General features: G+C 45.3%; 1 protein-coding gene across 1 annotated transcript; it reads left to right on the plus strand.

The window, feature by feature from the left end:
- Positions 1-5,330: 5,330 nt before the first annotated feature.
- NMUR2 (neuromedin U receptor 2) lies at positions 5,331-57,984 on the plus strand. The gene is made up of 4 exons (XM_073567923.1): positions 5,331-6,476; positions 33,759-33,843; positions 35,455-35,580; positions 55,669-57,984. Exons 1-4 carry the CDS (start codon positions 5,751-5,753, stop codon positions 55,926-55,928), a joined length of 1,197 nt encoding a protein of 398 aa, XP_073424024.1. The 5' UTR covers positions 5,331-5,750; the 3' UTR covers positions 55,929-57,984.
- The last annotated feature ends 14,105 nt before the right edge of the window (positions 57,985-72,089 follow it).

Genomic DNA, 72,089 nt, shown 5'->3' on the forward strand with positions numbered 1-72,089 from the left:
ACTGGCAGCACTGGCAGCAGCAGCAGCACCACCCACAGCCATGGAGTCTGGCCAGCAAGAGGACACCACATCTTCTTCTGGGAGCCCTCCCTCGCATCGTCAGCGTTTGATGGTAAGTTTTTATTTCCAAAATCCATCATCACTGTAATATACTGTATGTCTATTCATTGCCTTTTATTTCAAAACAGGAATCACAAGCTGAAGAGGAGCTCCCAGAAGAAGAAGGAAGGGGTGGACAGATACCTGGAGTGGGCTCACAATTGGTAAGATGTTTTCATCAAACGCAGAAACACAACATCACACTACACACAACACATAGAAAACAATGTACCGCAGACATCACACAGCAAACAAATATGCCAACATCCAAACACATTAATTTTTTTCTTTTCTTCTCTAGTCTTCCCAATCTGGTGCTCGGCCAAGAGGTCCTCGCAGTGCCTCCCAGGGTCGTCGGCGACAGCAACGCGGCGGTCACCAGCGTGTAAGTATAATATTTAAGTTAAATTTTGGTACACTTTTTATTTCATGTCTTAAAGTGTGGTGACTAATTTTGCTATTTTTCTCTTTTACTTTAACAGCCTTCACAGCATGCTCCCGACTCTGACGGTGAGGATGGAGAAATAGATGTGGACCACCTCATCGATCTCGTCAGAGAAAGGGAGCCACTATGGAATATGGCTGACCGCCACCATGCTGACCTGATAGTTACCCGACGGCTCTGGGAGGAAATCTGTTCGCTCCTTGTGGACCGCTGGGAGGACCTCGATGCTCGGGCCCAGATTAAAGAGCGTAAGTATATAAAGTACCGGTTGCTTGATGTAAACCAGTGTTTCCCGAACTCCAGTCCTCGTGGTCCCCACGGATCATGTGTTCAAGATTTCTATTTACTATGGAAATCCTGAAAACATGACCCCTGGGGACCATGAGGACTGGAGTTTGGGAAACACTGATGTTGTATACTAACCACTTTGTCCTTTCTCGTTTCAGGGAAGAGAATTGTGAAGCGGTGGCGGTCTGTGAGGGATCGTTTCAAGGAGTTCAATAAAGAGACGCGGGCCCCGAGTGGATCTGGAGGACGCAGGAGCAAGTACAAGTATGCACGAGCCCTGTCGTTCCTCCGGGATACAGTGGTCACCAGAAGGTAAATATTACACACCACATGTGAAAAAAAAATGTTTAGATGTAAAAAAAAATTTTCAGCCAGGGCCATGCCATGTCACTATTTTAATTGTTTTTTTTCTCTTTATTCCACAGCACGGTGAGCAGCACTCGGGAGCCTGCACGATTGGACCCTTCTGAGGCGATCCCTGAGGAGACCGGCACCGAGGGACACTTCGACCGCCCCGGTACATCTGCACCTTCCCACACATTACAGCCATCTGTCCCATCCACCAGCGCAGGAGTATCGTGGCCAACAACATTACATGAAGCTGCTGGTGAGGAGATCGCTTTCCCTTTACCCCACCCTTCTGCCCCTGCCACCTCTAGTACACCTGCGGGTACTGGGCGGCAGAAGGGGTCAGGAAAAGACTTATGCTCCAGAGTTCTTGCATCTGAATGCATCTTTCCAGAACTGTCTAAAAGTCTTGTCAGAGCAAATCCCCGCAGGCTTTCAGCAGATCAACTCCAGCATTCTGGAGGTGAAGACACTTCTGCAAACCATGCATTCAGAAGCAAGATCTTCGCCAAACTACACCTTTTTCAGGTCTGTTGTGGAGCGCATGGAAACGCTCTCTCCTAGCCAGCAGATGCATGTAATGCATTCGTGCCACGGTGCTCTCCAGCACGTTACCTTCCAACCTCCTCCTCCCACCCCAGTAGTTCCTCCACCTGCACCCCCTCCAGCCCCTTTCCATCCTCCCCCTCCTATTACATACCAGCCAGCTCCCCAGTACCAGCAACCTCCCCAGTACCAGCAACCTCCCCAGTACCAGACATCTCCCCACTTCCAGCAACCTGCCCTGTACCAAACTCCTTCCCCGTACCAAACTCCTTCCCCATACAACTTTCCATCAACATCATCTGCTCCTACAGTCCCTGCCCAACCCTCCACTCCACCGCCCACCACCTCTTCTGCCTCCCACATGTCCACCCATTCTCTAGCTTTTTCCACACCTTCACCTCTAACTGTTCCTTCCCCACCACGATCCCAGTCCTCTCTCCACACTCCCAGTGTCGAAGTGTCCCGCAGCCCCTCCAGCAGTATTTCCACCCCACACTACACAAATTTATAATGTGTGTATTTTAATAAAAATGACCAGTTTTATGGTTTCAAACCTTTATTAAAAAAGTTTTTTTTAACTTTAAAAACAGTTTACTAAAAAAAAAAAATTTAAATAAAAGTTAAATTATTGTTTACACTGGTTGTCTGTCATTTCTTTCTGCGGCGAAATATGTTAAAAAAAAGGTATAATACAGGGTATTTAAAAGGTAAAAAGGTATTCAAAACCAGGTATATAACTGTGGGTAAATTTTACCTTTTTGCCACAGTTGTGTTCCTGGTTGTGTTTGAAGCAAAGTATTTCACCTAAAAAGTTGTGTTTATTGTTGGTGATTTCCTAACAATGTACACAACTTTTGTTAAAAGGTGAAATACTTTGCATACAACACAACCAGGTACACACCTCTGGCCTAAAGGTAAAAATAGTAAGACCATGACAAGATAGCCAACTTTGGTTGGCAAAGGTATATACTGTTGGTACAGAAGGTACACAAGTTTGGTTGGGCACAAATCTTTCACACTCTGTCATCCTGCCAGTATATTCTGCCTTGAGGTGACATAAAGTATAGTGCAAAATTGTCCCTCATTACTGAAACCGTCACAGAACTTCTAGTGGTAATGTCATGGTAATCTTGCAAGGTGGTTTCTTCAGAGGTGTCCTCAATGGAAATGGGTTCCTTACAGATAAGAAAATTGTGGAGTACCACGCACGCTTTGATCACCTCGTCCACAGTTTCTGTCTTGAGGTTGAACGCAGTCAATAGGACCCGCCATTTGGCTGTCAGAATACCAAAGGCGCATTCAACCATTCTTCTTGCTCTTGTGAGGCGGTAATTAAAAATGCGTTTTGTTCTTGACAATCCTCTGCTACAGTAGGGTTTCAAAAGGTGTTCTGATAGCTGGAAGGCTTCATCCCCTACACAGACAAATGGCATAGGTGGACCAGATGTTTGCGGCAGCGGTCTAGGGGATGGGAACTGGAAGGTGTTTCCATACAGTTTACGCCCCATGGCAGACAGTTTGAAAACTTGAGAGTCATTTGAGCGACCATAGGCCCCAATATCAACAGCAATACATTTGTATTCCGCGTCAGCGATGGCCATGAGGACAATTGAAAAATATTTCTTGTAATTGAAATATTCCGATCCCGATCCGGCTGGCTTTACAATGCGGATATGTTTCCCGTCCACAGCGCCCAAGCAGTTCGGAAACTGACATATCTGTTGAAACTTTTCAGAAATTTCAATCCACCTCTCTGTTGTGGGCTCTGGTAAAAACTCTTCAGCTAAGGAGTCCCACAGTGCACGGCATGTGTGCTTCACTATTCCAGATATGGTGGAAATCCTGAGTCTGTACTGGAAATGCAGTGACGAAAGGGATTCTCCAGTTGCAAGAAATCTGTGGGGAATTAAAAAAACAATCAATTAGTTTAAAATCACAGCCTTACATACCAAAACTCAGCTATAACAACACTTGGAGATACAAAGTACCACCAACAAGATTGCAGTGAAAGTGTGCTCTGATGCGAGCATATCCAATAAATGTGGCTTACCTTAAAGTCACCATCAGACGCTCTGCGGGTGAAACAGAGAAGCGGCAATAGGTGTCCGATTTTCTTATGCGGTGTGCTATGCGCTCCACCAAGTAATCAAAATTCTCCATTTTCATCCGTACATATCCAAAAAATTTCTCCGGGTTTCGTCTAAGGTCCATGCAGAGTGTAGAATAGACCCCACGCGTCATTCTCTTGGCTGTGATGGGGTGGATCCACAAACGTCGTCTACGATGCCTGATGCGCTGCTGTCTCGCTCTCTCCTTCTCCAGAACAATCACCCTCAAACGATTTGCCTCCGCTGTAAAATCCGCCAAATTCTTCAAAATATTTCCAATCACAACATCCATCTTCGCCAGTCACTTGCTCTTCTCTCCAACCTGCACTTTCTCCTCTACAACATGTCAAAGAAGGGCTGTAGGAACATGCTATATATAGTTTTTCAGTAGCCAATCCCGTTCGGAAGGCCACAAGGGGCGTTTTTAAAAACCGGATCCGGCGTAATCCGTCGAAAAACGGATCGAAAACTGGATGAACCGGATGAGACGGATCCGGTTTTGGCTGTCATGCGCAAGACGGATCCGGCAGAAAACCGGATCCGTCACATCCGGTTTTACAAAACATTTGCCGGATCTGGCGCTCCGGCACGACGCCGGAACGCGCCTGACGGCGAACACCTGATGTGTGAAAGTAGCCTTAGACAGGTATGCATCTCTGCCTGTTTCTGTTTTTTTTTATGTGCCCAAGTTGTCTACTAGACGCCAGCGCAATCGCCGAGTTCTTCCAGCCACCGGTGTCTTATACACAGTTAAAGTACAGAGAAGCAGCCCTAAGAATGAACATGTCACTTCTTTTATTCACTTCATGGTTTACGAAACCCGAAGCAGCTAAAAGAAGTGACACAAGAACAGCAATGTCGATTTCACATTGATTTGCACTATGTCCATTTTATCGCCCTTTTTCGGCACATTTTCACGCAAATTCTGGGCAAAATTTCAAAATACGGTAGTTTAAAGAAAAATGGGTTTTCTAAATCTGGCAATAGGCAACCCTTTATTAAAAACATTAGAGGAATAGAGATAACAGTAATACTCCGTTTTATAAAGGATCCAGGTAATTTACAAATTGAATATCAATATCTTTAAGTCCCACAGCTACAATATTGATTCGCGTTTATGGCTCATTTCCCCGAATAAAGATTGCAGACAATTTATTTATTTTTTTCACACAACGAGCAGATAAATTGGTTTTGTCGTTTTTTTTTTGTAGCCAGCCTTGCCCGCATAGCCACGTAATTAGCGCGGAATGCACGTGGGACTATTTTAACCCTTTCTTTGACAACTGCAGTCAATGGAACTTGGTGATGAATAGCAGCAAACCGCCTGCAATATGCAGACTCCCCGTCTTAGATACATCCGTGCTAAATCCTGCTTCAAGTCATTGTGAGAATATTGAATAATGCCAGGCACCCAATCGGCATCATTCAGGGGAGGAGAAATTCAGCTGAAAACACAGATCTTTGAAAGGCAACTGGTGTGCACAATCACAGCTGCACAATCTGAGAGTTAGGAAGCATTTTCCTCTCTGGGAAACTCAAGTCTTCATATGAAAAGTGCCTGGAAAGAAGATTTTCTGTCATTTATGTTATTTTTTATGAATTAATTTGCATTATTTCTCCATTTTTTAGACTATTGTATTGACTTTTAGTTCATTCATGTTCCATCTAGACCTAATCTGTTGAGTTCTTTATCCATTTTTGACCTCTTCCATATGTATTGTATTCTCATTTGTGTCTTTTTTGTCTATTTTATATCACCACTTCTGCATCCTGTTACTTATGTTCGGTTTTAACCATCGATCACCCATTCCCAGTTATCGACATATTTCTTTATTATTATAGACAAAGTCAACCCCTTTTAGGACTCGCTACGACAAAAATCATTGGCGTCCTTCTGACTTTATCGAGCTATAGTCATGGATGACCTGCAGAACGTCAATTCCACGTGGCCAGGTTCTACTTTATCTTCGGACCACTCTATTCTGAGGTATCTAAATAGCACCGAAGAATATTTAGCACATCTTTGTGGGCCAAAGCGAAGTCGCTTGTCGTTGCCCATGACTCTAGTTTACGCAGTTATCTTCTTGGTGGGGGTCAGTGGTAACATGCTGGTGTGTCTGGTGATCTTAAAGCATCATAATATGAGGACTCCTACAAACTATTACCTGTTCAGTCTGGCAGTTTCTGACCTCCTGGTCCTCCTTATTGGGATGCCACTTGAAGTCTATGAGATGTGGAGCAACTACCCTTTCCTTTTTGGTCCCTGGGGTTGTTATTTTAAGACAGTTCTTTTCGAAACTGTGTGCTTCGCCTCTATTCTTAGTGTGACCACAGTCAGTGTGGAGAGATACGTAGCCATTATGCATCCCTTCCAAGCCAAACTGAAGAGCACCCGAAGAAGAGCTCTTAGGATACTCATCACACTTTGGATCTTCTCCATTCTTTTTTCCATTCCAAATACCAGTACTCATGGCATCGAACTGCAGAACTTTCCCAATGGAAGTCTTATCCCTGACTCTGCCACTTGTACTGTGATCCAACCCATGTGGATATACAACTGTATCATCCAAGTCACATCTCTGCTCTTCTTCGTGCTGCCAATGGGAGTCATCAGTGTCCTTTACTGCCTCATGGGCATTAAAGTAAGTTTGATGTCTTTGACAACATAATACTTATATGTGATTTTGAGGTTATATACAGCTGTAGCTATAGGATCTTATTGTCTCATAGCTTATTAAGCCTCAAAAATGTACAGTGAAACATCTCAAAAAGATCACCTTTTTGAGAAGACCATCAAATCTTCAGCATCATCATATATTTTATACATAGGCTACTTAATTGAGTAGAACACCCCTTTTCCTACTGTACCATACCATCATGTATTCTGAATAGTGGCTATTTCTTTGAGATGACCACCTATCTGCCCTCTTTATCTAGACAAGATCTTCATTATCATAATATAATATGAATGCATTTTACTTCTTTGAGGAAAAGATGTCTTTATCTAGAACAGATCTTCAGGACCATCATATATTTTGCATTCTAGATGTTTTTGAGAGAACCATCCCTTGATCTAAACTAGATCTTCAGTACCATCACACATTGTGAATACTAGCTACTTCTTTGAGAAAACAATCCCTTGATCTACACCAGATGTTCAGTTCCATGATATGTTTTGCACATGGGCTATTTCTTTGAGAAATACACCCTTTTTCATACTGCCTACCAGATCTTCCATGCCATCATACATTTCACATACTAGCTTTTTCTCTGAAACGACCACCTATCCCCTCTTTAACTAGTCAAGATCTTCATTATTACATATTTTAAATACTTCCTATTTGAGAGGAACACTCTTTGACTTAGACCAGATCTTTAGTACTTGCTATATGTTTGAGAGAACCTTACCTTGATCTAAACCAGATCTTCAGTACCATCATATTTTACAAATAATAGCTACTTCTTTGAGAGAACCATCCCTTGATCTAGATCTTGATCTTGATCTTCAGTACCATAATACAGTATATTATGAATACTTTTTTTATTTCTATGAGAAGAACATCCCTTTATCTAGACCAGATGTTCAATACCATGATATATTTTGTAGATGGACTAGCTCTTTAAGAGGAACACCCCTTTTCATACCACAGACCAGGTCTTCCATATCATCATATTTTCTGCATACTGGCTATTTCTATGGGATGACCAATTCTCCCCTCTTTATCTAGATTAGATCTTCATAATCATGATATATTTTGAATATTTGCTATTTATTTGAGAGGAACACCTTTGATCTAGACCAGATCTTCAGTAATTTCATATAATTTATAGACTTGTTATTTCTTTAGCAGGACCATCCCTTAATCTAAACCATATCTTCAGTACCATCATATACTAAGAATACTTTCTACTTCATCTAGACAAGATCTTCAATATTATAAAATACTATGAATCCAGGCTTCTTCTTTGAGAGGAACACCCCTTGATCTAGACCAGATCTTAAGTACCATCATATACTCTGCATACTATCTATTTTAGAAATCATCCCTTTAGAAAATAGTTTTCAATTAAATTTGGAGGGTAAATGGTTTCATTAAATATCAATTTTTAGAAAAAGGCAACAACTACTAAGAAGAGCAATATCAGATTCGACAACAGCTACCTATGACCTAGATGAGACGTGACTTCACGATAGATGATAAGCATAGCGGTATGCCAACTGCTGGGAATATCACAATCATATCAACAGGAGAAACACAGAAGGGGGAAACTTTAGTGCAGGTGGCAATGAGTTTATTGAATACATGAGGTCTATAAATCTCTGTTTCATCCTTAGTGTTTTATTTCAATCAGTGATTCATCGCCTGCAGGTGTAGAAGAATTAAAATTGTCTTTTAACTCTTTGTGGAAATCTTGTGACATCAGTAGTCTAGTAGTCTGGGTCGGTCGGTGATTAGAAATATAACTGACGTGTCTTCGATCGCACCAATCCTCCATTAAATGGTAATAAATCCAATCCGTTAGTATGCCGAAGTATTGTCACTCATTCTAACAGCTACCTTGCAGTAGCAATGGATAGACTGGTAATGATGTATGAAACAAAAAAATAACACAGTGAGTTCAGCTACATCTTCCAAAACTAGGTTATTCCTGGAGATTATACTATTTATTGTCCATCATTTACTTTACAGCTCTAAAATTGAAAACAGTCCTTTCTTCATCACAGATAATAACAAAACAGTCCTTTCTGTTAGGGTCGGCGGAACGCACCAAATATAAATAATAGTAGGTGCGTTCGCCGCCAAGGGTCCACCGTGCGGTAGGTGACAAGACCGCTGCTGAACAATGGCAGATGCACCTAGTAGGTGCGGGACTGCGCTCGGGTTAACGTCACCCGAACACTAAGGGTGACTCCGTACAACCACAGAGTCGCTTGGAGAACACTAAAGCAAAGGCACAGGCCCTGTTAGCGTCACAGAGGCCTGCATGTGGCGTCGCAGCCGCGAACACCAAAAGTTGCTGTTACTACAGCGCAGCGGCAGAGAAAAGCCGCAAGCGTCGGCGCAGAGGACCGGGCGCCGACGGACGCTAGTGTAGGTGTGGAGCAAGTGGCGTGTAGCTTGCCACAACCCTGGAGCTGACTATTCACACTCGGTCACCACTCGTAATATCAGAGGGTAGGGGTTTCATAATGAGTTAGACACCAGTCCATACATCCATCACCATACACACACAGAATAATATGCTACACTAGCGCATGGCCGAGCCGCCATGCGGGCTTTTTATAGCCATGCGCTTCCGGGACCTTCCAGTACTTTGGGAAGGACCAATCAGATTCGACATAGGACCTGCACATGTGACCCCTGCTCTCCACTGAGAGGACAAGTTGCGGGCATGCCCAGTAGCACGGCACGAGGACTTAGCCTCTGGAGCAGTTCCCTGCAAAGCAGGTTGTGCTACCATTGCTGCACCAGAGGTGGCAGCAACATCCAGGCTCACAGAACGAGTCTGAGGGGAATGCCTGGCTCGCCGTGATTGCTGAGCTGGAGTCTGAGCGGTCGGAGGAGAATGAGAGACCGCAGGATGTCTGGCTCCGGATTCACGCTGTGCAGTGCCAGGAATCCGACGCCTAACATTACCCCCCCTCCTAGGGCCCCCCCCCTCTGAGCCTCACCGCGCTCAAAGGCCGCGATCAGGAGCGGTGCATGAATGTTTTCCACCGGCTCCCAGGTCCGAGCCTCGGGCCCATGACCCTTCCAGTCCACCAAATAAAATTTTTTGCCACGGACAAACCTGCGCCCCACGATGGCGTTAACCTCAAACTCATCAGACGATAAGTCTGATGACCCGGCAGATGACTCAGAAAACCGGACCATGTGAACTGGTTTGAGGAGGGACACATGGAACACATCCGAAATGGCCAAATGTGGAGGAAGAGCCAGGCGGTAGACCACCGAGCTAAGTCGCTCGAGGACCTTGAATGGTCCAATGTATCGCGGTGCAAACTTGGGAGACTCGACCCGCAGTTTAATGTTTCGGGTGGAGAGCCATACCATTTCGGCAGGGGAGAAGCTTGGCGCAGGCTGCCGATGCATGTTGGCGGACGCCCTCATCCTTTCTTTAGATGCCCGGATAGCATCCTGAGTGCGATCCCAAATGTCCCGGGCCTCCACTGCCCAGTCTGCCACCCTGGAGTCGGTGGAGGACACTGGCATCGGGACAGGGACGCGTGGATGTTGACCATAGTTTAGGAGAAAGGGCGTCTGACCAGTGGAATCAGCCACCGCATTGTTTAGGGCAAATTCAGCCCAAGGTAGCAAGTTTGCCCAGTCATCCTGCCTGGCAGAGACAAAATGCCGTAAATAGGTGACCAAGGTCTGATTGGATCTCTCGACCAAGCCATTCGTCTCGGGATGGTAAGCGGAGGATAGATTTAGCTCGATGCTGAGTAAACTGCAGAGCTCCCTCCAAAACCGAGACGCAAACTGGGGTCCGCGGTCACTCACAATTTTGTCTGGCATGCCATGTAAACGGAATACGTGCTTAATGAACAAGGTGGCTAGACCTCGAGCGGAAGGCAGGCGTGCGAGTGGCACCAGATGCACCATTTTGGAAAAATGGTCGGTGACCACCCAGATGACCGTACTGCCACCAGACTTGGGCAGGCCAACTATGAAATCCATGCCTACCATCTCCCAAGGTCTATCTGCCACTGGCAGGGGAAACAACAGCCCCGCCGGCCTCTGTCTAGAGGGTCTGTTCCGAGCACACGAAACACATGCTTGCACGTATTCCTTGACATCTCGAGCCATATGTGGCCACCAATATGACCTTGCCAGGAGTTCGGCGTTCCGTTTATTACCAAAATGGCTACCCACCCTGGAGGCATGTGCCCAGGTGAGGACCTCCGGCCGTAGCTGAGGAGGCACCAAGGTCTTGCCCGGTGGTACCGACTCGAGAGCAACTGGAGCCACGGTCGTAAAACTCTCCGGCGGGAAAATTAACCGAGGCTCAGCTTCTCCTTCTTCCGCTGAGACCACAGAACGTGAGACAGCATCCGCACGGACGTTCTTCTCTCCAGAGAGGTAGTGGAGGGTGAAGCGGAATCGGGAAAAGAAGAGCGACCACCTGGCCTGACGGGAATTCAGGCGTTGGGCCGTCTGTAGATAGACCAGGTTTTTATGGTCCGTATATACCTGAAAGGGAAACCGGGCTCCCTCCAGGAGATGTCTCCTCTCAGAAAAAGCCAACTTCATGGCTAGCAGCTCCCTGTCGCCGATGGAGTAATTTTTCTCCGCCGGTGAGAAGGTCTTGGAATAGAAGAAGCAGGGATGCTTCCGACCTTGAGCATCCTTTTGATAAAGGACTGCTCCTGCACCGACGGAAGAAGCATCTACCTCAAGGATAAACGGCTTATCCACATCAGGACAATGTAATATGGGAGCGCCAGCAAAATGTGATTTTATAGCCGAGAAGACCTTGGAGACATGTTCTGACCAAGCATTGGGGTTAGCTCCTTTCTTGGTGAGAGCAACCAAAGGAGCCACCAGTGTGGAAAAGTGTGGTATGAACTAGCGGTAGTAATTCACGAACCCCAAAAAGCGCTGCACCGCTTTGAGGGAATGGGGTTCCTGCCAGTCCATTACCGCTTGTAGTTTGGCAGGATCCATGGCCAGCCCCTGGGCCGAGATGATATAGCCCAGGAACGGCAAGGACTCCTGCTCAAACTGGCACTTCTCCAGCTGGGCAAATAGCGAGTTCGCCCGCAGACGGTCGAAGACCCTGCAGACGTCTCTCCGGTGGGTGGTCAAATCTGGCGAAAAGATGAGTATGTCATCCAGATAGATCACCACCGAGGTAGAGAGCATGTCGCGGAAGACGTCGTTGACAAAATCTTGGAGGACAGCTGGCGCATTACAAAGACCAAAGGGCATAACCAGGTATTCGTAATGGCCATCCCTGGTATTAAAAGCTGTCTTCTATTCGTCTCCTTTGCGAATGCGGATCAGGTTGTATGCACCCCGCAGATCTAATTTAATAAAGATCCGGGCCCCCCGCAACCTGTCAAATAACTCCGAGATCAACGGTAGGGGGTATTTGTTTTTAACCATGATAGCATTGAGACCTCGGTAGTCAATGCAGGGGCGTAACTCTCCTTTCTTCTTCTGTACGAAGAAGAACCCTGCACCAGCCGGTGACTCAGATTTTCTGATGAAACCCCTAGCCAGGTTCTCCCAGATATATTGGGACATAGCCTCTGTCTCAGGGAGTGATAAGGGGTAAACACCAGTGGCGTAGCGTGGGGGGGCGGGGGGGGGGGGCGGTCCGCCCTAGGCGGCAAGTATGTGGGGGCGGCGCCGCGTGGCAGCAGCAGTTCCTCTTCTCTCCTCTGCCGTGGAAGAAGCGCGGACTCCGCGGAGGCACAGTGCAGGCGCAGCTCAGCCTCAGGCGCTTTCTACCTTGCTCTGCTGAACTCGCACTCAGGTGAACGCCCATCCGCTCCTGGAGCCTGGACGTCGGAGGAGGTGTTGGCCGCGGGTCGGAGCTGCCCGAAGAACACGTGGCTGCTGAGCTGAGGTGACGCAGGAGCAGATCCCGGGACACAGGAGCCGGTGAGTGAGGGGGACGGCGGGAAGCGCTGCCCAGCCTGCCCGGGATATCTGTGAGGGCCCTGAGGGGAGACACTCAGACTGTGACACCTGCTGTGAGGGCCCTGAGGGGAGACACTCAGACTGTGACACCTGCTGTGGGGGCCCTGAGGGGAGACACTCAGACTGTCTGTGACACCTACTGTGAGGGCCCTGAGGGGAGACACTCAGACTGTCTGTGACACCTACTGTGAGGGCCCTGAGGGGAGACACTCAGACTGTCTGTGACACCTACTGTGAGGGCCCTGAGGGGAGACACTCAGACTGTGACACCTGCTGTGGGGGCCCTGAGGGGAGACACTCAGACTGTGACACCTGCTGTGGGGGCCCTGAGGGGAGACACTCAGACTGTCTGTGACACCTACTGTGAGGGCCCTGAGGGGAGACACTCAGACTGTCTGTGACACCTACTGTGAGGGCCCTGAGGGGAGACACTCAGACTCTCTGTAACACCTGCTGTGGGGGCCCTGAGGGGAGACACTCAGACTGTGACACCTGCTGTGGGGGGCCCTGAGGGGAGACACTCAGACTGTCTGTGACACCTACTGTGAGGGCCCTGAGGGGAGACACTCAGACTGTCTGTGACACCTACTGTGAGGGCCCTGAGGGGAGACACTCAGACTGTCTGTGACACCTACTGTGAGGGCCCTGAGGGGAGACACTCAGACTGTGACACCTGCTGTGGGGGCCCTGAGGGGAGACACTCAGACTGTGACACCTGCCACACCGGCTGTATTATACACCGGGGTCCATCAACCCCAAATGTTCTGCTTTGTGTGGTCGGATCAGTTACTCATTTTCCTTTTTCTGGTTGCTCCAATGCTGACACTATGGCCTTGAGTCCTGGAGATTGGCGTCTTCTACTCCAGCTGTAATGTAGTCAGCGCTGGATACAAACGCCTCGAGAGCAGATATCAGCTTCCTAAAAAAATGCCACAACTTTTCAACTGCTCTGGACTCCACCGGTCACGTACGCGGCACGCCTGTCATATTCGCCAGTCATGTACGCCAGTCAAGTATGCCAGTCATGTAGGCCCATCATGAAAGACAGTCATGAATGCCAGTCATGTATGCCAGTCATGTACACCTGTCATTTATGCCAGTCATGTGCACAATGTATGTACGCCAGTCATATACGCCAGTCATGTAAGCCAGTCAGGTAAGGTAAGCCAGTCATTTACGCAAGTCATGTATGCCAATCATTTATGTCAGTCTTGTAAGCCAGTTATGTAACCCAGTCATGTACGCGAGTCATGTATGCAAGTCATGGAGGGCAGTCATTTACGCCAGTCATGTACGGCACCAGTGAGCCTTTTATAGAAGCTATGTACACCTGTATACACCTCTGGAAGCCACCTATCGAAGCTATATACAAGTATACACCCCTGGGAACACCTATATATGCTATATACCCATATATAAGTCTAGAAATTTAGAAATAATAACAGAAGAGTTAGTAGCAGACTAAAAATTAGATCTTTGAGTGTAGTGTGGGCTCTTCGGATGCTTCCGGATTATCAACGACCAAAGGGGCGGCAAATTTTTCGACCGCCCCGGGCGCCACAAACAGTTGCTACTCCACTGGTAAACACAGCCTCGGGGAGGCTCTGTGCCTGGCAGGAGATCAATCGGGCAATCATAGGAACGGTGCAGCGGGAGCGTCTCCGCAGACTTCTTAGAGAAGACGTCCGCGTACTGGTGGTAGGGTTTGGGGAGCGCGGAGAGATCCGCAGGCACTTCAGTGGAAGCCACCTGAATGCTGCCCCTCAGGCACCTTCCCTCACAGTCCTTGCCCCAGCCCAGTATCCTCCCCGAAGACCAGTCAATATGAGGGGAGTGGCAACGAAGCCAGGGAACTCCGAGGAGCACCTGATCGATGCCATTGGGCATAATAAGCAGGGACAGAGTCTCCTGATGTGAGGGTGAAATAGAGTCCGAGTGGGGCTGTCTGATGGGTCACCTGAGACGGTAACGGTGCCCCATTTACCACCCTAATGGTCAGAGGTTGGGAGAGTAACACCAGAGGGATAGCGTGTCTCTGGGCAAAAGTCGAGGACATAAAGTTCCCCTCGGCCCCGGAATCCAGGGTGACCTCTGCCTCCCAGGTGGAGGACCCACTATCTAACGTACCCCGGAACACCGGTTTGGGTGAAAAGGGTCCCACCTTGGATTGACCACCACCTACGGCCACTGAACGTGGTCGTCTTTTCAGCCGCTGAGGGCATGTGCCAGCCGAGTGGCCAAACTGTCGGCATTGATAACAGCGCACAGAGCTTCGCATCGGACGCGACTTAGTGCCGGTGCGAGACACCTCCATAGGCTCAGAGGAAGGGAGCTCCTGTGCGGAATATATCAGCGGCTCGGTAAAGGTGGGAGCCAAATTAACCCTACGTCTGGATTGCGCTCGTTCCAACCCGCGCTCCGTGAAGCGGAGGTCAATGCGGGTGGAAACGGCGATCAACTCCTCCAGACTTGTGGGAATTTCCCTAGTAGCTAGAGCATCTTTTACGTGCTCAGCCAGGCCTCTCCAAAACACCGGGACCAACACTTTGTCCGGCCACTCTAACTCGGAAGCCAGTGTCTGAAATTGGACAGCATGATGGCTAACCGAAAGTGACCCTTGTGTTAAGGATAACAGTTGGAGAGCCGTATCGTGTGTGACCCGTGGTCCCAAGAAGACTTGCTTCAGAGCCGCGAGGAACTGAGCAGCTCCCTGTACCACGGGATCATCACGCTCCCACAATGGCGTGGCCCAAAGTAATGCCCGGCCAGACAACAGGGAGACAATAAATCCCACCTTAGCCCGCTCTGTAGGAAACCGTGCAGCCAGCAACTCCAGCTGAATGGAGCACTGATTAACGAATCCCCTACAGGAGGCACTATCACCTGAAAACTTATCGGGGAGCGGGAGGCGAGACATTGTTGGCAAGGGCAAAAGTGTGGGCGCACGTGAGATAGCCTCAGCGACTGTCTGAGCAGCAGCTAGCGCAGCATTCGCAGCTGAGTTGGTGCTCTCAATAGCCGCCAACCTGCTATCCAGCTGCCGAATGTAGCGCTGCAGCTGCTGCACGTCTGCCATTGCCAGCCAGACCCTGGCGCTAGTGTAATGTTAGGGTCGGCGGAACGCACCAAATATAAATAATAGTAGGTGCGTTCGCCGCCCGGGGTCCACCGTGCGGTAGGTGACAAGACCGCTGCTGAACAATTGCAGATGCACCTAGTAGGTGCGGGACTGCGCTCGGGTTAACGTCACCCGAACGCTAAGGGCGACTCCGTACAAACACAGAGTCGCTTGGAGAACACTAAAGCAAAGGCACAGGCCCTGTTAGCGTCACAGAGGCCTGCGTGTGGCATCGCAGCCGCGAACACCAATAGTTGCTGTTACTACAACGCAGCGGCAGAGAAAAGCCGCAAGCGTCGGCACCGAGGACCGGGCGCCGACGGACGCTAGTGTAGGTGTGGAGCAAGTGGCGTGTAGCTTGCCACAACCCTGGAGCTGACTATTCACACTCGGTCACCACTCGTAATATCAGAGGGTAGGGGTTTCATAATGAGTCAGACACCAGTCCATACATCCATCACCATACACACACAGAATAATATGCTACACTAGCGCAAGGCCGAGTCGCCATGCGGGCTTTTTATAGCCATGCCCTTCCGGGACCTTCCAGTACTTTGGGAAGGACCAATCAGATTCGACATAGGACCTGCACATGTGACCCCTGCTCTCCACTGAGAGGACAAGTTGCGGGCATGCCCAGTAGCACGGCACAAGGACTTAGCCTCTGGAGCAGTTCCCTGCAATGCAGGTTGTGCTACCATTGCTGCACCAGAGGTGGCAGCAACATCCAAGCTCACAGAACGAGTCTGAGGGGAATTCCTGGATCGCCGTGATTGCTGAGCAGGAGTCTGAACGGTTGGAGGAGAATGAGAGACCGCAGGATGTCTGGCTCTGGATTCCCACTGTGCAGTGCCAGGAATCTGACGCCTAACACTTTCTTCATCACAGATAATAACAAAACAGTCTGTTCTTTGGGTAAGGAAAAGTAAATCAAATGGTCTCACCAACTTGGTAATACAAGCATTTCTCAGACTCAAGGATAGACTGACCACAATGGACAATCTTTATCCAACGCAACACTCAAACTGCTAAACTATTCCCAGCTGCCTTATATTTGATTTTTAAGACCTGGAATGGAGTATGGAAGTAACCTTTCCCACCCCGACTCTTTTGGTTGCTCCTAAATCCTGGATCCAAAATCCTGACAAAATAAAAATCATCTCAGTAACACATGCCTGCTATCCAGAACCTTACCTCCTGCTTTCTTACAATATATATAAATATGTTAAGCAAGTTGAAGATGAAATTATCTCTAAAAGGCCTATCATTAAAGATGATACATTTCCTTTGTATTTTAGTAAAAAAAAAAAAAAATATATATATACCATATATACTCGCGTATAAGCCGAGATTTTCAGCCCATTGTTTTGGGCTGAAAGTCCCCCTCTCAGCTTATGCGCGAGTCATATACCGGGGGTCGGCAGGGGAGGGGGAGCGGTGGTGTCAGATCATACTGACCCCCTGGCGCGGTCTCTGCAGCCCCCTGCTTCTCCCAGCCTTCCTTCAGCGGTCACGTGGTACTGCTCATTAAAGTCATGAATATGCATATATTCATGACTTTATTGAACGGTACCATGTGACCGCTGAAGGAAGGTGCCAGAGACCGGAGAAGCCAGCGGTGACACCGGCACCTGTCCCCGCCCACTCAGGACACTGGCACCAGGTCCCCAGCAATGAGAGGTGAGTATGTCATTTTATTTTTGCAGCAGCAGCAGCAGTGGCAGCATATGGGGCAAAATCTATGGAGCATCTTATGGGGGCATAAACTATGGACCATCTTATGGGGCATTTTAAAGGGGCATAATCTATGGAGCATCTTATGGAGGTATAATCTATGGAGCATCTTTTGGTGGGCATAATCTATGGAGCAGCATATGGGGCATAATCTATGGAGTAGCATATGGGGCATAATCTATAGAGCATCTTATGGGGGCATAATCTATGGAGCAGCATATGGGGCATAATCTATGGAGTAGCATATGGGGCATATTCTATGGAGCACCTTATGGGGCAGCATATGGGACATAATCTATGGAACATCTTATGGGACCATAAACTTTATGGAGCAGCATATGGGGCATATTTTTCTATGGAGCATCTTATGGTGCCATTATTAACCTTTGTGCAGCATTATATGGGGCTTATTTTGTATGGAGCATCTTATGGGGCCATCATGAACTGTATGGGGCATTATATGGGGCTCCTGATTCAATATGGATATTCAAAAACATTTAACCTACTGATGTCTCATTTAATTTTACTTTTATTGATATCTATTTTTATTTTTGAAATTTACCAGTAGCTGCTGCATTTTCCACCCTCGGCTTATACTCGAGTCAATAAGTTTTCCCTGTTTTTTGTGGCAAAATCAGGGGGGTCGGCTTATACTCGTGTCGGCTTATACACAAGTATATATGGTGTATATATATTTTCATTTTTCACATTTTAAAAATTACAAAAAGGAGAATGGTCCAATGCAAAAGATTGGGCATCCTGCATGGTTAGCACCTAGTAACACTCTCTTTTAAAATTAGTACAGCTTGTAAACATGTTTTGTAGCCAGACAAGATTATGCCAATTCTTGCTTGAGGGATTTTCATTAATTCTTCCTTGGAAAATTCTTCAAGTTTTGTGAGATTCCTTTGTCATCTTGCATCCTTTGCTATTTTGAGGGCTAGCCACAGATTTTCAATGATGTCCAGATCAGGGGACTGTGAGGGCCATTGTAAAACCTTCAGCTTGAGCCTTTTGAGGTCATTTATTGTGGATTTTGACGTGTGTTTAGGATCATTATCCATATGTAGAAGCCTTCCTCTTTTCATCTTCAGCTTTTTTACAGATGGTGTTATGTTTGCAACAAGAATTTGTTGAAATTTCATTGAATCCATTCTTCTCTATACCTGTGAATTGTTCCCTGTGCCATTGGCTGCAGCACAATCCCAAAGCATGACTGATGCCCTACATGCTTATTCCTTGGCAAAATTCTGTGCCCTTTTTTCTCCACACATACCTTTTGACCACTGGGCCAAAGAGTTCAACTTTAAGTTCATCGGTTTACATGACTTGTTTCCAAAATGCATTATGCGTGTTTAGATGTTCCTTTGCATACTTCTGACGCTGAATTTTATGGTGAGGATGCATGAGAGGTTTTCTTCTGATGACTCTTCCATGGAGGCCATATTGTTGCAGGTATCTCTGAACAGTAGAACAATGTACCACAACTCCAGAGTCTGCTAAATGTTTCTGAAGGTGTTTTGCAGTCAAGCAGGGGTTCTGAATTGCCTCTTCAGCAATCTTAACAGCAGCTCTCACTGAAATTTTGCTTGGTCTTCCAGACTTTATCTTGACCTCCACTGTTCCTGTTAACTGCCATTTTTATTACATTTGGAACTGAGGATAGGGCAACACTTTACTATCTACTTATAGATGTGTCCTGCTTTGTGGCCTCCACCATTTTCATTTTCAGAGTGATAGGCAGCTGCTTAGAAGAACCCAAGGCTACTGTTTTTTGGCACAAGGTTAGTGGAGACTGGGTTTTTATAAAGATGGGAAATTTTCATCACCTGGCCTTCATAAGGATGATGGTGAACAAGCCATAAAGCTAACAGGCTAATAAAGGTCTGAACCCTTGATCAAAGTTTTCTGAGCACCCAAATCTCCAAGGGTGTCCAAACTTTTGCTTCACTCATTTTCCTTTTTGTAAATTTTAAAATGTAAAAGATAAACATATATATACATTTTTGCTTAAAATACAAAGGAAATGTGTCATCTTTAACTTTAGACCTTTCTGAGATCATTACATCTTCAACTTGCTTTAAGGGAAGGCGCCGCAATTTGTCTTTCGTATTAAAAATGGTTGTTTATATAAACAATTATTTTTCATACAAAATAAATTTTTTTAACTTTATATTTTTTTGATTTTTAATTATTTTTACAGCCACTGGCGCTGCCATTTTGCTTTGCAGGAGTGTAAGAGACACTTGCACTCTGCAAATATGCCTGCCCTGGTTGAGGGGCTGTTATTTATCCATTGTACGGGTTGCAGCGGGGGGGGGATTCAGCGGGTTCGGTGGAACCGGTTGTTAAAAAAGCAGCCGGTTCCCCGAACCGGGGAGATCCAGAGCCGCGATCCGGTCCTCTGATGTTGCTGGCGGCGCTGCCTGCAGGCAAGGAGCAGAGGAGGACTCTTGCTCTGCTTCCTGCCGGATACCGCGCGCGCATTGATACTTGACGTGCTGCTCTCTGTCTGCTGACTACTGGACAAAGCAGCACACCCCGGCGGCCCCCACTGCCCGTGCACTGATTCCTGCGGTGCAGTGCGGCTATAATTGGCGGGTAACTAGACTCTGGAGCTCGCTGGACTGGACTCAGGAGTTACCCGCCGCTGTGGCTGCCCAGTGAGCTGAGCGCCTGAGCCTGGACAGGAGGACACTAGTCTGTGTGTGGTGACCGTGGCCCGCCTGCCTCACCGCGGGATTATTTACTTCAGACTTCAGTTCAACTTCAGCCTGTGGTACACACAGGCCAACACCAGGTCAGTTGTATATGTGCAGTGCTGCTGCTTATTGGGGACCTGTGCTGTGCAGTGCTGCCTATTAGGGACGTGTGTGCCTGCCTATTGGGGGCCTGTGCTGCCTACTAGGGACCTGTGCTGCCTACTAGGGACCTGTGCTGCCTAATGGGGACCTGTGCCTGCCTATTGGGGACCTGTGCCTGCCTATTGGGGACCTGTGCCTGCCTATTGGGGACCTGTTCTGCCTCTTGGGGACATGTGCTGCCTATAGGGAACAGTGCTGCCTATTGGGGACCTGTGCCTGCCTTTTGGGGACTTGTGCTGCCTATAGGGAACAATGCTGCCTATTGGGGACCTGTGCTGCCTCTTGGGGATGTTTGCTGCCTATAGGGAACAATGCTGCCTATTGGGGACCTGTGCTGCCAATTAGGGAACAATGCTGCCTATTGGGGACATGTGCTGCCTATTAGGGAACAATGCTGACTATTGGGGACCTGTGCCTGCCTATTAGAGAACAATGCTGCCTATTGGGGACCTGTGCCTGCCTATTAGGGAACAATGCTGCCTATTGGGGACCTGTGCTGCCTATTAGGGAACAATGCTGCCTATTGGGGACATGTGCTGCCTAATAGGGAACAATGCTGCCTATTGGGGACCTGTGCCTGCCTATTAGAGAACAATGCTGCCTATTGGGGACCTGTGCCTGCCTATTAGGGAACAATGCTGCCTATTGGGGACCTGTGCTGCCTATTAGGGAACAATGCTGCCTATTGGGGACATGTGCTGCCTATTAGGGAACAATGCTGCCTATTGGGGACCTGTGCCTGCCTATTTGAGAACAATGCTGCCTATTGGGGACCTGTGCTGCCTATTAGGGAACAATGCTGCCTATTGGGGACCTGTGCTGCCTATTAGGGAACAATGCTGCCTATTGGGGACCTGTGCTGCCTATAGGGAACAATGCTGCCTATTGGGTACCTGTGCTGCCTATTAGGGAACAATGCTGCCTTTTGGGGACCTGTGCCTGCCTATTAGGGAACAATGCTGCCTATTGGGGACCTGTGCTGCCTATTAGGGAACAATGCTGCCTATTGGGGACATGTGCTGCCTATTAGGGAACAATGCTGCCTATTGGGGACCTGTGCCTGCCTATTAGAGAACAATGCTGCCTATTGGGGACCTGTGCTGCTTATTAGGGAACAATGCTGCCTATTGGGGACCTGTGCTGCCTATTAGGGAACAATGCTGCCTATTGGGGACCTGTGCTGCCTATAGGGAACAGTGCTGCCTATTGGGTACCTGTGCTGCCTATTAGGGAACAATGCTGCCTTTTGGGGACCTGTGCTGCCTATTAGGGAACAATGCTGCCTATTGGGGACCTGTGCTGCCTATTGGGGGCCTGTGCTGCCTATTAGGGAACAATGCTGCCTATTGGGGACCTGTGCTGCCTATTAGGGAACAATGCTGCCTTTTGGGGACCTGTGCTGCCTATTAGGGAACAATGCTGCCTATTGGGGACATGTGCTGCCTATTAGGGAACAATGCTGCATATTGGGGACCTGTGCCTGCCTATTAGAGAACAATGCTGCCTATTGGGGACCTGTGCTGCCTATTAGGGAACAATGCTGCCTATTGGGGACATGTGCTGCCTATTAGGGAACAATGCTGCCTATTGGGGACCTGTGCCTGCCTATTAGAGAACAATGCTGCCTATTGGGGACCTGTGCCTGCCTATTAGGGAACAATGCTGCCTATTGGGGACCTGTGCTGCCTATTAGGGAACAATGCTGCCTATTGGGGACCTGTGCTGCCTATTAGGGAACAATGCTGCCTATTGGGGACCTGTGCCTGCCTATTAAGGAACAATGCTGCCTATTGGGGACCTGTGCTGCCTATTAGGGAACAATGCTGCCTATTGGGGACCTGTGCTGCCTATTAGGGAACAATGCTGCCTATTGGGGACCTGTGCTGCCTATTAGGGAACAATGCTGCCTATTGGGGACCTGTGCCTGCCTATTAAGGAACAATGCTGCCTATTGGGGACCTGTGCTGCCTATTAGGGAACAATGCTGCCTATTGGGGACCTGTGCTGCCTATTAGGGAACAATGCTGCCTATTGGGGACCTGTGCCTGCCTATTAGGGAACAATGCTGCCTATTGGGGACCTGTGCTGCCTATTAGGGAACAATGCTGTCTATTGGGGACCTGTGCTGCCTATTGGGGACTTGTGCCTGCCTATTGGGGATTTGGCACTTTGTAGTTCGGATGTGATTTTATAAGTACTATACATTAATAAATTATTATTACTCGGTCGATTCTACTTGTGGTTGTGATATTTTCATGAACCATCTTTTTGTGGTGTTCTAGTTGTGGAAATATGCCAATTTAACCCTGCAATTAAAATCATCATTGTTCTGACTGCTGAGCCGTGTATCTAATCCTATCCTGTGTGATACTGACTGCTGAGCCATGTATCTAATCCTATCCTGTGTGATACTGACTGCTGAGCCGTGTATCTAATCCTATCCTGTGTGATACTGACTGCTGAGCCGTGTATCTAATCCTATCCTGTGTGATACTGACTGCTGAGCCGTGTATCTAATCCTATCCTGTGTGATACTGACTGCTGAGCCGTGTATCTAATCCTATACTGTGTGATACTGACTGCTGAGCCGTGTATCTAATCCTCTCCTGTGTGATACTGACTGCTGAGCTGTGTATCTAATCCTATCCTGTGTGATACTGACTGCTGAGCTGTGTATCTAATCCTATCCTGTGTGATACTGACTGCTGAGCCGTGTATCTAATCCTATCCTGTGTGATACTGACTGCTGAGCCGTGTATCTAATCCTATCCTGTGTGATACTGACTGCTGAGCCGTGTATCTAATCCTATCCTGTGTGATACTGACTGCTGAGCCGTGTATCTAATCCTATCCTGTGTGATACTGACTGCTGAGCCGTGTATCTAATCCTATCCTGTGTGATACTGACTGCTGAGCCGTGTATCTAATCCTCTCCTGTGTGATACTGACTGCTGAGCTGTGTATCTAATCCTATCCTGTGTGATACTGACTGCTGAGCTGTGTATCTAATCCTATCCTGTGTGATACTGACTACTGAGCCGTGTATCTAATCCTATCCTGTGTGATACTGACTGCTGAGCTGTGTATCTAATCCTCTCCTGTGTGATACTGACTGCAGAGTCGTGTATCTAATCCTCTCCTGTGTGATACTGACTGCTGAGCCGTGTATCTGATCCTATCCTGTTTGATACTGCTGAGCCGTGTATCTAATCCTCTCCTGTGTGATACTGCTGAGCCGTGTATCTAATCCTCTCCTGTGTGATACTGCTGAGCCGTGTATCTAATCCTATCCTGTGTGATACTGACTGCTGAGCCGTGTATCTAATCCTATCCTGTGTGATACTGACTGCTGAGCCGTGTATCTAATCCTATCCTGTGTGATACTGACTGCTGAGCCGTGTATCTGATCCTATCCTGTGTGATACTGCTGAGCCGTGTATCTGATCCTATCCTGTGTGATACTGACTGCTGAGCCGTGTATCTAATCCTCTCCTGTGTGATACTGACTGCTGAGCTGTGTATCTAATCCTCCCCTGTGTGATACTGACTGCTGAGCTGTGTATCTAATCCTCCCCTGTGTGATACTGACTGCGGAGCTGTGTATCTAATCCTATCCTGTGATACTGCCTGCTGAGCTGTGTATCTAATCCTATCCTGTGATACTGACTGCTGAGCCGTGTATCTAATCCTATCCTGTGTGCTACTGTCTGCTGAGCCGTGTATCTAATCCTCTCCTGTGTGATACTGACTGCTGAGCCGTGTATCTAATCCTCTCCTGTGTGATACTGACTGCTGAGCCGTGTATCTAATCCTCCTGTGTGATACTGACTGCTGAGCTGTGTATCTAATCCTATCCTGTGTGATACTGACTGCTGAGTCGTGTATCTAATCCTCTCCTGTGTGATACTGACTGCTGAGCCGTGTATCTGATCCTATCCTGTTTGATACTGCTGAGCCGTGTATCTAATCCTCTCCTGTGTGATACTGCTGAGCCGTGTATCTAATCCTCTCCTGTATGATACTGCTGAGCCATGTATCTAATCCTATCCTGTGTGATACTGACTGCTGAGCCGTGTATCTAATCCTATCCTGTGTGATACTGACTGCTGAGCCGTGTATCTAATCCTATCCTGTGTGATACTGACTGTTGAGCCGTGTATCTGATCCTATCCTGTGTGATACTGACTGCTGAGCCGTGTATCTAATCCTATCCTGTGTGATACTGACTGCTGAGCCGTGTATCTAATCCTATCCTGTGTGATACTGACTGTTGAGCCGTGTATCTGATCCTATCCTGTGTGATACTGCTGAGCCGTGTATCTGATCCTATCCTGTGTGATACTGACTGCTGAGCCGTGAAAAAAGAGGGGGAGAAGCCAGCGCTGCTTGTGGTCAGAACGTAATACATAAAGTGTGAAAACACACATTGGTTTCTATCTGTATTCAAAAATGAGACATTTAGCAAAAAATTGATCAATTGTTTGAGCTACCCCGCCACGTCAAGGCAGTCTCGTATGGGGAGTCCTACTCTACGTTTTTTATGTTCGCTGTGCCATTGCGGCCTCCTAAATGTATAAAAGCAAGACCTCATTACATGCACACTGTACCTCAAGCATTTCAAAATCGTTCCTATGGCACCAGAGGACAAGCGCAGATAAAGGTTAGCCAGGTCCATGCAGACATTTCAGGTCCAACCTCCACACTGCCTGACCAGCACCACAGATACTGACTGCTGCTGAGCCGTGTATCTAATCCTCCTGTGTGATACTGACTGCTGAGCTGTGTATCTAATCCTATCCTGTGTGATAGTCTGCTGAGCTATGTATCTAATCCTATCCTGTGATACTGCCTGCTGAGCTGTGTATCTAATCCAATCCTATGTGCTACTGTCTGCTGAGCTGTGTATCTAATCCTATCCTGTGTGATACTGTCTGCTGAGCCATGTATCTAATCCAATCCTATGTGCTACTGTCTGCTGAGCTGTGTATCTAATCCTATCCTGTGTGATACTGACCGCTGAGCCGTATATCTAATCCTATTCTGTGTGATACTGACTGCTGAGCTGTGTATCTAATTCAATCCTGTGTGATATTGACTGCTGAGCTGTGTATCTAATCCTATCCTGTGCGATACTGACTGCTGCGCCGTGTATCTAATCCTATCCTGTGATACTGACTGCTGAGCCGTGTATCTAATCCTATTGTGTGATACTGACTGCTGAGCTGTGTATCTAATCCAATCCTGTGATACTGTCTGCTGAGCCGTGTATCTAATCCTATCCTGTGTGTTACTGACTGCTGAGCCGTGTATCTAATCCTATCCTGTGACTGTCTGCTGAGCCATGTATCTAATCCTATCCTGTGTGATACTGACTGCTGAGATGTGTATCTAATCCTATCCTATGTGATACTGTCTGCTGAGCCATGTATCTAATCCTATCCTGTGTGATACTGTCTGCTGGGCCGTGTATCTAATCCTCTCCTGTGTGATGCTGATTGCTGAGCCGTGTGCACATACCCTAATGGTGCTGATCGCAGAGAGCCCGGTGAGGGAAGGGGTGGATAGCAAAGTGTAATGGCATAATATCTACTCCACAAGTAGTAATGTCACTGCCATCCCGCTCTGCCTGGTCTCTCTCCCCAGGTGTGCTCTCCATTCCCCCTGTGCCTGGTCTCTCTCCCCATGTGTGCTCTCCATTCCCCCTGTGCCTGGTCTCTCTCCCCATGTGTGCTCTCCATTCCCCCTGTGCCTGGCCTCTCTCCCCATGTGTGCTCTCTTGTCCCCCCTGTACCTGGTCTCTCCTCATGTGTGCTCTCTATACCCTGTGTGATCATCCCCCTGTACCTGGTTTCTCTCCCCATGTGTGCTCTTACCCCTTTGTGCCTGGTCTCTCTCCCCATGTGTTCTCTTATCCCTCTGTGCCTGGTCTCTCTCCCCATGTGTACTCTCCACCCCCCTGTGCTTGGTCTCTCCCCATGTCTGCTCTCCATACCCTTGTTCCTGGTCTCTCTCCCCATGTGTGCTCTCCATCCCCCTGTGCCTGGTTTCTCTACCTCCTATGCACTTATGTCCCCCCTGGGTGTCTCCCCATGGGTTGCTCTCCCTCCTATGCACTCCTCCTTCCCCTTCATGTCTGTGTTATACAGCGAGCAGCACCAACTAACAGAATCCTCGCTGCCTGCCATCCTCGGTGACTGTCTACTTGTCAGTAACTTTACAGTCACCAACAAAATGGCTGCTCCCTGTGTTCCTAGATGTCATCCTTTCTTATCCCTTAGCAAACACCCAGAAGGGGAGGAGAGGAGTGACATCACACCCATGTCAGCAGATTCCGCCCATAATTACTTCAGTGCGGTAATGTGAGCTAGTTGTACACTAGGTTTTTGTAAAATTTCAGTAGCGGCTCCCCCTAGTGTATAATAGTGGAAATACCAAATCTTTTAAAATTATTTTTCATATTTTACTAAATTATAAACAAATGATAATATTTTTTAAGAAAATGTCAACATTAATTCTTTACATTTTTTTAATTGCTGAAAAAATTTTTTTTTTGATGGCACCTTCCCTTTAACTTTCCACAATAACGTTGATTTTGACCAGGGGTGCCCAAACTTTTACATGCTGATGTGTGTATATATATATTTAAATATATTCAAATCTTGTGCCAGTGCAGAGCTGTGTGATGTACCTCCCCCTCCTTTTCTACAATTTAATGCTCGAGTTAAACTCAGGAAGATGGAAAACCTAGGCGTAATGTAACAGGATTCGCTCAGCTGATATTTTACTTTCTGCGGCTGAAGATAACAACAGAGAAATCACATTAGTTGTAGTTTCCTGCTTCCGAGTATTGCACAATCTCCAATCATTTACCGCTGTGCTAATTCAATTCGATAGTGATCGGATGTAATAGCTGTATTATCATAAAATGTAACAAGTAGGAAATATTGATGAATTGAAGGAAATAAGTTCAGGTTTCTTGCAGCACTGAAGGTCTAATTTAAGGTCACTGTCTTATATTTACCTGCCGCCGTCTTCACCTTTTTTCGGCGCCATTTTGTTACCGCAGCTTCTTACTGGGCGGAAGTCACAGGATACGTCACAAGATCTCAATGCAAGTATGAGAGGTAGAACGAGGCTCGCATGGACTTGTATTGAGCAGTGACCTCCGACGCGCTCCATGAAATACGGCAGTGATCCGACCGGTCACAAACTGCCGGAGACCGAAGGGCGTCATTTTTTAATATGGTGTAAATGCCACCGTTGTCCGGCATTTTGTTTTTCTTTTGTTCTCGTGTTTCTTTAATTCCTGAGATATGACTTCCTCTTCCCTGTATACAAATCTAATGTTTGTAAGCCAAGTGGTTGCGGTCATCACCTCTTCTATGGGGACATCTTCTTGAGGACCACGGCCAGTTTTCAAACCAGGCCTAAAAGAGCATGTTCCTAAGGATATGGGCACATGATGTCTTTTTCAGGTGGAGAAACAAGTTCATTCTTCAGGCGGCTTCGTTTGGCAATGTCAAAACGCCATTTCCGTGCACATATTCCGTTTTATGCCATGTTTTTTGTCATCTTCAGGTTTTGTCAACCCCATAGTTTGACAGAAAAGACATGTTCATTCTTCAGGCGCCTTCCTAGTAAAGTCGCCATAGGCGAGGCTACTGCAAGAATGGGCACGAAACTGAACTGCCGACGTTACCCCGAAGCGGACTCAACTAGGAAAATTAGGCAGTGCGCCGGCATCTGACAGCCGCCGTGTGCACATGGCCTAAAGCTGTTCGTGAAGAGCTTTTTATTCCGGATGTGCTCTTTGCAGCTTTTGTACAGTGCCTAGTTTGGAGAGGTTTTCTTCAATGCCCACTTCATAAAAGTGACATGCATTTTTTTCATCGACTTTGTCTTTTCAGGATAAAAAAAAAAAACTGAAAAAAACTCATAGGAACAGTGGAAGAAGATTTTCCATGAAAATTAAGAGGAAAAGTTTTCTATGTGTTTTTTAGAGGAATTTTGAAGAGAATTTGCCCCCAAATCCTGACAAGTGGTATAATATTATAGGATGGTGCTGGCATCACTGAGCTCTTCACCACCAACCATTCTGTAACATGTTAGTAGAGGGAGATGGCATGGTGAGGGCCTGGAGGTTATATATTAGGGGCGAGTGGCCAGATGCTATACACCGGAGTGAAGGGCTGTATGTTATACGCTGGGGGTGAGGGGCCAGATGCTGTATACTGAGGACGAGAGTCCGGATGTTATACATTGGAGGTGAGAAGCCGGATGTTATACGCTGGGGGTGAGGGGCTAGATGTATGCTGAGGGCGGGGGTCCGGATGTTATACTCTTGGGTGAAAAGTGGATTGATGTTATACATAGGGGGCGAGGGGCTAAATGTTACACACTGGAGGTGAGGGTCCAGATGTTATACCCCTGGGTGAAAAGTGGATGGATGTTATACACACCGGTGGACAAATGTCTGGATGTTATACACCGAGGGCGAGAAGCCGGATATTGTACACTTGAGGTGAGGGGCCAGATGCTATACACCGGGGTGAAGGGCTGTATGTTATACGCTGGGGGTGAGGGGCCAGATGCTGTACACTGAGGGCAGGGGTTTGGATGTTATACCCTTGGGTGAAAAGTGGATGGATGTTATACATAGGGGGCACGGGGCTAAATGTTACACACTGGAGGTGAAGGGCCAGATGTTATACCCTTGGGTGAAGAGTGGTTGGATGTTATACACCGGAGGCGATAAGCCGGATGTTTTACACTGGAAGTGAGGGGCCAGATGTTATACTCTGGGTGAAAAGTGGATGGATGTTATACACGGGGGGCGAGGGGCTAGAAATCTGGGTCAAATAATTAACATGGTGAACTGATTCCTCAAGGACAATTTTCTTTACAGTTAGTTTTAGGCTATGTGCACACACTGCGGATTCACCAGCGGATTTTTCAGTGTGGATCCGCAGGTAAAGCCGCAGGTAAATTGACCTGCGGATTGGCTAGCGTTTTTCCCCTGCGGTTTTACCTGCAGATTATCAAGCAGTTTTCCCCTGCGGTTTGACACTTGGACAATGGAATAGGTGTCAAACCGCAGCGGAATCCGCAGAAAGAATTGACATGTCAATTCTTTCTGCGGATTTAAAGCCGCAGCTTTTCCGCAGTGAAAAAACTGCAGCATGTGCAGTGGATTGTAAATCCCATAGACTTACATGGTACTGTACACTGTCTGCGGATCCGCAGAGGCCAAATCCAATGCCGATCCGCAGCAGAATCCGCAGCGTGTGCACATAGTCTTAGGGGTTTTTTTGCCTCATTTGTCCTAGACAATGCAAATGATAAGTTCCTTTGTGAAGTGTTTGGAAGAAGAGGATCACAAAATTATGATATATTTCTATATATACTTTTATTCTTAAAGATCAACTCAAACCAGGGTATACCAAGCCAAGAGGAGATGTAAGGAAGGACACATCTGTGGGATCATCATTTCATATTCAGTTCAATTTTGGTAGCAGGAAGGTCTGGAAGGATCACAAAGTGCACAGATATTGCCCCGCTGCTGCCAGAACACATTAGGACTCATCCAATCAAAACTTTTATTCAATTAGTTTACAAAGTGTTTTTTTTAAAGTGAATCTGTTAGTTGGTGTTTGCTATATAATCTGAGATCAGCACGATGTAGGGGAAAAGACCCTGATTCCAGGGATGGGTCACTTCGTAGGCTGTGTTGCTTTTCAGTAACAGGAGATTATCACTAAAGGACTAGGTGCTCATGCCTCCTAGTCCAACTCCTCCCCCACTACTGATTAGCAGCTCTGTGTCACCATACATTGTACACAGAAAGCGGCCAATCAGAGGAATGGGCGGGGTTATACACAGCTCAGCATTCCGCGAGAAGTGCAGCAGAGAAAACTGTGACTCTGTCATAACTGCTGCACCCAGTAAACTAAGTGATACATCATTGGAATCAGGGTCTCTGCCCCTACATTGCGTTGCTCTCGGATTACACAGCAAAAACCTACTGACGTATTCCCTTTAAGGCATCAAAGACTATTAGTACATCATGGTGCCATTTAGAAAAAAACTGAAAAATTTTGAATTAAATTTGCTTCCAATTTTACAAAAAATTTGGATGCACGAGAATCTAAATTTCATCAGATTCATTGCTCTCTTGTACTATTGAGAAAGAGCGTACAGGCAGTAGAGGTGGACAATGAATCTTCTACGGGGATATATACCAATATTCCAGTTCAGTCCGATCTCGGCCTTTACTATTGGAAGCGGAACTTCCCTTCTCCAGAGAAACTGCATTGCTGTAACCAAAATGGAAGAAGGGTTCTGGCCCATGGGTGATGGAGGGGTGTGAAGGAGAAACACATCCCTTTTGTCGCTTTTGTTATGGTGCCTCATCTCTCCCACGAATACACCTCTAATGATACAATCTAGTGTTAAAGGAGGCATCCAAGGAAGATCATTTCTTCACACAACCACTGGTCAAAGGATGCTGTGCACCCTTGTTCTTGGATCTCAAAAACTGTCATTATTTTTTATGCATTTTTGAGTTAATTAACCATAAATAAAGTCTTCATATTTAAATGTACACATGTCTTTTTCCTTATCCTTTCCTCTTGGCTTGAGAATATCCCGAGAAGAATTATTCAAAATGACTAGCTTTGAAATAAAATAAAAATCACGATTTTGTGATACTCTAACAGGAGATGTTTATACTTTACGTGTTCATATGTGACCACCTGGTGGTTATAATGTGAATTGCAGCCAGTCAAGAATTTTGATAGCATCTTGTCATAATGTATTACCTTTGCGTCGTGAGAAATTGCACTCCTCATCAACATTTCGGTAAGGATGGACATACTTTCCCATAGTACCCAATATTTTGATGATAAAGGCAATATCCTTAATTTGGGCAATTCATCTTGTATCCAAATTTCTCTTCTTTGATTGACAGCTCTGACTTTACCGGAACCAGAAAAGGACAGAAATAGATGGAAAATAAGTAGATGAAAGGTGCACTCAACTCTTTGACCACGCCGAGGGGGCGCCGAGCACGTGTGCTTTGTTTGAACAGTCGTTTTGTGCTTATAGATTCCTTTTAAAATTAATGATGTTCTGCTGTCTGAAATAATTAGCTGTTCCCCCAGTAAATCAGCTCACACAGAAACACTGCGAAGGGAGACAGACAGAATGGTCTCAGGTCGCTGATAGCTAGAGATGCTTTTTTAGACCAGACGGCTCTTAATGAGCCGAGATCATTTGGTGAATGGTTGATTGTGTAGCAGTCATTTTGCTGGCTGTAATGAGAACACTGGCCGCCTCCAGGGCTGTGAACCTGTTTGTCTCTGATAAAAAAGCAGTAAATGCAGGAAATAACTATTAGTTTGCTCCATTCTTTAGCCTGTAGTTATATCACCGTTGCGCCCTGTACACACTGAACTTTGATTCCCCTTCCTGGCAGCCAGTGGCGTATGGCTAATGGGGCTTGCTATGACACCTATGAGTCGGGGGTTGTTCCAGTGCCAGCACCGGCAACGAACTCCCTCAGCCCCGGATGGCACTTTTGACTGTATTGGCATCCTGGTTGCCGATACATTTGAAAGCAATGGAACAGGGAACTGTCAGCTCGCATTGTCCCTACGTATGAGCTCTGGTGTCTCAGCGCAGTGGGCGCAATAACGCCCCTACTAGGGATGAGCGAGTAGTGAAGTATTCGGATTCGCTGTACTCGCTACTAGTACCTCCTAATACTCGGGTACTCGTAGCGAGTCCAATGTGAGTCTATGGGAAATGCGAGTAATGGGCGGGGACTTGCCGGGCTGTGCGGGACTCTGCTGGGCTGTGCAGGGACTGTGCGGAATATTGCAAGGCGAGTAGTGAAATACTCGGACTCGCTGTACTCCTTACTAGTACCTCCTAATACTCGGGTACTCGTAACGAGTCCAATGTAAGTCTATGGGAAATGCGAGTAATGGGCGGGGACTGTGCCGGGCTGTGCGGGACTCTGCTGGGCTGTGCAGGGACTATGCCGGTACTGTGCAGGGACTGTGCCGGAACTGTGCAGGGACTGTGCGGAATATTGCAAGGCGAGTAGTGAAATACTCGGACTCGCTGTACTCCTTACTAGTACCTCCTAATACTCGGGTACTCGTAACGAGTCCAATGTAAGTCTATGGGAAATGCGAGTAATGGGCGGGGACTGTGCAGGACTGTGCGGAGCTGTGCGGGACTCTGCGAGACTCTGCTGGGCTATGCAGGGACTGTGCCGATACTGTGCGGGGACTGTGCGGAACATTGCAAGGCGAGTAGTGAAATACTCGCCAGGATTCGCGAACCGCATTACTCGCCGAGTACCGAATCCTAACGAGTATACTCGCTCATCCCTAGCCCCTACCAGAGTTGAGCGAATTTGTTCGGGTTCCCTCTTATTCAGCAAGCTAAAGCGCTTACCGAATAAGCTGCAGTGGGAACCCGGCTTCCAGGATCGCGCCGGCTGATCAGATGATCGGCCCCCCCAGATGCAAGTGTCGCGGCTGTGTCACAGCACATGCATGGAGAGCCTGTTTGTTGGGTATATAATATGATGACTGCAATATATTAAGCTTTGATGGGAGGAGGGATTCTTTAATGAAACTCTACTGGAAAACTGATTTTCAGTCCCAAATAGATGAATTCAACTCAAAAACACAAATTGTCCTCAAAGAAGGACAACCCCTTTCAGGATTAAATCGGTCAAAGCAAAGAGCTACCAAAAGTGCAACTCTCATTCTAAAAGACTAACACCCCCCCGGGCACCTTATCCCCACAGAGACTACAACCTGACGAAGCTCTCCTCTGAGGGGCCTCAATAGATGGACACAACAGTTTTAGCGTCAATTACCAGATCATTACGTCTCATCCAGATCTTCCTAGTAAATTAGTAGAATTCACGGACTGCATACTCTCCATATTTATCATTGCATTTTCCCAGATATTGCTGCACAAAGAGTGAGAAGTTCGAGGATCTCATCTTATTGCGTACAGTCTTATGAAATTATTAAGGGGTTAATCGAATTTAAAGGAAAGGCTCACTAGTAATATTTATTTTTAGACAATAACTTTATTACAGGTATTCCTGCTTGTAAGATCCTCAGCGATCAACTGTGATCTGTGGCAGAAGCTGGTAACAAGTAGTATTTATTTTCCCTGCAGTGCCACCACAGGAAAAATGGAGCATTACACATTTTAGGTCCTCCAAAGCAAAAGATCATCTTTGGGGGTGCATTGGTCTTTTTTCTGCATCTTAAGGCATTGTTACTATTTTATTATATAAAATGTATATCATATGACCTGACTTTCTAAACTACTTTTCCATGAATGGTTCATTCATTTTTTTTTTCTTGGCTTTCAATATACTGAAGCCTGGACTCATATTTTACTTGTCAAAAGAGTGGCATCTTTCTTTTGTTATATGACCGATTGCTTGCCTTTATGTCACATTGTAAAAAAAAAATTGTAGGTCAGCCGTTTCAAGGATTTTACATTTCATCACTTTGTCTTGTTCAGCTCAGGGGCGATCATTCACTGGGAGCTGACAAAATGTCTGTTAACATCCAGAGACCATCACGGAAATCAGTCACAAAAATGCTGTGTAAGTATCAAGAGACATTTACTATTGTGCGGTGGGTTCAATGGAGACGAATGGAAAATGTTGTCTTCGGTATGAAACCAACAAAAGAAAATGTTCTATTTGCAAACAATATTTATTTGTGACGATATTAATCATTCGATAAAGTTTGTTTTTATGTGCCCTAATTTCTCTGAAATGAAACCCCCTAAGCCTATGTTCACACATTGCCTTTTTTTCAGCTTTGTTTCTGCAAATTTTCAGCTGCGTTTTACAGTACCAGTATTTCAGAAATCTCATGCACACAGCTTGTTTTTTTTATTCTCAGTATTTTGTTAAAACCTTGATTTTGGCAGAACGCAGCATGTCACTTCTTTCAGCATTTCTTCAGCTTTTTTCACCCATTGAAAGCAATGGGTGGTGCAATAAAAAGCTGTAAAAACGCTGAAAAAACGCAGGCATAAGTTTTTGCTTTTTTATTGTGCCAAAGCCAGACAAAGTAGAATCAGATCTTTTTTATGCACTAAACGTTATCATCATGTACAAGAGACAAATGTTGCATGGAAAAAAAACATACCAAGAACGCAATACAAAACACAACAAAAACTAAGCAATAACTGCTTTTTCTTGCAACAAGTTTCTTACTGCCAAGAGAGCAGTAAAACAGCATAAAAAATGCAATGTGTGAACATAGCCTAAAACAATGCCCAATATTTAAGCAGCATTAAAATCACAAGAGAGCGACTCATTGGGAATTAGTTTCCATAAGGTGTCAAAAATGGTGGCACCTTCATGATATACAGCCTATCCGATAGACTCCAGGAGGCCTCAGTTGTGTACACTTTCGTCCCACCACCACAGCCCTCTGTTAGGTCCTCCCCACAGTTTCCTCACAATGTCCTCTTCGGATCTTCTGGAGTTATTACGTTACGTTGCAAGCCTAGTAAAGATGCAGTAAGAGTCGAAGAAGTGCGTTGACCCCGTAGTGCTGAAGAGACGACAGGGACAGTGGTACAGGCCAGAGGCAAATTTTGAGGGTTTTTTTTTCAGGATATGTACTTTTTAGAGACCCCAAAGCATAAGGAATATTTGATTTATTGTGAATGACTTCTATGCCAATAGAATTTCATGGCCAAATTCAAGCTCAATTCCAAATCTGAATTTTAGTAGAATCACTCATCACTAGTCAACAGATTTTACAGAACAAATTATGAATAATTAGATCTTTGAACTAATGAGGCTGGTTTTCTCACTGTGAAAATCCATTTCAGAATGACTGTATAATCCTTTTCGAAAGTCTGAACTCAATCTCTTCCTTCCTAGCCTGATTGACGACTCCTCAGTGTCCCTCCTTCCTGCTGAAATCTCACACTGCTCAATATAAGCCGCAGTTGTCAGCCAGACTGGGTGGACAGATAATGAATATACGCTTTGACTCGTTAGATCTTTAGCTGAACAATTAAAATGTTCTTCTAAAATATCACAATTATACACCCTTTCTAACATGGATTTGCAGAGTAGTTACACCAATCTTCCTCTCTCACAGTGAATGTCCATGTATAACATTCCGGTGCATTCAGATATTAATCTAAACCCTACTCTTCTTTCTGTACTAATATCAGTCTTTTTTGACAGTTGTCTTAGTCACGGTCTTCGGCATCTGTTGGGCTCCCTTCCACGTGGATCGACTTTTTTTCAGTTTTATCGTGAACTGGACTGAACCTCTCGCCAATGTGTTTAATCTCATCCATGTTGTTTCTGGTAAGATTCATCGCATACATTTAATTCGAATTTATGCATAAGTAAATTTGCATCATTTGCCTACATGATGTTAAATGGTAATTGGAACCGGCTCGCTTTCATCAACTTCCATTCATTATCGGCTTTGACTTGGGTTGCCGGTATTCTTGGAACGATTATGGAATCGAGAGACGAGATAACATATGGAGTAAAGGCAAAATATGAACGCGAGAAGGTGAGCTACAGAAATGTGTAGAGAGAGCTTAGAAATATAGCCTAAATGTCTTAAAAGTCACTTTCTCTATACTTTGCCCAGCTGGCCCATTTGGCATCACGTAGCTCATGGTATGAGTAAGATCTCATTCAGACGTCTATATTTCACGGTCAAGTCCTATCCTTATTTTTCATGAATAGCACTCTTACCTACAGTAGCGAGTGGCGCCATTCACACGTCCATGATCTTCCACAGACCGAACGGTTCGTGCAAATTGGAGGAGACATTTTGATACGAGAGGCGGATCACTCACACTGTCCGGATACTCCAGTGTTGCTGGTGAGAACAGGCGGTCAGTTGCAGTCACATGCCAACTAGACGTACTCATCCTCTCTCAATAGAAGTGCAGTGAGAGAGGAGGAGCATGTCTAGTCGGAATGTGAGCCGAAGTATGCCAATCACATACCGTATATGCAGTCACATGACCCCCTGCTCACGCCGGCAGTGCTGGAGAATCTTGGCAGTGTGCGATGTGCACACTGTAAGGATTCAAAAGTCTGTAGTCACAAAGAGTGACTGCAGACTTTTATTCTAAACCTAGACAACCCTTTAAGCCCAAATAAGCATTACCAGACTTATAACTTAGAACCCTCTTAGAGTGTTTAGCTCGTTGGAATCTGAACATCAAGGACGACCTACTTTTTGTCCTTTAGGACTATAAATTGCTCTCCTTAGGCCTCTTTCACACTTCAGTTATTTGCATCAGTTACAATCCGCCAAAAAGGCGGAAAAGCGGATCCGTTCTCAACTGATGGCACAGGATCCGTTTTCCTGAAAATGAGGAAATTTAAAGGAAACGTGCTGGCCGGGAGAGAGAGAGAGAGAATTGAGGATCCGTTTTTTTCAAAACCTGGCGGATTGTGACTGATTGTAAAAAACTGAAGTGTGAAAGAGGCCTTACTCGACCCTGGGTGTCCTCCTTTAATTCACACAGCTGCGTTCACTTTTTCTTCCCACAGTGAACGTCCCCCAGGGTTTCCTATAGGTACAAATCTATAGGTAAATTCATCCCTGCTCATAATTTTCCAATTGTTTGTAGAAAAATCAGCTTTTTTTTCTGTGTTTTTCATATTATTGTACCATTTCCAAAGTCACTGCACTGTAACTACATTTAATCTATATGCGGATATTGTTTGCAGATTTTTGGCTGCTGTACAGAATGGTTCAGATGCGTTAAACCCTCTGGCGTCTTGATATGGAGCGCGTCTTGATTAAATGTCTGAGATCTGATGAAAAGCCAGACATTCTTCGTAAAAAAAAAAAAAAATCTTTTGACAGCTGCTAAATGTTGGCCTCAAGTGATACAAAGAATAGGAAAGGAGTGGATCTGGATGCAGATCATCTCTAACCTGGCAAAAATGATCACCGAGTACTTTATCTGTGCCCTCTAGGAGAGCACGGTATTTGGTAGTGAACACTAGCTAAAGTGGTATGTAAAAGTTTGTGCACCCTTGGTCAAAATTAGTGTTATTTGGAACAGTTGAGCAAGATGAAGATGAAATGATCTCTTAAAGGGCTAAAGTTAAAGATGACACATTTGTCATTTTTTACATTTCGAAAATTGCAAAAAGGAAAATGGGCTAATGCAAAAGTTTGTGCACCCTTGGAGATTTGTCTCAGACCTTAATTAGCCTGTTAGGCGTGTTCACTATCATCATTAGGAAAGGCCAGGTGATGCAAATTTCCCAGGTTTATAAAACCCAGTCTCCTCTAACCTTGTGCCAAAAAACAGCAGCCATGGGTTCTTCATTTCATGAAAATGGTAAAGGCCCACAAAGCATAGTAGGAGAAGGCCATAAGAAGTTGCGTGTTCAAGTTGCCCTTTCAACAGTTTGAAATGCAATTAAGAAATGACAGATAACAGGAACAGTAGAGGTCAAGATAAGGTCTGGAAGACCAAGCAAAATTTCATAACCCCAGCTTGATTGCAGAACACCATAAATTTCAGCTTCAGAAATATGCAAAAGAACATCTAAACAAGCCTGATGCATTTTGGAAACACATCGTGTGAACCGATGAGGTTAAAATAGAACATTTTGGCATTTTGACCACAATTATCAAATGTATATGTAGAGAAAAAGGGGACCAGAATTTCAGGAAAATAATATCTCACCAACCATTTAGCATGGTGTTGGATCAATCGTGCTTTGTGGTTGTGTAAACAGCCAATGGCACGGAGAACTGTTATGATTGAGTGACCGTAGGAGGCATACACAAAAATAGAAGCTACGTCCAGAAAACCAGAGGAGCTGGCAACTATCCGATTGCAGACCCCTGAACCTATCAACACAACTAACAGTAGCCGTGGGGGGTACCTACGGTGCCCTAGACCCCTCGAACACAGCCGGAGGACTATATAGCCTAAAGATAGAAAGGAAAATCTAAACTGCCCCAGAGCAGACCCCAAAGTAAAAGGCAGCCCCCAACATATAATGACGGTGAAGCAAGATGAAAAAGCACTGACACAGATAGAAAGATAGGCTGAGCAAACGTTGGGGCCCAATCTAATCTAAACAGAAAAGGAAAGGAAAGCTACTGTCTGCAATCGGCAAACCCTATCAAAAACATAGGCCAGCAAGCTGAAATGGAAAAAGACCCTGAAGCAACTAAGCTTCAAAACTAAATCAGCACTCTGGTATTTTCAGAAGACAGAGCTAAGGAGTTCAGCTCACCCCAGCAGGGAATGGCTGAAATCCAGAAAAAAACAAAGCAAGGCACAAATGCAAAAAGCCAGGAGGAAAACTTAGCTTTAGCAGAGCAGGAATTCAGACTGGACTCCAAGGAAACCACAGAGAAATCACCCGCAGGGAGGAATGGGCGTATGCAGCCTTATATCCAGTCTGTGACTCCACTCAGCCAGTCATCATCATTAATCTCAGGTGTCTGATAATCAGACTCACTACCTCTCCTTATCAGAAGAGGGAATTCCTCGGGCCTCAGTGATGAAGGGGAAAATGAACTCACAACAGTACCTCCCCTTGAGGAGGGGTCACCGAACCCTCAACCACGCCACCAGGGCGATCAGGGTGTGCCTGATGAAAGGCACGCACCAGTCTTTTAGCATGAACATCAGAGGCAGAGACCCAGGAATTATCCTCCTGACCATAACCCTTCCACTTAACCAAATACTGGAGTCTCCGTCTAGCCAGACGAGAATCCAGTACTTTCTCTACCTCATATTCAATGTTACCTTCAACCAATACAGGGTCTGGAGGTGCCACTCCCGGAACAACAGGTTCAACAAATCTCTTCAACAAGGACTTATGAAACACATTATGGATTTTAAATGTGACAGGAAGAGCCAAACGAAAAGAGACCGGATTAATAATCTCCAAAATCTTGTAAGGTCCAATAAATCTAGGCTTAAACTTAGGAGAAGCCACCTTCATAGCAATATTTTTTGATGATAACCACACCAAATCACCAACCTTAAACTGGGGACAAATGGTCCTATGTCGGTTGGAAAACCGCTGGGCCTTTTCCTGGGAGAGAGATAACTTATCCACCACTTGGTCCCAGATCTGGTGCATTCTCTCCACCACAGTGTCAACCCCTGGGCAGGCAGACGGCTCCACCTGCCCTGAAGAAAATCGAGGATGAAACCCAAAGTTACAAAAAAAAGGTGACATCAAAGTGGCAGAACTAGCTCTGTTATTTAAAGCAAATTCGGCCAAGGGTAAAAATGAAACCCAATCATCCTGATCAGCGGAAATAAAACATCTCAAATATGACTCCAAGGTCTGGTTTGTTCTCTCTGTCTGCCCATTGGTCTGAGGGTGAAAGGCAGAGGAGAAGGACAACTGAATTCCCAGCTTGGAACAGAAAGTTCTCCAAAATCTAGACACAAACTGAACTCCTCTGTCAGACACAATGTTCTCAGGAATCCCGTGCAAGCGAACCACCTGTTGCAAAAACAGGGGCACCAACTCAGAGGAAGACGGCAACTTAGGGAGTGGTACAAGATGAACCATCTTAGAGAACCTATCACAAATCACCCAAATAACAGTCATCCTTTGAGAGACAGGCATATCGGAGATGAAATCCATTGAAATATGGGTCCATGGCCTCTTGGGGACAGGCAAAGGCATCAACAACCCACTAGAGCGGGAGCATGATTTAGACCGGGAGCACGTCCCACAGGACTGCACAAAATTCCTGACATCACGAGACAAGGAGGGCCACCAAAAAGACCGACTCACAAGATCTCTAGTACCAAAAATACCTGGATGACCAGCCAAAGCAGAGCAATGAACTTCAGACATCACTCTCTTCTTCCACTGGTCAGGAACATACAACTTTCCACTGGGACAACGCTCAGGCTTGTCTCTCTGGAATTCTTCCAGAGCACGTCTCAAATCGGGCGAGATGGCAGAAAGAACTACCCCTTCGCCTAAGATGGTAGCAGGTTTGGTCACCACAGGAGAATCAGCAAAGAAACTCCTAGAGAGTGCGTCTGCCTTGACATTCTTAGTTCCAGGAAGAAAAGAAACCACAAAATCAAAACGTGTAAAAAACAAGGCCCACCTAGCCTGTCTAGGGTTCAAGCGCTTAGCCGACTCTAGATAAATCAAATTCTTGTGGTCGGTGAGGACCACGACTTGATGCTTAGCTCCCTCCAACCAATGTCTCCACTCCTCAAATGCCCATTTCATGGCCAACAGTTCCCAATTCCCCACGTCGTAGTTACGTTCAGATGGAGAGAACTTTCGGGAAAAGAAAGCGCAGGGATTCATTTTAGATGTTACAGGATCCTTTTGGGACAAAACAGCTCCTGCACCAATCTCAGAAGCATCCACCTCTACCTGGAACGGAAGTGAGGCATCAGGTTGCCGCAAAACCGGGGCGGAGGTGAATCTTCGCTTCAACTCCTGAAAGGAAGAAACAGCCTCCGGAGACCAATTTAACACATCAGCACCCTTCTTAGTCAAATCAGTCAATGGCTTGGCAATACTAGAAAATTTTGCTATAAATTTCCGATAAAAATTAGCAAAACCCAAAAACTTCAGGAGGGCCTTCAAAGAAGTGGGCTGAACCCAATCATAAATGGCCTGTACCTTGACTGGATCCATTTCAATAGTTGACGGAGACAAAATAAATCCCAAAAATGAAATCCTCTGTACCCCAAAAGGCATTTAGATCCCTTGACATACAGGGAATTCTCCCTCAAGATCCGGAACACAGTCCGAACATGTTCCATATGAGAATCCCAATCCTTGGAGAAGATCAAAATATCATCCAGATAGATAATCAAAAATGTATCCACAAAGTCTCGGAAAATGTCGTTCATGAAGCACTGGAAGACAGAAGGGGCATTAGTGAGCCCAAAAGGCATCACCAGGTACTCAAAATGTCCCTCCGGAGTATTAAACGCTGTCTTCCATTCATCCCCATGCTTAATGCGAATAAGATTATACGCCCCCCTGAGGTCAAGCTTGGTAAACCAGCAAGCACCTTTAACTCTAGAGAATAGATCCGAAATCAGGGGTAACAGATACTGATATTTAACAGTAATCTTGTTGAGGGCACGATAATCAATACAAGGTCTTAATGATCCATCCTTTTTGGCTACAAAAAAAAACCCAGCACCTATGGGTGAAGAGGATGGTCTAATATGACCCTCCTCCAATGCCTCCTTAATGTAGGATCGCATAGCCTCGTGCTCGGGTACAGATAAGTTGAAAAGCCGACCCTTGGGGAATTTACACCCCGGGTTCAGCTCAATAGCACAGTCATAACTCCTATGAGGAGGCAAAGACGCAGACTCATTCTCACTAAATACATCATAAAAGTCAGCCAAATAGTCAGGAACATCATGTGACTGGGGAGAGGTGGAGAAAACAGGAGCATCACTAAGGGCACACCGACAACCCCAACTCACCACAGACAAAGATTTCCAATCCAGAACTGGATTATGGATTTGTAACCAGGGAAACCCCAGAACAATGGTATCATGCAGATTATGCAACACCAAAAATCTGCAATTTTCTTGATGGTCTGGGGCGACCCGCATCACCACCTGGGTCCAAAACTGAGGTTTATCTTTAGCCAAAGGAGTAGCATCAATCCCCCTCAAAGGGATAGGCGTCCGCAGAGGTGTCATAGGAAATCCACAACGTTTAGCAAAATCCAAGTCCATTAGGTTTAGAGCTGCTCCCGAATCCACAAATGCCTTGGCGGAAAATGTGGACAGGGAGCAGATCAGAGTAATAGCCAGAAGAAACTTAGGTTGAACACGACCAACAGAAAACGTGTGTGCAAAGCGTTTCTCTCGTTTAGGACAGACAGAAATAATATGCGAGGCATCTCCACAGAAAAAGCACAACTTATTACGCCTTCTGAACTCCTTACGCTGCTCTCTGGAGAAAACTCCATCACATTGCATAGGTTCAGACATTTGTTCAACAGGTGGCAACACCTCTCGTGCAGTTTTGCGTTCGCGTAAACGCCAATCAACCTGAATGGCTAATGACATAGAATCATCAAGACCAGAGGGAACAGGAAATCCCACCATAGTATCTTTTACGGCTTCTGACAAACCCTTCCGAAAGAGAGCAGCCAAGGCATTATCATTCCAAGTAGTAAGTACCGCCCACTTTCGGAATTTTTGACAGTACAATTCTGCAGAATCTCGACCCTGATTCAATGCCAGCAGGGTCTTTTCAGCCTGATCAATGGCATTAGGTTCGTCATACAACAAGCCCAAGGCTTGAAAAAATGCATTCACATTAGTCAGAATAGGATCATCTGGTTTCAAAGAAAACGCCCAATCCTGGGGATCGCCACGCAGCAAAGAGATGACAATTTTAACCTGCTGCGCGGAGCTCCCTGACGAGTTAGGCTTCAAGGCAAAAAATAATTTACAATTATTTTTGAAATTCAAAAATTTAGACCGATCACCACAAAATACATCAGGTGTAGGAATCTTTGGTTCAGCAGCATGTGAATGAGCAAGGTAGGCGGAAATTCCCCACACTTCCGCAGCGAGCTGCTCCACACGATCAGACAATTGCTTTATCTCCATTGAGAGAAAAAAAAATTCCCCCTACGGCCTCAGAGATATAGAGGAAAAATATACACACTTTTTTTTTTTTTTTTGCAATTCTTTCCTGCTATTGAGTACCCTAGGATCTGCGGTCAGGCGGGTGATTCTGTTATGATTGAGTGACCGTAGGAGGCAGACACAAAAATAGAAGCTACGTCCAGAAAACCAGAGGAGCTGGCAACTATCCGATTGCAGACCCCTGAACCTATCAACACAACTAACAGTAGCCGTGGGGGGTACCTACGGTGCCCTAGACCCCTCGAACACAGCCGGAGGACTATATAGCCTAAAGATAGAAAGGGAAATCTAAACTGCCCCAGAGCAGACCCCAAAGTAAAAGGCAGCCCCCAACATATAATGACGGTGAAGCAAGATGAAAAAACACTGACACAGATAGAAAGATAGGCTGAGCAAACGTTGGGGCCCAATCTAATCTAAACAGAAAAGGAAAGGAAAGCTGCTGTCTGCAATCGGCAAAAAACCCTATCAAAAACATAGGCCAGCAAGCTGAAATGGAAAAAGACCCTGAAGCAACTAAGCTTCAAAACTAAATCAACACTCTGGTATTTTCAGAAGACAGAGCTAAGGAGTTCAGCTCACCCCAGCAGGGAATGGCTGAAATCCAGAAAAAAACAAAGCAAGGCACAAATGCAAAAAGCCAGGAGGAAAACTTAGCTTTAGCAGAGCAGGAATTCAGACTGGACTCCAAGGATACCACAGAGAAATCACCCGCAGGGAGAATGGGCGTATGCAGCCTTATATCCAGTCTGTGACTCCACTCAGCCAGTCATCATCATTAATCTCAGGTGTCTGATAATCAGACTCACTACCTCTCCTTACCAGAAGAGGGAATTCCTCGGGCCTCAGTGATGAAGGGGAAAATGAACTCACAGCAGAGAACATTTCCCTGGTAGAGGGAAGAATGGATTCAATAAAATTTTAACAAATTCTTGATGCAAGCAAAACACCCTCTGTAAAAAAGCTGAAGTTGGAAAGAGGATGGCTTCTACACATGGAATAATGATCCTAAACACACGTCAAAATACACAATAGACGACGTCAAAAGGCGCAAGCTGAAGGTTTCACAATGGCCCTCACAGTCCCCTGATCTCTGAACATCATTGAAAATTTGTGTCTAGACCTCAAAATAGCAGAGGATGCAAGACGACCCAGGAATCTCACAGAACTGGAAGAATTTTCCAAGGAAGAATAGATGAAAATCCCTCAAACAAGAACTGAAAGACTCTTGTCTGGCTACAAAAAACGATAATAAGCTGTGATACTTGCAAAAAGGGGAGCTACTAGGTACTAACCATGCAGGTGCCCAATATCATTGAGTGGTATTGTGTTGCTATGATATGCTTTTTAATAATTTTTTTGTATAAATAAAATGATTTCTGGAAGTATTCCTGAGCCCATGCCGTTATGTGCACAACCTAATTCTATTTTAAAACAATAAAGCCCGAGGACCCATACATCATGAACATCCAACATCGACTGTTGGCCTTGTCCCTTGTGCACATGGATTTCTCCAGAATCTCTGAATCTTCTGATGATATGTCCTGTAGATGATGATAATTTTAAAGTTTCTACAATTTTTAGTTGCATTACCTCCCGATCATTTGAATTTGGGGAGCTGTCCCTCTGTCCCGGGAGGTCGCGGGCATGCCCCGACAATATCTGTCTGTGACCTACATGCACTGAAGCAGGTGAATGTAAAGGTGAAGGAGACAGCAGCAGTCAGGTCTTTCTTCCACCTCTCAGTCTTTGTAGAGAGGTAAAATATTGTTTAAAAACAGTCAGTGAAATATTTTACCTCACAAAATGAATCCTCTGTGATCCCCTGCTGTAATGTCAGTATTGTCTACGGCTTCCTCCCCTGCCCAGGAGATGTGGTATGCTCCAGACACGGTCAGACACAGACAATTTTTAAAATGAAGTTTTGTTCATGGGAAAACCCCTTTAATGTGATTGGCTTCCTCTGCCTGTAGACACGTCGCGCATCTGCCGCTGGGATCAGCTGAATGGTTCACTGCACCTGCGTGGAATTTGCGAAGTGCGATGGTGATCCCCTGGTGGTACCGCGCAAGAGGCTGCATGAGTGTGTGTGTGTGGTGCATATGGCGTATAGAGTGTGTGGTGTGTATGGCGTATAGAGTGTGTGTGTGGTGCGTACGGCATATAGAGTGTGTGTGTGTGGTGCGTACAGCGTATAGAGTGTGTGTGTGTGGTGCGTACAGCGTATAGTGTGTGTGTGTGGTGCGTACAGCGTATAGAGTGTGTGGTGCGTACAGAGTGTGTGGTGCGTACAGCGTATAGAGTGTGTGTGTGGTGTGTACAGCATATAGAGTGTGTGGTGCGTACGGCGTATAGAGTGTGTGTGTGGTGCGTACGGCGTATAGAGTGTGTGGTGCGTACGGCGTATAGAGTGTGTGGTGCGTACGGCGTATAGAGTGTGTGGTGCGTACGGCGTATAGAGTGTGTGGTGCGTACGGCGTATAGAGTGTGTGGTGCGTACGGCGTATAGAGTGTGTGGTGTGTACGGCGTATAGAGTGTGGTGCGTACAGCGTATAGAGTGTGTGGTGCGTACAGCGTATAGAGTGTGTGTGTGGTGCATACGACGTATAGAGTATGTGGTGCGTACGGCGTATAGAGTGTGTGTGTGGTGCATACGGCGTATAGAGTGTGTGGTGTGTATGGCCTATAGAGTGTGTGGTGCGTACGGCGTATATAGTGTGTGTGTGGTGCATACGGCGTATAGAGTGTGTGGTGCGTACAGCGTATAGAGTGTGTGTGTGGTGCGACGGTGTTCCGCTGGTGGTACTCGCAATAGGTTGGTACCAGCAGCAGTTTCCATATTGAGACACCCATCACTTGGGTGTCCCAATATGGCGGTCGGTGAACTTCCTCCGCTTGGAATTCTGTGATACGGTGACATCTGGACATAACAGGAAATGAAAACATTACGAGGCAATTATATAAATAGATAAGAGTTTCACTTTTTGTATTGAAGAATTGGCATAAATTAGCATTTTGATGATATTCTAATTTTGTGATAAGCACCTGTATCTCTTTCTTTCTAACTTTTCACCTTTCTTTCTTTCTCTCTTTCTTTCATACGGCAGTAATAATCATATTTTTTTCTCTGTGGATTTGACCCCTCGAAGTGCTTTTTTCTCTCAGCATTTTACAGCGTTTCTCACCCATTCAAAGGAATAAAACATATGATGCGCATACTCCGTGCACGTTCATTCTTCCAGCACTGTTTTTTTTTGTTGTTGTTGTTTTTTTAGGAACAGTCTGCTGAATAGATGCACATTCTGTAGCAGAACAATAAATCCTCATCATCATCACAACGTTTGTTCTCGACCTTCGGAGTCCAGACAGACACTGATTTAAGTCATTTTGTATCCAGACGCTTCCAGCATCCAGAGGCCCCAAGACTCGCTCATCCTTTCCACATAATTGGGCAGACGTGGAAATTGTGCCAGGCTTCCTGAATCTGTCATATCATGGCAGATGTCGAATTAAAAAAAAAAAATGTCAGAAATGGATATCTTCTGAATTTCGAACAAAATTCTAAGTCCTCTGTAGACATGTAGTGACTCATTTTATTAATTAGAAATTAACAATATTAGACAAATGTCACATTGCATGTCATTCCGTATTAGTGACGTACCACTGAGACATTTACATGACCGATCTTCTGCAGACTTTATCTGCAATTTTCAGTTGTCTCTAAGCTAGTGGGTGGAGATCAGATTGTAAGAGGGATGACAATGGGCGTTTGTCATTCACCTCCTTACAATGTACCGGTCCTTTAATTGCTGACTTTTTATGATCCCTGTACTGCAAATGTTTATGCGCTTATGTTTTATCACTCACATCATGGTTTATTATGTCTATGGAACAATACTATTTTTGCTTATGGGGCTGGCAAGAAGAGGAAGGGGGTTCCTCAGACTAGCTGAACTGGATTGTAGGAGGATATATTATTTTTCTGGTGCGTCAAAAGATTCCTTAAAGGAATCTGTTGGTAGGTTTTTGCTATGTAATGTGAGAGAAGCATGATGAAGGAGCAGAGAGTCTGATTCTAGCAATGTGTCTGTGCTATGCTTTGCTGATTTAATAAAATCAGTGTTTTATCAGCAGGAGATTAGCAATACATGACTAGGTGCCTCGTGCCTCCTGGTTCAAATCTTCCCCCAGCACTGATTGGCAGCTTTCTAATAATATACAATATACACAGAAAGCTACGAATTAGTGGTGTGGGCGGGGTTATACACCTCTCAGCATTTGAGCTCTGCTAGATCTGCAGCAGAAAAAACCTACAATTCCATCACAACTGCTTCAGTACTCAGTAAACTAAGTGATACATCGTTGGAATCAGGGTCTCTGTCCCTATATTATGCTGCTGTCAAATTACTTAGTGAAAAGCTGATGACAGATTTCCTTTATGGGCCAAATTCCAGCCACTTGGGATATGTGGAAGGTGATGATGCTATAAAATAACAAAACAAGTGATACCATAATAATCGTAACACCCGTTGCCTGCGTCTCTGCATGGTTTCCCTACCCCCACCATGCAGGGACACCAAATGCTCCTGCATTGTACACTGTGCATGCTTAGGGTGCATGCACCTGCACTTCCTGTTTCTTAAAGAGACCATGTGCACGCTCCTAATGTGTCCTCAGTAGTGTTGAGCATTCCGATATCACAAATATCGGGTATCAAAATTCCGATACTGAGTTCCGATACTTTTTGCATATCCGGAATCAGAAGTTCCCATAATGCTATGAGCCAGTTTGATTTGATTCAGCCAATGAAGAATCCTCAGAAGTGTGGGCACATCCTGTTAGGCATGTAGGCATGTTAACTAATGGCATGGCTGTGATTGGCTGCTGAAATGATGTCATGATGCACTATAAAAGCCGCCGCAGCTGCCATTTCTGGTTCACTCTGCTGTGAATTCAGTTAGGGACAGGCTGCTGTTCAAGACTGTGAGGGACAGTTAGGGATAGCTAGTAGTGGAAATGTGGACAGAGCAGGAGACATTGCCAGACACACATCAGGGGATCAGCTGACGTTACTGAACCCCAGTTACATAAGAACAAGAGTTGATTGTGCAGACGGCACTTCTGAGCAGCAACTGGCGGTGTTGGAGGCCAGGGTAAATACTAGAGACAGAGTGGAGTCAGAGGCCTAATTGGAGCACGTTTAAAATCAGTAGTGGTCTACAACAGATATTAAACTTAGGCCTCAGCCTACACACTGCTTGACCCTGGGCTCCAACATCGCCAGTTGCTGCTCAGAAGTGCCGTCTGCACAGTCAACATATGCTCCAGTGTTATTGGGGTTCAGGAATGTCATCTGATCCCCAGCTGTGTGTCCGGCAATTTCTCCTGCTCTGTCCATACTCACACAACTACAGATTTTAAACTTGCTCCAATTAGGCCTCTGTCTCCACTCTGTTTGCAGTATTTTCCCTGGGTTCCAGCACCGCCAGCTGTTTCCCAGCATTGTCTTTGTCACAGGTACTCGCTCCTGCCCAGCCTGGTTCCAGCACGCCTGCTGTTTCTGGGTAGTGTCAACACCACTTTGCCACCAATATGTTGTCCTGTCATGTTGCGTTCGGGTTAGCTGAGTCTATGGTGCCTGCAGTTTATGGGCTTCCTATGTGGGCTGCGGGATCTGGCAACAAAGGCTGGTTCCATAGTGCCAATAGGACAAGCACCCACTGTAGGACTGTGGGTTTCGGTAACTGTGGCCGGCTCGCGGCCTTGCAACTTTGTTTTTCATGGGTACCTTCTGCTACCCATCCGGGTTCCAGTACCGTCAGCTGGTTCTCGGCAGTGCCTTTGGCTTAGGTGCCTCCTCGGTATCCGAGTTCCAGCAACGTCTGCTGGTCCTTGGTAGTGCTTTCTAGCACAGGCACCTCCTGCTTAGTAAGCATGTACCAGCACCGTCAGCTGGTCCTCAGTAGTGCCATAGGCTCTTGTTCCTTCTGCTGCCCCTCAGGGTTCCAGCACCGTCAGCTGGTCCTCGGTAGTTCCATGGACTCTTGTAGCTTCTGCTACCCATCCGGGTTCCAGCACCGTCAGCTGGTTCTCGGCAGTGTCTTTGGCACGGGTACTCCCTCCTGCCCAGCCTGGTTCCAGCATTCCTGCTGTTTCCGGGTAGTGTCAATGTCACTTTGCCACCAATACGTTGTCCTGTTGTGTTGCGGTCGGGTTAGCCGAGTCTATGGTGCCTGCAGTTTATGGGCTTCCTATGTTGGCTGCGGGATTTGGCAGCAAAGGCTGGTTCCGTAGTGCCAATAGGACAAGCACCCCCTGTAGGACTGTGGGTTTCGGTAACTGCGGCCGGCTCGCGGCCTTGCAACTTTGTTTTTCATGGGTACCTTCTGCTACCCATCCGGGTTCCAGTACCGTCAGCTGGTTCTCGGCAGTGCCTTTGGCTTAGGTGCCTCCTTCTCGGTATCCGAGTTCCAGCAACGTCTGCTGGTCCTTGGTAGTGCTTTCTAGCAGAGGTACCTCCTGCTTAGTAACCATGTTCCAGCACCGTCAGCTGGTCTTCGGTAGTGCCATTGGCTCTTATTCCTTCTGCTGCCCCTCCGGGTTCCAGCACCGTCAGCTGGTTCTCGGTAGTTCCATTGGCTCTTGCAGCTTCTGCTACCCATCCGGGTTCCAGCACCGTCAGCTGGTTCTCGGCAGTGCCTTTGGCTTAGGTGCCTCCTTCTCGGTATCCGAGCTCCAGCAACGTCTGCTGGTCCTTGGTAGTGCTTTCTAGCACAGGTACCTCCTGCTTAGTAACCATGTTCCAGCACCGTCAGCTGTTCCTCGGTAGTGCCATTGGCTCTTATTCCTTCTGCTGCCCCTCCGGGTTCCAGCATCGTCAGCTGGTCCTCGCTAGTTCCATTGGCTCTTGCAGCTTCTGCTAACCATCCGGGTTCCAGCACCATCAGCTGGTTCTCGGCAGTGCCTTTGGCTTAGGTGCCTCCTTCTCTGTATCCGAGTTCCAGCAATGTCTGCTGGTCCTTGGTAGTGCTTTCTAGCACAGGTATCTCCTGCTTAGTAACCGGGTTCCAGTACCATCAGCTAGTCCTTGATAGTGCCATTGGCTCTTGTTCCTTCTGCTACCCATCCGGGTTCCAGTACTGTCAGCTGGTTCTCGGCAGTTCCTCAGCCTTCTTGTACCTTCTGCTACATTTCCAAGTTCAAGCTTTTGGAAATGGTTTTTGGTTATCACTCTGGATCTCCCTGACGACGACCCTGAAGACGACGACCCTGAAGACCACCCCGAAGAAGACGACAACCACGAAAACGATGACCCTGAAGTCGATGACCCGGAAGACCACCCCAAAGAAGACCAAAAAGATGACCCTGAAGAAGATGACCAAGAGGACAAAGAACATGAAGACAACCACCAAGATACAGAACAACAAGAGACAGAAGACCAAGAAGCAGAAGACCAAGAAGCAGAAGAACAAAAAGCAGAACATTAAGCATAAGACTAAAAATCAGAGCAAAAGATATTATCTAAATTATAAGCAGAAGAAGACTAAGCAGTGTATGGGGGTGAGTCCGTTTCTCCTCGTGGTGCCCCTGTAAAATGCCTGCTGCTGCAGGCCAAACTGAACGCGGACAAATCCTGTTGTAAATCTTTTGTGACAGGCAGAACGGAAGGTGTAATCTTCATACTTTTCTAAATAACAACTACAGGAATGCCTGTCACAAATAAGAATATGATGAAGAAGAAGAATAGGAAGAAGATGAAGAAGTAGAATATGAAGAAGAAGAATAGTTGAATAAGAATAAAATGAACAATGTAAAAAAAAAAGAATAATAGGAAGAAGGTGCTGCTGAGGATCATGAAGGAGAAAGTGTGGGAGAAGTAAAAAAAGGTGAAGAGCATAGAAGTAGTGAAATATAAATATCTGACAAAATATAAAAAAGGTTAACATAGTCAATATCTTTGTAACTCCGAACGTCTTTAAAAAAAAAAATGTATTCCTGCTATTCAATTTGATTGGGCTAAACCTCTATGGCTTTAATGTCTCCTCCACCTCCCCCAATACATTCTGCATTATTATTAGTTGTTTTTCTTCATGTAGAATTAACCTAGAAGGAAAGAAAGGGTTTATTTTAATTCCGATATTTCTGTCCCATTGACTTGCATTGGTTTCCGGTATCGGAATCGGCGATATCCGATACTTTTTGGGTATCGGTCCAATCCAATCCGATCTGATATTTCACGATATCGGATGGTATCGCTCAACACTAGTCCATAGCCAATCGTTGGGAGGCAATTAGTACTTGAGGCACCTCCACTTGTTGGGAGGTACAGTGGGGCAAAAAAGTATTTAGTCAGTCAGCAATAGTGCAAGTTCCACCACTTAAAAAGATGAGAGGCGTCTGTAATTTACATCATAGGTAGACCTCAACTATGGGAGACAAACTGAGAAAAAAAAATCCAGAAAATCACATTGTCTGTTTTTTTTTCATTTTATTTGCATATTATGGTGGAAAATAAGTATTTGGTCAGAAACAAGCAATCAAGATTTCTGGCTCTCACAGACCTGTAACTTCTTCTTTAAGAGTCTCCTCTTTCCTCCACTCATTACCTGTAGTAATGGCACCTGTTTAAACTTGTTATCAGTATAAAAAGACACCTGTGCACACCCTCAAACAGTCTGACTCCAAACTCCACTATGGTGAAGACCAAAGAGCTGTCAAAGGACACCAGAAACAAAATTGTAGCCCTGCACCAGGCTGGGAAGACTGAATCTGCAATAGCCAACCAGCTTGGAGTGAAGAAATCAACTGTGGGAGCAATAATTAGAAAATGGAAGACATACAAGACCACTGATAATCTCCCTCGATCTGGTGCTCCACGCAAAATCCCACCCCGTGGGGTCAGAATGATCACAAGAACGGTGAGCAAAAATCCCAGAACCACGCGGGGGGACCTAGTGAATGAACTGCAGAGAGCTGGGACCAATGTAACAAGGCCTACCATAAGTAACACACTACGCCACCATGGACTCAGATCCTGCAGTGCCAGACGTGTCCCACTGCTTAAGTCTGTACATGTCCGGGCCCGTCTGAAGTTTGCTAGAGAGCATTTGGATGATCCAGAGGAGTTTTGGGAGAATGTCCTATGGTCTGATGAAACCAAACTGGAACTGTTTGGTAGAAACACAACTTGTCGTGTTTGGAGGAAAAAGAATACTGAGTTGCATCCATCAAACACCATACCTACTGTAAAGCATGGTGGTGGAAACATCATGCTTTGGGGCTGTTTCTCTGCAAAGGGGCCAGGACGACTGATCCGGGTACATGAAAGAATGAATGGGGCCATGTATCGTGAGATTTTGAGTGCAAACCTCCTTCCATCAGCAAGGGCATTGATGATGAAACGTGGCTGGGTCTTTCAACATGACAATGATCCAAAGCACACCGCCAGGGCAATGAAGGAGTGGCTTCGTAAGAAGCATTTCAAGGTCCTGGAGTGGCCTAGCCAGTCTCCAGATCTCAACCCTATAGAAAACCTTTGGAGGGAGTTGAAAGTCCATGTTGCCAAGCGAAAAGCCAAAAACATCACTGCTCTAGAGGAGATCTGCATGGAGGAATGGGCCAACATACCAACAACAGTGTGTGGCAACCTTGTGAAGACTTACAGAAAACGTTTGACCTCTGTCATTGCCAACAAAGGATATATCACAAAGTATTGAGATGAAATTTTGTTTCTGACCAAATACTTATTTTCCACCATAATATGCAAATAAAATGAAAAAAAAACAGACAATGTGATTTTCTGGATATTTTTTTCTCAGTTTGTCTCCCATAGTTGAGGTCTACCTATGATGTAAATTACAGACGCCTCTCATCTTTTTAAGTGGTGGAACTTGCACTATTGCTGACTGACTAAATACTTTTTTGCCACACTGTACCTGAGCAACATTCTCCTTTAGTGTTGGTGCAACTTCTAATTTACCAGGTTTTGTCCTGTTTCTGTCTCTGAACCTCTTCCTTTTATATGATCTTGCCAAACCTGCTTCCCCTGGACCTGTCTCGCCAGGGCCTGAAACCTGAACCTGTTGTCTGAATCAGGACCTATCCCTGAACCATTTGTGTCTGAATCAGTGTCTATCACCGCACATTTTGTGCCTGGATCTTTCCCTGAACCTGTTGTGTCTGAATCAGGACCTATGTCTAAACCTGTCTTGTATGAATCAGTATATATCTCCAAACCTGCAGAGTCTGAATCTGTATCCACTTCCACACCTACTCTGTCTGAATCAGTACAAAACCTGCAGTGTCTGAATCAGTATCTACTTCTAAATCACTACTAAACTTGCAGTGTCTGAATTTTTACCTATCTCTAAGGCTATGTGCACACGGAAATTACCGCGAGAATTCCGGATTCCATTCTGCGGGAAAATCGCATTTAAATTCCCACGGAAAAACTGGCGTTTTGCAAGCGTAATTAGCTTGCAGAATGCTAGCGTTTTCCAAGCGATCTGTAGCATCGCTTGGGGAACTGATTGACAGGTTGGTCACACTCGTCAAACATAGTGTTTGACGAGTGTGACCAACTTTTTACTATTGAGGCTGCCTATGCAGCATCAGTAGTAAAAGATAGGATGTAAAATATAATTTAAAAAATAAAAAATATTGTTATTCTCACCTTTCGGCGTCCCGCGCAGCCTTCCCGCCTCTCTCCGCGCTCCCGGTCCCAGTAATCCTTTGCGTGAATCACAGCGAGACTTCGCGCTCCCGCGACGTCATCGCGAATGAACGCAAGACATCGTGCTCCCGCGAAATCGCGACGTCATCGCGGTCATTCTCGCAAAGGATTACTGGGATCGGGTGTTAGGAACGGCAGAACGCACTAAATAAAATAAATAATAAAGTGCGTTCGCCTCTCGGGCTCCACCGTGCAGAAGGTGTTATAACTGCTGCTGAGTAATGGCCGTCATGCTATATGGCGGTAAAATGCGCACGGGTTCCACTTCACCCGAATTGCGCAAAGCGGACTCTGTTTACTCACAGAGGCGCTGTAACATAAACATACGAAAAGCTGAGCCTGTTAGTGTCACAGGTCTCAGGTAAATGTACACACGGTATCTGGTCACAAGAGCAGGACTCAAGGCAGAGGAGCGGCGTCCGTCTAGACCTACCGTGCGTGCGGCGTCACTACTGCGGACACCAAGGAGGGCTGCAACTGCAGCGCGGCGTAGGACACTGCCGCTAGTCGACAAAGCAAGGAAGAAGGCGCAATGTCGGACGCTAGCACTGTGGATGATGGTGTAGTGGCTTGAGGCTTGCCACGCGCTGGCGCTGACTCTAATCTAAGTCCCTGTACACATTCGTAATATCAGAGGGAGGGGATCTTAATGAGTCATTCGCAGGTTCATACATCCATCATCATTCACACAGTAGCAACTAGAGACTATACTAGTGCATGGCGGGACGTTCATGCAAGCTTTTTATAGCCGGGATCTTCCGGAAGCTTCCAGATCTCCGAGATAGACCAATGAGATCTGGAGCAGGACCTGGGCACATGACTCCCGATCTCCAATGGGAGATCGTCTTGTAAGCATGCCCAGTAGGAGAACAGAGGGACTTAGTCTCTGGCGAGATTTGCTGCAGAGCAATCTCCTCTGCTGTAGATAAACAGTAGGAGACCGCAGAATGTGAGGCTCTGGATTCCTGCAGAGCAGATGCAGAAACCCGACGCCTAATACCGGGAGTGTGGAGAGAGGCGGGGAGGCTGCGCGGGACACCAGAAGGTAAGAATAACAATATTTTTTATTTTAATTCTATTTTTTACAGGGATATGGTACCCAAAGCCCGGAGGACAGTCTCCTCTCCTCCAGACCGTGGGTACCATACGCAAATGTTCTGCTTACTTTTCGCATGGTGTGCACAGCCACATGCGGAAAGTAAGCAGAACAATGCATTCCTATGGGTGCGGGATCGCCGCGATTACGCTAAATTAATGAGCATGCTGCGTTTTTTACCGCGAAGCGACTCCGCCGCGGAAAAAAATGCAGCATTAGCACAGCTTTGCGGAATCCCATAGGAATGCATGGGATGCTTATTTTTTGCGGCAAAATTGCGCATTTAAAACCGCCGCGAAAAAACCGCGACGTGTGAACGTAGCCTTAACCCTGCTGTGTCTGAATCTGTACTAAATCTGCAGTGTCTGAATCAGTCCCTACCTCCAACCTGCTGTGTACCAAGTACCATTAATCTGCAACCTTTGTCTGAGCTCCCTCTGTTTTATCCTGAACCTTTCCCCATTACAGTCTAGTCTGAACTTAGACCTGATCCCGTTCCTGTCGCGCCTGCAGTTCCTTGCTTGTCTGCGGTGCCGAACCTGTCCACGCTTGCGGTTCCTTGCCTGTTCACAGTAGAAACTGAGACTGGTTGGGTACCAAGTTAAACACCGGCACAGATGCAGTAGAGAATCGTTGTTTTGTATTTTAATTTTTTGTTATTTTATAGTATTTAATTTGTGCTTTAAAAAATTAGCTGGCTGAATAATTTCTTTTCTGTTCAGAAATCCATCCTTTGAATGCCGAAACATTGGTTGAATCTCCACTACTGATAGAGCAGAGGCATATTATTATCTCAGACTTTTCTTTTATTTCCATTCCACTGCATGATATAAACTGTTGTACGTGATTTCCGTATAGTTTCAGCCTTCCGTAGAGAACATAACCCAAAATTGAATGGGAGAGATGATGACATTAACATCTTGTTTATCTGTTTTTCATCTTCTAGGAGTCTTCTTCTATTTGAGCTCGGCCGTCAACCCCCTGATCTACAACCTTCTCTCAAGACGCTTTCGCTCTGCGTTCAGAAACGTTCTGCCTCCTCTCTTCAAACACTGGACCCCTAAACTTCCGGTTCAGGTGCTTGTTCCCCAGAAGAGCACTATAATTGTGGCCAATCGAAACCGCAAATACTCCGCTGAAGAAGGAAGTCCTTCGTTTCCTCATCGCGCTTCCGTCTGCAGCTCCCACCTTTCCACCGTTCTGTGACCGGGCCATGGACAGCTGAGCAGTAGGGACTTCTTACTGAACACGGGCATTGGACACGTCAGTAGTCAATAAGTTACTGTAAAGAAAAAACTAAAACTCCTCTTTCTCGGAATGCCTTTAGCAAGGTGCAAAAAAGCGGAATCTCATGCTCAGTCAATTGCCGACACAGCCATAAGAGACGGGACTTAATCGAAGAACAGCTTTATCATTTCATGGCTAAAGTGGAGTAAAACGTCTTGCTCTGTGCATGCTGATCACTGTATTCAACTGATGTTTTCTCGTACTTTCAACCTAGTGACAGTAAAGCAGACATATGGCTTTAATTTTTATTCTTTTTTTATGCCTGACGGATATACTTTTATATGCAGTATGTGATAATACACAACATTTTCAAAGGGCTTACATTATATGAAAAGAAAAAGACTTAACCGAAAGATTCTGTACTTCAAAAAAAAAATTGATGTCTTGTTGTTAGGAAAACTGCCATAAAAAAGGTTCTTAACTCATCACCAGGGGCATAACTATCTTGTTTACAGAGGTTTCCAACGCGACAAGGCCCGGCGGGTGAGGGGTCTGCCGACACCAGCAAATACTTCAACAGGATATGCGTTGCAACTGGAGGAGCATGGAAGAGACATCATGCGCTCCCGTCATTTGCATGCGGAACTCAGCTGCCGGTTTCAGAAGAACGCTGCGCATCGGGGGAGCAAATAGGGGGGTGAGCATATATACCAGGATGGGGCCCAGAATAAGGCACATATATACCAGGATAGGGGACATACAGTATATACCAGGATTGTAGATATATATACCAGGATGGAGGGCATATATATGAGTATGGGGGAGGAACCCGGTCCAAATCTTGCACCTTGGCCCATCAAACTCTAGTTATGCCACTTCTGATCACCTGAGATTTTACACAATATATAAATTATACTGTAATTTTGCCATTATTTGAGATGATTTCACTACATATTTAAGGGGGGGGTCTGTGACTTTGGCTTTCTCCCGTGTATGGGAAGCTTTCAGTACCATTTATGGCCTCTACGCAATGTATAGAGCTGTGACACCAGTGCAGATCCTTCGATCCAGTGATATGTAAAGTGCGAGGAGTCAAAATCCTACTGATTAACTTTCCGGAAAACCCCTTTAAATTTTACACTATGTTCAATACGATCACACAATCAGCCAATGTGGGACAGTGTTCTAGCAAACAAAGAAAACTGAAACAAAAAACTGAACAAAGAATTTTTCCCAAAACATTACTTCTCCCCATTTTGACAGCATTTCTGCAGCTTTAAACTCCGGGTCTCAGAGGAAACAGGTTTCAGACTTTAGAAGAATATAATGGTATTTTGGTCCTTTGAAAGTCATTTTGTGACCTAAAATGATAAAATGTACTGTTTACAAACAAAGTTATATTCTGGTTTACGTTTTTCGTCATTTGAGAATTATGACCATCTGAAGGCTCCAAGATACGGTAAATTGTGCCATTAAAGGGAAGATTTCAAAATAAAAACTGTGTACTTTAATAAAGTGTCTCTTAGATTTACACCCAAACCCTGGTGTACTTACTTCTAAAATCCATGTCAGTATGAGGATGCATTCACACGTTGCGTTGTTTTCGCGGCAGTTTTTACCGCGCGATTTTGCCGCAAAAAAACAGTATCCCATGCAGTCCTATGGGATTCCGCAATGCTGTGCTAATGCTGCGGATTTTCCCGCAGCGGAATCGCATCACAGAAAAATCCGCAGCATGCTCATTAATTTGTGGAATCGCGGCAATTCCGCCCACATAGGAATGCATTGTTCTGCTTACTTTCTGCATGTGGCTGTGCACACCATGCGAAAAGTAAGCAGAACATTTGCGGACGGTACCCACGGTCTGGAGGAGAGGAGACTGTCCTCCGGCCTGTGGGTACCATATCCCTGTAAAAAATAGAATTAAAATTAAAAAAATCGCCATATTCTCACCTTCCGATGTCCCGTGCAGCGTCACCAGGCTTCAGCGATGCTGCCGGCAGGTCCCGTTCCCAGTGATGCATTGCGGCAATGACCTTTGATAACATCGCGATCTCGCGACATCATCAAAGGTCATTGGCACAATGCATGACTGGGAAGGGGACCTGCTGGCAGCATTGCGATGATCGGGAACGCTGCACGGGACGTAGTAAGGTGAGAAAAACACGATTTTTTATTTTTTTAACATTAGCTCTTTTAACTACTGATGCCGCATAGGCGGCCTCAATAGTAAAAAGTTGGTCACACTCATCAAACACTATGTTTGACGAGTGTGGCCAACCTGTCAATCAGTTCTCCAAGCGATGCTACAGATCGCTTGGAAAACGCTAGCATTCTGCAAGCTAATTACCCTAGCAAACCGCTAGTTTTTCTGCGGGAAAATCGCGGGAATTTAAAATGTGGTTTTCCCGCGGAATGGAATTCCGGAATTCCCGTGGTAATTTCCGCAGGAATTCCGCAACGTGTGCACATATCCTGAATGTATAATCCCTTTTAACACTGTGCCATGTAATATTACAATGAGCATTTTATAGCCCTTCTGTAGCTATACGCACGAAAGGCTGATTTCAAAATCAAGCTTACCTACTTTTGTAGCCATTTTGAAATGGCTTTTATAGGTAAATACATCAGCTTCATCAGACCTAAGACGTTTATATAATAATGTATGAAGTTTAAATTGCAAAAAGTCTCCTCACCTTGGCATATCAGGCTTGACATGTCACTCTCCTTGCGGAGAGACAGTACACCTTTGAATCCCAACAAAACCAGATCTCACACTTTGCACTGATGAGGGGCAGTACCCCGAAACACCGTTTCTGTAAATTTTGGTCTTGACTTTTATGAGGGTCGATATTGACTTTTATGTTTGCTACTTCCAATAGGTGGCACTACAGTTTTAATCCTCTTCCACTCTGAAGAGACAATTGGGATACACAAGATACAGAACTTTTCTACGCCTTGATGTTAGGGTTCATTGTGTCGTTCCCATTGACCCCAAGTTGCCAGTGTGAAAGGAACCTTAACTTCCTATGGCTATAACTTCATTGCTTTTCATGGTGGATCAGCACCTACTAGCAGCACATTTGTTCTAATCACAGAATGCCATAGATTTTCCTATGATGTATTGTATTTAATAGTGTTATCTACAGGATATCCCTGTCTGCTCTAGTGAATCTGCTATTGTACAGCACCCAGTGAATGTATTTTATTTAAGAATAAAATAAATTAAATCAACTTCAAGTTCATCCATCTTGTAAATGATGGCCTCCTGTCTTTTTAATTTTCATTATGTGTATCAATGGTGCTTATGTCCCACAACGATAAATGTTCCTCCATAAACCCTCAGTCAGAGTTCTCTCGTATAGCCAAATCAGATGTCCAGCTTGGCACTGATAAGGGGCAACACCACGAAACACGTGTCTGCGAATAGTGTTTCTGGTTTAGCTTTTTACCCCAAGACAGGATATTGACTATTAGGATTGCTACATCCAATAGGTGGCTCTAGAGATACTGTCTGTCAACTTGCATGTTAGGACCTGAGCTAACCGATCTTTCTCCACTCACAGACAATGTAGGGGTTACTTGTCAGGTTCGGAATGTATTCTGCGTAGGTTTTTCTGGTTGCAGTATTGCTGGCTTCTATTTCCCACAAAGTTATCCACCTTACCCATGGGTGTAACTGTAAGAGGAAACGATGGCACTCTTGAAGATCCCCTGTGTGATGGGCAAACATCTTCTAACGCTGTGTCCCTTCACCTTCTTAGAGATTGTCAGATATGCAGATATGATATGGCGATGTCCATGAGACAGCATGCAAATTCAGTGAATGGGAAATCCTGATGCAGAATTTGAAGATCTTGGAGTCAAAAGAGGAATTAAGATTCCATCCAGGATGCTGAGATATGATTTGAGTTTTTTTGTGGAATTGTAAGGGTCGCACATGCCGAGGTGTTCTGTCGCGAAGCTCGGCAATAGTAAGAGGGGTCTCTCTTAGTGTGTGTGGTCTTGCTGCCTTCAGATGTTTCCCAATCAGGTCTCATATCCACACATGACACAGGATTCCAAAAGATGAAGAAATAGCAAGAAAGGATTCAGACCCATTTTATAAAAATAGAACATTTTTTTTCTTTCTGCTGGAACAGATTTAACACATATACAGTAGGTAGGAGGTACAAAGCTTGCTCACATCTTCTTTATTGCAATATAGGTACAGACTAAGCGGTCACATTTGGAGGCGCATCGCTTGCTTGCAACAACAGTTCAGTAATACAGCTTACATGGTTTGCATACTCCATCTTCACTGTTTTCTACCAAACACAGCCCTCTTCAACGGTATACAATAAGAAACAGCAAAACAGCACTAAGCAGGGTCTACTCACTGGTGGAGATATAGATATCTGAATTCCGGACGTCTACATGATTTTCAAACCGGTTGCTCTGGTGCTTGCATGAAACCACACGTAGTATCAAAACAAAAATCCAGAAGGAGAAGCCCTCTTCAACAGTACCCATGTCCCAGACTAGTAAGCTTAGTATTTCTTCACTAAAATTCCTAAGTCTGGCCTACACTTTACCTCTCAGCTCTCTTCTTCTGTGCGATCTCAGGGTTACCTACAACCAACAGCTATACCTCCTTTGGCTCCTGGCCATACCCACAGCAGCTGATCTTCCAGCTGTAATCAATTCTCCACTTTATCCAATACTTTTAATTCCAGAGCTTGCTATCTTTGTCCCTGCAATCTTCCCGTCACACACACTGGTATGAGGCTCACTTCTTTCCTCTTCCAGAGCTAATCACTAGCTGATGACTCCTCTAACCAGAAAGTCACTTTCCTATTTCGTCCAAATACTCCTCCCATTTGCAGAGCTTACCGTGACCAACTGTTAAAGGGAATCTGTCTGCAGGTTTTTGCTTTACCAGAAAACTCCACAGATATCAATTCCATTGACGACATGTGAACTATCTTCAAAAAGATGGTGGACAAACAAAAGGACAGACATTGTCATAAACTCCAAGCCCTGATCGTAAAAGAATGGGTGGTCATCAGTCAGGATGTGGGTCAGAAGCTGATATCCAGCTGCCAGGCCGAAGAGCAGAAGACACCCACAGATATCAGTAGTAATTATGTTTTAACCATTTTGTCTATTTGTATATACGTACCTAAATTAAGAAGATTATGAGTTTGTGGAACTGGATTTCCTTTCTTCATGCATCATGCCCTGACAGAGACGCCTCCATGCTCCAGACTGTAGGGAGGAACTACTATGGTGAGCTGGATCACTTTGACTCTAGTGGTATCCCAATACCCATTATTCTGCTACTGAATGAAACAGTTGTTGTGTGGCAGTAGATCTGTACCAATCTGCCAGAATTACTTTGGGCACTCTGAGTTAGGACATGTATTATACATTGAGTGTGCACGCTGAGAACGGTTAAATGTGCATTGCGCTTTGTACTTTGCTGTCATCTACTAGTCACTGTGGAACGTGGTGCGGGCCAGTAGCCGTGCGCGAGATCTGCATATTCTGTACCTCGGCATGCTGCAAGAAAAATGGGTGTTAGCTGAGTGTATGGACTTGTGTCGTAGAGGCAGTACACCAGTGCAGACTATATGATGCCGTTGACTTTGGCTGGCCAGTCTCAGGACCTGATGTTAACCACTTCATGAAAGGAAACTAATTCTTAACAAGCAGTGCTTTACTAAAGAGCCATTGTGTAGCAACTGTACGCAGGATAGTAGGCACACAACTTCTCACATGTTTCTTCATTAATACAGAATGTTAGGAACGGCGGAAGACACTAAATAAAAATATAAATAAAGTGTTTCGCCACTCAGGGTCCATCGTGCAGTAGGTGAAATAACCGCTGCTAAGTGGTGACAGGAGCAATATGGCGGAATTGCACACAGGGTTAAACTCCACCCAGGTGCGCAGAGCAATCTCAGTTAAACACACGGAGATGCCAAAAGTACAAACACAAGTAACTGAGCCTGTTGTAGTCAAAGCACTCAGTAAAAAAACGCACACACGGTAAATGGTCACAGGAGTAGCCCAAGACGGCGGCACTACATCCGTCTAGACCTACCGTGTGCGCAGTGTTGCAACTGCGAACGCAAAGGAGGCTGCTACGGCAGCGTGGCGTGGACACTGCCGCCAAACGACAGGTAAGGCGCAAGTGCAATGTCGGACGCTAGCAGCTGAGCAAGTTGAAGCAGAGGAGCGCTGGTGCTGAAACTAACTCAGTCCCTATTCACATGCGTAATATCAGAGGGAAGGGGTTTCAAATGAGTCAGTCACCAGAATCATGCATCCTTCCTCATACACACAGCAGCAAGTATGACTATACTAGCGCATGGCGGAACAGCCATGCGCGCCTTTTATAGGAGCCGGGACCTTCTGCACGCTTCCAGATCTCTGAGATGGACCAATGAGAACTGGAGCGGGACCTGAGCACATGACTCCCGATTTCCAATGGGAGATCATCCCATGAGCATGCCCAGTAAGAGGACAGAAGGACTTAGCCTCAGGAGAGATTTGCTGCAAGGCAATCTCCTCAGCAATCTCCTCTGCAGTGGAAAAATAGGAGGATAGTGCAGAATGTGTGGTTCTGGATCCCTGCTGAGTAAACGCAGGAATCGACTCCTAACAACAGAACATCTCAATACACAGTCTCATTACTTCTTTGGTCTCGTACATTCCTGCTTCCAATGTTCTCATTTCCTTCACCACCACCCAGCTTAGCAGCACAGTACAGTCCATGAAAGTCATTAACGCTTTCCGAGTTTCCATGTCTGCATATCATCATAGAGGTGAAGGTTCGCCATTATGGCTGGACTCAGCTTCAAGCTTTCTGACACTTATGGAACTCAAGCCAAGGGCAATCACTTTGTGTCACGTTCTATTCTGTCCTGGCCCTATAAGCTACTCGGGGGGCATGCTGCTAGGTGTACCTTCTTTGGACACTTCTCACTTGGTCATTCTGCTCAGTCCTTTAAGCTAGCACAGTACTTCTCTCTGCATCTCTGCAACTCTTTCTTTGCCATGGTCTGTTCTTAAGGATCACGCTATCTCTGTCCCGGTCGCCTTTCTCACTTGCCACAGAACATTCACTGCATGTGGCATTGTTAAGCACTGTGACAAAATGGCTACTCTAGCTGAAAGCTAAGCCAAGTCTGAGCTTCTAGAAGGAAGCTGTCTCTGTCTATAGACCATAGCCCCTCTCACTATGGGCTAGTCCCAACTCTATCTTACCCTGCTCACTGTCTGTTGCTGGGGAAAGCTCAGCTTCCTCACATTACAGTACACCATATCACAATAACGCATGACATTATACACACTACGCTTTACATTATACACAACACTGATGCCTTTAAGAGTGAACAGGACAATGTGTCCATCTCCAAATGTACGCAAATTAAAGTTAGGTACTCAATCTCCACACAACAAGTGGCCATAGAAACCATTGGGAGGAGCCTCCTCCAGATCAGTGTTGCCAAACTACCGGTGAGCTGGTACAAACCAATTCAGCTGATCTAGTCCAAGGAGAGGAAGGAAGCACCGCGGCTCCCAGAATCACTATTCCAATCCATGCAGAGGGGACATATTTGTTTACATTGTCACATCCACAAAGGATTGACACTTCATACAATCAGAAGAGATAAGGCTGAACAAGTGCACGCAAACATATTGGTTTTCTATGAGCTTCCATTGGGAAGCAGTGCCATGTGATTTTCATGCCACTTTGTCTTTCCTACCTCCTGTAATAGGGAACAGTAGTGCCTAAAACCGAGAGTAACTCCATACTACCAGTGTGTTGCAATGGGGAGTCAACTGATGAACGTTCCTCCATCTGCAAAATGTTATCTGACTGTGCTTTCCTATAACAACTCCTCCCATAGCAAGTAACGTGAGTTGCACTACGGCTACCCTGAGAGGCTCTGAACCTTGCTTGCTTCACAAGGAGAGCAAACCTTGCTTCACAAGGAGAGGAAACCTCCTTTCATATGCAAAGTAATGACTAAAACATAACATTGCGGGTTATAGTTAATTTAGTGACAAAATGAACAATTGGAGAAAGGTTGAACTTGATAGACCTAGGTCTTTTTTCAACTTATGTAACTCTGTTCGCACATGTGTCTGGCTGCTTCCAATTCCACTAACACCACGGACATTCAAGCACCTGGACCCAGACAACACCTCTCTAGGAGCGCCCCCGAGGGGTCCTATACTATTTCCATACATGCCACCTCCCGCTATTGACCATTGCTGTAGACACAAGGTGAGTGTTTAAAGGTCCAGCAACCCACTTCCGCTATAGTGACATTACCGCCCGGTGCCGGTGGGAGTAAATGTCCCAGTTGGCCCCTATCATCTGGCGCCTACCCCGTGGCACACTACCTAAGTGTCAACTGTAAATATTGAGTCTTTGCATAAACTTGATGTATTTTCCAGTAAAAGTTTAAAAACTGATGAAATGCTGATAGTTGTACTTCAGTAACCAGAGAAACATCTGACTAAAAGATACAAAAAACAGCAGGAAACTTTGTGAAAACCAAAATTTGCTCCAGTCTGCAAACTTTTAGTCACGACTCTATGGCCAAAAGGATGAAATCAAAGGTAGTCTAAGAGAGGTAGAGATTTGACAACTGCTGCTGCAATCTCAGAAGTACGCAGCAGTGGTTGTTTTTCCTGGAGGCCATGGAAAATTGTATTAAAACCTTCAAGCAAACCTTCTTAGGATGCCAGACACCAAATTGATCATTTATTTAATTGAAATGGATGTTGAAGATTGAGGTAACCTAAGAAGATGTAGTTCTATTTTATGCTTTTCTCTTCCTTTCATGATTCTGGTTTTGGATTGAAAAACTGCATCACAAAACCAGGACTAAATGCGCACGTGTACAAGCACCCTCAGGAGTTTTAATCAATTTCCATTACCCAAGTCTCATAATGAATTGTACACACTTGTGTCTTGTAGCTGTTATTAGTGGCAGAAAATGTTCTTCTCTCGCTCCCCCCCCAACTTGTTCATTGTATAAAACAAGACCCACAAGCAAAACATGAAAAGTGTGCAATACCTATTGAACATGAAAAACGTTCTTGATCATGTGGCTAACAATAATAGAAAAGCATGAAAAAGGCACAGTGCACTTCAATAGATACCGGGAATAAAAGATAAAAATTGATCTGTTGTGTAGAGGTAGCAGAAAGAGACATTTTTCTACATTACTACAGCAACAGCAATCACAAGAAAACCTAAACACAAAATAGAACAAAAAATAAATATCTCAGCACCTTCTCCCTTGATCTTCCCATTGTGTTTGATCCTACTGTGTGTCATATTATAATTAAAATTTAGAAAAACAAAAAAAATCTGTGTGATTGAGGAGATCAGCCATGTCGTCCTTCTCTCTGTCCTGTTTGTGGCTGTAAGACAACTGGCTGCAGCAGAAGCCTCCGTCCTCCCTGCCCTATCGGCAGGAGAGGGCTGAGCACTGCCTCCTCAGTTAGGGTGTGAGGCTTCATTCGGTCATTTGAAGATGGAACTGTTCTGCAGGATTTATACCAAGCATTTCCACCACCAAATATTAATTTTCCCAGATATCTATGTTTCAATAAATTGAAAATTCAAATAAAAGTTCGTAATGGAGTCTATCTACATCTACTGATGTATCGATTAGGCTCACCTGATGAGGTGGATTCCCAAAGTCATAGGTAGTTGGCACAGCAGGCTGGATTGCACATAAAATAGCAAGGACTTGATCCTAATGGAAACCACAAAACCAAGGGGGCAGTCAAAGAAGGAAACAGCCATTCCGAAGCAGAACCACAGGAGTTTTGCGAGGATGAATCCACAACATGAATTGAGTCCAATAACAGTTTTTGATGTAATTTAGCCAATGAGATGACCAGAAGGTAGAACGATATGAGGAGGGTGAAAGAGAGGTGAGGGATACAATTTCTATTACCCTCCTACAAGCCCTCAGAATCCAACAAAATGACAGCTGGCTGACCTACAGTTTGTTGGAATTCATGCAATTTGTTTTCTAGAAAACACACAAAAATCAATAACTTGCACCTACAATGCAACAAGCACTCCAAGTATTTATTTTTTATTTCTTTCTTTGGTAGCAATCATGTGATTATGTGTGACGAGTGCAGTAACATAATCACCGGTTGCTGTCTTCTGCTGTTTTTAGAGGTGTTCTGGTCTGCTCCGGTGTAGCGTAACCACACTTGTGATCTGCTGGTTCAAACAGTGTCTTCTGTGTGGAGCAAAGGGTTCTTTTTAACTATTTCTCAATGTACGGTAATTCTAAGACAACAAAGGAGGTCTACTGAGCCTTATTTGAAGTCTCACGGACTTGCATTAATAAAGTGACGTCTTCTCCATACAAAAGACACTGCATGGACTGGCAGGGCGCAAGTGATGTCATATGAAAACAGCAGAAGACGTCAACCAGTGGCTATGTCATTGACCTACAATATTCACATGATTGGTAACAAAGTGTTACTATAATTTCAGGAGAACTTGCAGCAGAATGGCCGTGTCTGTCTCTAGCTCCTCGCTAGAATGTCTGTTGTCTCTAGAGCCACCCTAGAAAGTCTTTGTTTGCCTACAGCTCCACTCTAGAATGTCTGTGTCTGTCTCTAGCTCCTCCCTAGAATGTCTGTGCCTGTCTCTAGCTCATCCCTAGAATGTCTGTGTCTGTCTCTAGCTCCTCCCTAGAATGTCTGTGTCTGTCTCTAGCTCCTCCCTAGAATGCCTGTCTCCTCTAGCTCCTCCCTAGAATGTCTGTGTCTGCCTCTAGCTCCTCACTAGAATGTCTGTGTCTGAGTATAGCTCCACCCTAGAATGTCTGTGTCTGCCTCTAGCTCCTCCCTAGAATGTCTGTGTCTGTTTGTAGCTCATCCCTAGAATGTTCGTGTCTGCCTTTAGCGCCTCCCTAGAATGTCCTTGTCTGTCTCTAGCTCCTCCCTAGAATGTCTGTATCCCTCTCTAGCTCATCCCTAGAATGTCTGTGTCTGCCTCTAGCTCCTCCCTAGAATGTCTGTGTCTGCCTCTAGCTCCTCCTTAGAATGTCTTTGTCTGCCTCTAGCTCCTCCCTAGAATGTCTGTGTCTGCCTCTAGCTCCTCCTTAGAATGTCTGTGTCTGCCTCTAGCTCATCCCTAGAATGTCTGTGTCTGCCTCTAGCTCCTCCCTAGAATGTCTGTGTCTGCCTCTAGCTCCTCCCTAGAATGTCTGTGTCTCCTCTAGCTCCTCCCTAGAATGTCCGTGTCTGCCTCTAGCTCCTCCCTAGAATGTCTGTGTCTGCCTCTAGCTCTTCCCTACAATGTCTGTGTTTGTCTGTAGCTCCTCCCTCCTCCTCCTTTGTCAGTAACTTGAAAATCTGTTTTTACTAAAGGCAGATTTTACCACTGAACACAGAGTTTACTGAATGAATGATCAGTCCAGGAGGAGAAAGGAAGAAATATTTTTGATAAGATATATTAGAAAGTTTGTTATTTTCATGTCTATTATTAATTTATGAAATAAAAATTAATACGACGGTTACACTTTAACAACTTCAGGACCACCCATAGATGATAGACGTCTGGGCCTTCTGCTTTTAACTCTGAAGTGACTTTATAAAACATCACTACTTAGTCATGTAGCTGCACATGAAAGAGAAGGCAGAGATGGTTTATTACCAACTTTGTTTTCCCGATCACTGTATACACAGAGCTGTGACTTTAGCTGAGATACTATCCCGAGTTACAGGGGATATCAAGTAAAGAAATGATTTAAATGTTGACCAAATGTACTGTATGACCTTATAGTGGGTTCATTTGAGATAAATGAATAAATAGCAAATAATGCCCCCTGTCGAAAAAAAAATGTGTCTGAAATACAAAAATAAACTTATTACAGAATGGAGAACGAAATTGTAAATGTATTTTAGTGATCCTTTAAAATAAATTAAAAAGTATGCCAGACAGCAGTGTATTTCCTATATTTTCCCTCTGACATCACCCGAAATTGGCAAAAAAAGAAAAATGAAGAGATCATGTCTTAAGTGTTTTGCAGAAAGAAATTGCACGTGAACCTCTGATATAATTATCTGCTAAAATGAGCCGATTACTGTGCATTGGATTCCATCAAACACTGTCAGCTACAAAACACATCATAAAGACAGGAAATTATATCCAGCACTTGCACCATTCCAGCAAACAACCTGCCCAACAGGGGAGAATATCATAGAAAGGAAAATGGGGGAAAAGTAAATCAATTCATATTCTACTTGTGACAATGCTGCCTGCAGTGTGTCTGAAACCACAAGGACATCATGAATGATTGGTTGTCCCCAAAATACCAGTACTTACTCACTAAACATGATCTTACACATCATAGTTCTATCACCCAAAGGAGTGAAAAACATGAAGTTTGACAGTTTGTAAATGGGTTGATTTTAGGTATGTGCAAATCCTTTTTTTCAGAAATTTTCAGGATTCGCTGAACCTGGTGAATTTGAAAAATTTGCAGTTCACTTATTGCCAATCACCAAGCGTTCCCCTGCACAAGATTGCATCAGACAGAGAAGGCTCGCATGACCTTGTGTGGGCTTCTCCATAATGTTTTGCAGCTATCATATGATGTGGTACAGCACAGCCAATGAGGAGTTTATCATAGCCTGTATAAAAGCCAAAGAAGGGAATGCAGCAACCATTTTATTGTGAATCTGGATAGTGAAAGAATGTCACAGCTTACAGCTTTATCCTTAGAGATAGGTTAAGAAAACTATAAAACTCTGAAGAAACTTACCTTCCAGGTACCCAAGTGCAGCTTTTGATTTGTTGGTCTGGCATGATTTCATCTGTGCACCGCAATGATGATGTTGTGCCAGCCCTGGCAAATCAAAAGCTGTGCTGGTGATCACGGAACGTAAGAGATTCTACTGACTTTGCTGATGCCCGTCGAATCGGTACTCCCATATCTGGTAGCCATATATTATGAGGTCACTTCGACATCACTAAGGCTACGTATGAATTAAAGATCTTTAAAGGGGATAGATACAGTTTTAGGAGACCTCAGAGTGTTACATCTTTATAAGGCCATTGGAATACTTGCAATTTTTGGGAAAAATTTGTTGAAGTTGGCAAATTCGAATTTCAAAAAATGCACTTATCTCTCATTGTTTTTCATTGTGTAGTGGAAAGCAGGGAAAACTTAAAAAAAATAGATGTTTGTAGCCCAAGTGATTGAGAGACAATGAGGTTGATGTAGCACAGTTTCACAGGAGGCAACTAGTATGATAGTTGCAGAGCAATTCTAAAGGAATGGTGGTAGCAGAATCTCATATTAGGCAAAAGGTTTTACAGAGGTTGACAGGTGGTATACAGCAATGAGATGACTCTTGTAATACTTTTCTGAAATATTAGGTACAGTGGGGAAAAAAGTATTTAGTCAGCCACCAATTGTGGAAGTTCTCCCACTTAAAAAGATGAATCAGGCCCGTGATTAACATCATACTTAGACCACAAATATGAGAGTCAAAATGAGAGAACAAATCCAGAAAATCACCTTGTCTGATTTGGCAAGAATTATTTTGCAAATTATGGTGGAAAATAAGTATTTGGTCATTAACCAAAGTTAATCTCAAAATCTCACAATACATGGCTCCATTCATTTTTTCATGTACATGGATCAGTCGTCCTGGTCCCTTTGCAGAGAAACAGCCCCAAAGCATGATGTTGCCACCCCCATGCTTCACAGTAGGTATGGTGTTCTTTGGATGCAACTTAGCATTCTGTATCCTGCAAACATGACAACTTTTGTTACTATTAAACAGTTCTACTTTGGTTTCATCAGACCATATGACATTCTCCCAATACTCTTCTGGATAATCCATATGCTCTCTAGCAAACTTCAGATGGGCCCAGACATGTACTGGCTTAAGCAGGGGGACACGTCTGGCACTGCAGGATCTGAGTCCCTGGCGGCGTAGTGTGTTACTGATGGTAGCCTTTGTTACAGTGGTCACAGCTCTATGCAGGTCATTCACTAGGTCCCCCCGTGTGGTTCTGGTATTTTTGCTCACCGTTCTTGTGATCATTTTGACCCCACGGGGGGAGATCTTACGTGGAGCCCCAGGTCGAGGGAGATTATCAGTGGTCTTGTATATCTTCCATTTTCTTATTATTGCTCCCACAGTTGATTTAATCACACCAAGATGCTTGCATATTGCAGATTCAGTCTTCCCAGCCTGGTGCAAGGCTTCAATTTTGTTTCTGGTGTCCTTCAACAGCTCTTTGGCCTTCACCATAGTGGAGTTTGGAGTGTGACTGTTTGAGGTTGTGGACAGGTGTTTTTATACTGATAGCAAGTTCAAACAGGTGCCATTACTACAGGTAATGAGTGGAGGACAGAGGAGCCTCTTAAAGAAGAAGTTACAGGTCTGTGAGAGCCAGAAATCTTGCATGCTTTTAGGTGACCAGATACTTATTTTCCACCATAATTTGCAAAATAAATCTTGTCAAATCAGACAAGGTGATTTTCTGGATTTGTTTTCTCATTTTCACTCTCATAGTTGTGGCCCACCTATGATGTCAATTACAGGCCTCTCTCATCATTAAGGCTATGTGCACACGTGGAGTTCCGCAACTCCCTGCCGCGGGGAATACGCTAGAATTCCGCATGCGTAATTCCCGATTATTTCCCGCAATAAACTAGCGTTTTGCAAGCGGAATTAGCTTGCAGAATGCTAGCGTTTTCCAAGCGATCTGTAGCATTGCTTGGAAAACTGATTGACAGGTTGGTCACACTTGTCAAACATAGTGTTTGACAAGTGTGACCAACTATTTACTATTAAGCCTGCCTATGCAGCATCAGTAGTATAAAGATAAAAAATTAAAAATAGTTAAAAAAAAATTAAAAATCATGATATTCTCACCTTCTGGTGGCCCCCGCAGCCTTCCCGATTCTCGCGATGCTCCTGGCAACTCCCGTTCCCAGCAATTCCTTGCGACAGAGACTTTTGATGCAAGACCGCGAGACCGTGACTTCATCAAAGTTCATTGTCGCAAGGCAGCACTGGGAACAGGAGTTGGCGGGAGCATCGCTGAGGCCTGGGGACACTGCGGGGGCCGCTGGAAGGTGAAAATAACACCATTTTTTTATTTTAATTATTTTTTTTACAGGGATATGGTACCCAGGGCATGGAGGAGAATCTCCTCTCCTCCAGACTCTGGGTACCATCCGCACATTTTCCGCTTACTTTGTGCAATGTTGGGCGCATGTGGAAAGTAAGCGGAGCAATGCATTCCTATGTGTGCGGAATTCCCGCGAATCCGCACAAAGAATGAGCGAGCTGTGTATGTTTCCACAACGCGATTTTGGTATTGATCTGCAGTGGAATAGGGAGGCCCTGTCCTTAGGGCGACATCATTCCCTCACAGGAGACGCTCTATAACAGACCAGGAAACAGAACTACCTTTCCTGTCGTACTGTTTCCTCCCTCAGAACCAACTCGACGTCCACACTGGTCCTTGGGTGACAGCCTCGGTGGGCATTTCATTGATTTTTCCTTCTCGCCTTCTAGAATATATAATGTTTTTTAGTTGTTTTTTTTTTCTTCTGGTTATTGCTCTATAGAGTCATTGTAATATGGGGGATGAGCTGCAGTTTTTATTAACACTATTTTGGGGTCCATATGACTCTTTGACCTTTTTTATTTTTGGGGGGGGTAGTTTGCAAAAAAAAATAAAATTCTGCCATTTGATAGAGGAGTGTGAAAATTCCCCCTGTGGGGACGGGTTCTACAGTCTGTCAGGGAACGTGTTAATGAGAGTGATTATGTTAGGTGTATGTGTGTGAGAAAGTGAGCGAGGGGAGGTATAATGGAGTCAAAATCCAGGGGACACAGCTTTGATGGGTATTAACTCTCATGGGACACAGCTATGGGGAGGATAACTCTCATGGGACACAGCTATGATGGGGATAACTCTCATGGGACATAGCTATGATGGGGATAACTCTTATGGGACGCAGCTAAGATGGGGATAACTCTCATAGGACGCAGCTAAGATGGGGATAACTCTCATAGGACGCAGCTATGATGGGGATAACTCTCATGGGACACAGCTATGAGGAGGATAACTCT

Source organism: Dendrobates tinctorius, unplaced genomic scaffold (assembly GCF_039654945.1).
Source record: "Dendrobates tinctorius isolate UK_male_01 unplaced genomic scaffold, ASM3965494v1 ptg000020l, whole genome shotgun sequence".
NCBI classification, from domain to species: domain Eukaryota; kingdom Metazoa; phylum Chordata; class Amphibia; order Anura; family Dendrobatidae; genus Dendrobates; species Dendrobates tinctorius.

Excerpts from the sequence above, each read along its gene's own strand:
- NMUR2 (XM_073567923.1), top strand. The coding sequence starts at position 5,751 with ATGGATGACCTGCAGAACGTCAATTCCACGTGGCCAGGTTCTACTTTA. Across the intron at positions 33,844-35,454 it reads ATCAGTCACAAAAATGCTGT|TTGTCTTAGTCACGGTCTTC; the intron begins GTAAGTATCAAG and ends CTTTTTTGACAG. Across the intron at positions 35,581-55,668 it reads TCTCATCCATGTTGTTTCTG|GAGTCTTCTTCTATTTGAGC; the intron begins GTAAGATTCATC and ends TTCATCTTCTAG.